At 41.5% G+C, this 72089-nt stretch overlaps 1 protein-coding gene across 8 annotated transcripts; it reads right to left on the reverse strand.

Annotated features, from left to right (window-relative positions):
- Window positions 1–2292: 2292 nt before the first annotated feature.
- On the reverse strand, window positions 2293–50082 carry snx6 (sorting nexin 6). Of its 8 annotated transcripts, none has more exons than XM_078233746.1 (14): window positions 50011–50082; window positions 49829–49876; window positions 43675–43779; window positions 37747–37857; window positions 31480–31601; window positions 31258–31381; window positions 29199–29294; window positions 26671–26776; window positions 26118–26193; window positions 19335–19374; window positions 17397–17483; window positions 8763–8922; window positions 8190–8275; window positions 2293–3074 (listed from the first exon to the last, which is right to left on the reverse strand). In XM_078233746.1, the coding sequence occupies exons 1-14, from the start codon at window positions 50014–50016 to the stop codon at window positions 3021–3023; spliced, it is 1221 nt and encodes a 406-aa protein (XP_078089872.1). In that variant the 5' UTR covers window positions 50017–50082; the 3' UTR covers window positions 2293–3020. The 8 variants fall into 8 exon arrangements, with proteins under 8 accessions (XP_078089872.1, XP_078089870.1, XP_078089869.1 ...); XM_078233744.1 differs by having other exon boundaries at window positions 2347–3074; window positions 49829–49879; window positions 50011–50054; XM_078233743.1 differs by having other exon boundaries at window positions 2347–3074; window positions 49817–49876; window positions 50011–50053.
- Between the last annotated feature and the right edge of the window lie 22007 nt (window positions 50083–72089).

Consider the following 72089-nt stretch of genomic DNA (forward strand, 5'->3'; position numbering starts at 1 on the left):
TGACATCAACTGCCCTACCTTCATCAACACACTTAGTTACCTCCTCAAAAAATTCAATCAAATGTGAGGCACGACTTGCCCTTCACGAATCCGTGCTATCCCGGATTAATCCGCATCTTTCTAAATGGTCGTAAATCCCATCCCTAAGGACCTTTTCCATCAACTTACCAACCACCGAAGACTAACCAGCCTATAATTACCAGGGTCATTTCTATTCCCTTTCTTAAAGAGAGGAACAACATTCGCCACTCTCCAGTCCGCTGGCACCATCCCCGTGGACAGCGAGGACCCAAAGATCAAAGCCAAAGGCTCTGCAATCTCATCCCTTGCCTCCCAAAGAATCCTAGGATATTTTTCATCAGACCCAGGGGACTTATCGACCTTCAGTTTATTCAAAACTGCTAGTATATCCGAACTGTAACACCTTCTCTTCCTCAAAAACATGGCCCCTCTCCTTGGTGAACACTGAAGAAAAGTATTCATTCATCACTCTCCTATCTCTACTGACTCCATACACAAGTTCCCACTACTGTCCTTGACTGGCCCCAACCTCACCCTGGTCATTCTTTTATTCCTCACATAAGAGTAAAAAGCCTTGGGGTTTTCCTTGATCCGACCCGCCAAGGACTTCTCATGCCCCCTCCTAGCTCTCCTAAGCCCCTTTTTCAGCTCATTCCTTGCTAACTTGTAACCCTTAAATCGAGCCATCTGAACCTTGTTTCCTCATCCCTACATAAGCTTCCCTCTTCCTTTTTACAAGACATTCCACCTCTTTTGTGAACCATGGTTCCCTCACTTGGCCATTTCCTTCCTGCCTGACAGGGACATACCCATCAAGGACACAGTATTTGTTCCCTGAAAAAGTTCCACTTTTCATTAGTGCCTTTCCCTGACAGTTTCTGTTCCCAACTTATGCCCCCTAATTCTTGCCTAATCGCATCATAATTACCTCTCCCCCAATTATGAACCTTGCCCTGCTGTACGGCGCTATCCCTCTCCATTGCAAGAACAAAAGACACCGAATTGTGGTCACTATCTCCAAAGTGCTCTCCCACAACCAAATCTAACACTTGGCCCGGTTCATTTCCCAGTACCAAATCCAATGTGACCCCACCTCTTGTCGGCCTATCCACATATTGCGCCAGGAAACCCTCCTGCACACTGCACAAAAACTGCCCCATCCGAACTATTCGACCGACAAAGGTTCCAATCAATATTTGGAAAGTTAAAGTCCCCCATTACAACTACCCTGTGACCCCCCACACATATCCATAATCTGCTTAGCAATTTCTTCCTCCACATCTCTATTACTATTTGGGGGCCTATAGTAAATTCCTAACATGACCACTCCTTTCCTATTTCTAACCTCAGCCCATATTACTTCAGTATGCTTATCCCCCTCAAAGTGCCTTTCCACAGCCGTTAAACTATCCTTGATTAACAATGCTACTCCTCCACCTCTTTTACCAACTTCCCTACACTTACTGAAACATCTATACCCCGGAATGTCCAACAACCATTCCTGTCCTTGTTCTACCCATGTCTCCGTAATGGCCACAACATCGTAGTCCCAAGTACCAATCCACGCCCCAAGTTCATCTACCTTGTTCCGGATGCTCCTTGCATTGAAGTAGACACACTTCAACCCACCTTCCTGTCTACTGGTACCCACCCTTGACCTTGATACCTTCCCCAATACCTCACTACCCTCAACACTGACTTCCGGACTACAACTCCTTTTCCCACTCCCCTGACAAATTAGTTTAAACCCCCCTGAAGAGCCATATCAAATTTCCCTCCCAGGATATTGGTGCCCCTCTGGTTCAGGTGCACCCCATCCTGTTTGTACAAGTCCCACCTTCCCCAGAATGTGTTCCAATTATCCATGTAGCCGAAACCCTCCCTCCTACACCATCCCTGCAACCACATGTTTAACTGCACTCTCTCCCTGTTCCTCAACTCGCTATCACGTGGCACCGGTAACGTACCAGAGATGACCACATGCTTTGTCTTGGCTCTCAGCTTCCAGCCCAGCTCCCTAAATTCCTGTTTTATGTTCAATGACACACACAATTACTCAAATATTGCAGTACAACAAAATTACTTCTATGTCAGCTACTTTAGCATCTAGAAATTTAGTTTGAAGTTCACAGTTTGACAGACAGTACTTAGCAGAAGAGCTGCTAGTCTGGACTGGGCTGTCAAATTCTAGTACTTACTGGAAAGGCAAAGATAGGGTGATGGAAGAAGTAGAATTGCATAGCTCAATGAAAATAAAATCACATTTTGGTTATCAAGAAGTCCAACAGCTGTTCTTTCATTTGGGGCAGAATACATTCTAAAGATATCGTGCAAAAAGAGTTGTGTATTTTACCAGTTGCTGATAAATCAGTAAAGAACAACAGGAAACCATGTTTACCCAGTAAATAGGTTAATAAATCAAAGTATGAAAATAACCTCTCATTTACCAGTTTATTTTACAATGGTTAGGAATCATTCTACAAGTTTAAGGCAGTTATACTTATAATTTGATTTAGAAAGTATACTCAGTTATAACATAAATCTTAGTTGAAAACTTAAGTGTTAATATAAAAATGAAGACTAATTGTCATAATGTTGGAATAGCACTAAAAATCAAATAATGCATTTGTGACAATATTGAATACATCTATATGATCTGATAGTTTTCTTTAAAAAAAAATTGTAATTCAGCCTTTGATAATCATAAAAATGAATAAAGTTGGCAACCAAATATACAATCATTTCAAAGATATTGGCAACTGCTGAAGAAAATCTTTTGGTTTCTGGACAATCAAAAACAAATGACGTGCTATGTGACATCACAGAACTGGATTTTCTGCACTGAAGTTTCTCTTTTCTGGTCAGATGTAGTGGTGCCGTTTCTTTCCGAAACACAAGTAACGTCCTGACTGTAAACCTTCTCCAAGGAGCCATGGAAGCTTTTTTCCTTTTTAGACATGGTGTACACAGCCCTTGTTAATGCAACAACCATAAAGCAGTTAACTGTCACCTTTAAGTGCCAGAAGGCAGCCCTGCAGCAACTGCAAGTGTCCCTGTGGAGGAAAACAAAACAAATTCACTTTGCTAGAATCTTGAGGAAATATAACATCTGGTTTGATGCAATCATACAGGATCTGAATATATATTTTGCTGATCATGCAAGAGTTAGGCAATTCTTCGAAGATCCTTCAAAGGGTCATCCTGACTCTATTGGCTCTATTCTCTCTCCAAAGATGCTGTCAGGTCTGCTGAGATTTTCCAACATTTTGCACTTGTTTCAGGTTCCAGCATCCGCAGCATTTTGCCAATTCTTTGTGCCATTCATTTACAATGTAGTTTTTTGTTTAAAATAGTCATGACATTTGAGGTTAGATAACAAGGAACTGCGACTCATATTTAAGGTATTTAAGATCAGTATTTAAAATTCAAGGGGGTGGTCAAGCAAATTTGCCATCAAGTGCCCAGAAAACCCTGGAAAATTCAGTCAAAGCAGCCAATGAAAGAAAAGCCACCCCTGCATGTGGAAGTGCCAATCCATGAGGAGCTGCCCCTCCAATCAGTGTCTTTCCAATGCTTACTGCTGATAGGCTGTGAGCCTGTGATTTGAGGAGCAGCTAGCAGCAGGAAGGTGAAGGCAGTGCATCGGCTCTGGGTGGCAGCAGTGAGGGTGGGCTGCTGGGGACGGGGGTGGTGGTGGTGGTGGAAGTGAGGCTGTCCAGAGAAGAGGCTGCAAAAGGGAGAGAACAATATAAAGCCCGTTAAAGAAATTCTCAGCTAACTGGAATCCAAGAAAACTCGATGTCACTGAGGAAATGCATTCCTTGCAAATGACTGTGGAGTCTCTAGTTTTAAGGATGCATATGTTCAGAAGCTAGAGTAGGGAAAAATGTAGTGGGTGCTATAACAATGAACACTTAATTGGATATTTTAATACCGAAGTTTTATTTCATAAGATTCTTATTTCATATGCTGTGAATTACTGGAGGTACAGTGACCATGTTGAGACATATGCAACCATTTTACATATACAGTACTGAGATCCCAAACAGTAATGAAAGACTTGCTTTTTATAACCTTAGGACATCCTAAAATGCTTTGTCAATGAAATACTTTGGAAGTGTAGTTACTGTTGTATTGAAGGAAATGCAATGAGGTAAATGATCAATTAATACAGAGCAGTCTAGAGAGCATAATCTAAAAATTAGGACAAACGCTTGTACACAAAGGGTGATACTGTTTGGAACTCTATTCCACAATCAGCAATTGATGCTAAATCAATACCAATGCTAGACTATTAAGTTTCAAAAAAAGGGTAGGAACTGCCTGGTTAAAATCTTTGTGCAAATGAGGTGAAAATGTTGTGACCTCACCAGTCCGCAGTGTGTGTTTAGGGTGATGGTTGTGTGTGCGTGCGTAGAAGTGTGTCAGTTATTTTGAAAAAATGTTCGTTGCTAACTTAGTCCTGTTGTCTATTGCCAATTTAAATACTGTGATGTCTAGGAAATTAATGTTTTCGTGTGTTGTGGCTTCAAGTTTAATGGAAGGGTGATTATTGAGGATATTGGTGAATTCTTCTAATTCTGCGCAAGTCCAAAGGCACCAACGTAAACACAAATATAAAAGATAATTTTATTTTGTGATTGCATCACCTACTAAATGAGTGACAGAGAATTTTAAAAATCTCAAGAGCCCTCAAAAACTTTAAGGAAGCACTTAAATTAAATCGTACTCAAGTTATGACAAAAACTATGCAAGTCTCGTTGACAAGAGATTTAACAAACATTTAATCAGTACTCCATGATCCAGTCACCTCTACACAAAAAAAGTGAACACATACAGGAAACTCTCATGCAAAAACTGCAGATGTTTCTAACATTAACAGTTTGGCTATTGAAGACACTTTTTATTTTGCTCAAGTGAAAGTCTTTGCAACAAAATGGAAATAATATTTGTGGGTTATGGCCAGTGTCATTTACCATCTCCCAGTATGCTTTGTTTAGAAATCTTGGTGCTTTTTAAAAAAAATGCAAGGACCATTTGGAATGATTTGCAAAAGTACACTAATCATAAGATGGCTAATTGTAGTTTCCTTCCATTTAGGAAAGTAGGTTTAAAGCATCTACCTTCAATTTGATTTGCAGGGCGTAAGGAAGAGAAAGAGCAAGTATGAAGGGGTGACAAATAAAGCATGTTCTTTGGAACAGGCAAGGAAAGGTACAGGTAATTAAAAAGGAATGGCAAGAAAATAGACACGTTATAAAAGTTACTTGTGTCAGAAAACTCATTGTTTATAGCTACAGATCATCAAGAGCTTCATTGAAAGATCCTGGACCTTAAACGTCAACTGTTTCTCTCCATACAGTCAGGTGTCAAAAGCACATGCGAAAATCTGATGCTGTCTTCAGATGATGTTGCCAAGGTGCAACATGTAGATGAGGAGCGAGTGGGGGAGTCAGGGTCAGAACTTTGGTTGACCCCAGAAAGAATAATACAGGAGATGCCATTGCAGGAGATTCTCTGGCTACGACTGGATAGCTAAGAGTTAACCAGGCAAGGACAGTTGATTCAGCTGGGCAGCAGAGGGGGGTTGTAAGGTGGTGTAGTTTTGTCTATGTGCAAAATGGCGAATGCTTAACTCTGGGAACTTGATGAGCCGGGCAATTTGTTATAGTGAGGAGAGGTGCTGTTCCGTCTTTTACAAAAAAGCAATGGTTTGAAAGGGAACCAAAGACAGCGAGATCTGGGAGCTGGTGAGCAGCTGGTGAGTTTCAAGTTTACCCCTCTCTCTCTAAACTAGGCCAGTAGTGCTAATGGTGGAGGGAGTGAATGTTTAAGGTTGAAACTTAAAACAATCACAATCACAGTGGAGAAAAGTACTAGGAAAAATAATAGGACAAAAGATTGACAGGCCCCCAGCATCTGACGGTCTGAATCCTAGGGTCTTAAAAAGAAGTGGCGACAGAGATAATGGATGCATTGGTTGTAATTTTCCAAATTTCCCTCGATCCTGGAAAGGTCCCAGCAGATTGGGAAACCACAAATGTAACATCTCTATTCAGAAACAGAGACAGACAGAAAGTAGGAAACTATAGGCTAATTAGCCTAACATCTGTAATTAGGAAAATGCAAGAATCCATTATTGAGATAGGAGGACAGTTAGAAAATTATATTACAATCGGGCAGAGTCAATACGGTTTTGTGAAAGAGAAATTGTTTGACAAATTTATTAGAATTCTTTGAGGATGTAACAAACAGGGTAGATAGAGATATTAGTGGATGTAATGTTTTTGGATTTCCAAAAGACATTCAATAAATTACTGCACAAAATGACAGCTCGTGGAGATGGGGGTGGTGTATTAGCATGAATGGGGGATTGGCTGGCTAACAGACTGAGTCAAGGTAAATGGATCATTTTCAGGCTGGGAAACTGTAAACAATTGAGAGCCAGAGGGATGTGCTGGCGGCCCAATTATGTAAAATGATGATTTAGATGAAGGGACTGACTGCATTATAGCCAAATTTGCTGACAATAAAATGATAGCTGGGGGACCAAGTTGTGATGCGATTAAAGAGTCCATAAAGGGATATAGGTAGGTTGAGTGAGTAAACTTTGGCAGGTAGAGTATGTGAAAAAATGTGAGGTTGTCCAAACTGGCAGGAAGAATAGGAAAGAAAAATATTATTTCAATGGAGAGAGGCTGAAGATGGCTGTGGTACAAAGGGACCTGGGTATCCTTGTAAATGAATCACAAATCTAAGAATGTTGGCCTTTATTGCAAGGGGGCATGGAATATAAAAGTGGGAAAATGCTATAACTGTGCAGAACGTTGGCGAGACTATACCTAGTACAGTTTTGGTCTCCTTGTTAAGGAGGGATAGACTTATACTGGAGGGATCCTTGAACAGTAGATGCTGAAAGGATGTTACCCCTCATGGTGGAATCCAGAACCTAGAAGCACAGTTTAAAAATAAGGGTCTCCTATTTAAGACTGAAGAATAATTTCTTCCCTCAGAGGTCGTTAAGTCTGTCATTCTCTATCCAAGACTAATATAGGCCAGATCATTGAATATATTAAAGACAGATTTTTGATCTACAGAGGAATCAAGGATTATGGGGAGGGGAGGTGGAAGGCAGAAAAGTGGAGTTAAGGCCACAAATCAGATCAGCCATGATCTTACAGGATGGCAGAGCAGGTTCAATGGGCTGAATTCCCTATGCCTGTTTCTATTCATGATTTTAGGATGATGTGGTCAACATGTGAAAGGCTGCAGACATGTTGGGAAAAATGAGAAGGGATAGAGCTCCAAGGCCGTAATCATAGCAGATATCATTTAAGAGATTGATTACCTCTGCGGAATGGGAAACGTCTTCTAGGAAACAAGTTGAGGAAGCATCACAAGTCAATGTTTTGATTTATTGATGCCATCTGATATTACAATAGGTTGCAAAATTTTGCATATTTTGTTATAGTTTTGTCCCAGAGGAGGTGCAAGCCAAATCTGTTAGTGACATCAGCTATACCGATTTTCTGCTACTACCTACTTTTTACTTGCATTAAACCAGATTTTAATTTATAGACAAAGTCCATAATCATACACAGTAAGTAGTCTCACAACACCAGGTTAAAGTCCAACAGGTTTATTTGGTAGCACGAGCTTTCGGAGCGCTGCTCCTTCATCAGGAGTGTGACTCAGATTCACCTGATGAAGGAACAGCACTCCAAAAGCTCGTGCTACCAAATAAACCTGTTGGGACTTTGACCTGGTGTTGAGACTACTTACTGTGCCTACCCCAGTCCAATGCCGGCAACTTCACATCATAATCATGCAGCAAGCAGAAGATAGAGTTAATAAAAATGATACATAGTAAGAGCCTTGTTTCAGCAGCACCTTATTTACTAATAGATCAGATGAACAAGGGGAAAAAATATCAGATGGGATATGATGTGTTGAATAACACGGAGTCTAGAAATCAGAATAATTCAGAACATGGTCAAGGAAGGGTGGGACAAGTCAATAGTTTTGAGATATTTATGAAAGTTTGCTAAAGGTTCTAGTGGAGGATAAACTTTGGTCCTTGTGCTTTAAAAATTAAAATACAAGTACACATTTAACACAAGCTCTAAACTGAAGGATTTTAAATGGATTTAATACTTCAAAAACATTACCTTAGAATGCTTTAGTTCCAATTCTGCCAATTCTACAAGATTTTTTCGAAATGCTGCGACTCTTCGAGTTTTGAAGTCTATAAGCTCTAGGAACAAAGTTTAATCATCAAGGCTACATAATCTCAAGAAAGGCAGCTGTATCTAATTGCCAAGACAACAAATGACAGATGCTCAAATACATATTCCATTCCTGATTTAATTAGATTTGTCCAATCTGTAAGACACGATCATTATGTCAAGCAATAAAGCCATCATGGAGAGGCCTTGGGGGGGGGGGGGGGGACTGCTGTGCCGTGGCGGAGAAAGTGGAGGACAACCTTCCTGTTCAGACACCAATTGAGCCATGAAAATGGCCAATTAAGGATCGCCTGGTGACCTGGGGAATGGGGATGATGACGACGACGACTCCTTGGCTTCTAGTTTTATGCTGCTCCACTATTCAAATGATAGCCAAAAAATGAGATCAACAACTCTTCTGAAAAGTAGCTCAACAACCATTTGCAAAACATTCAATTGTCAGAGAAAACATTTAGCTGAAAATGGTAATTCTGAAAGTTATATTCGAACATTTACCTTGTTTTGCTGACTCTGAAAGTTTCTCAAATTTCTGACAACATAACTGTTGATTGGTCTCAGCTTGAAGCACATCTTTATTTTTTGCTCTCGATTTATCCAGTAGTTTGTTTGCGCTTTCATAATCGACTAATGACCGTGCTCGTCTATAAAGGAGGTCCTATACAGTCAGGCAACATGAATAAATTTTTTAAAAAGTGTATATAAAGTCCATGAAAATTACACAAGATCATACAAACTGAACTTCTGCATATAACTCAATTTTGAATGTTTCCACCACAACTGCCTTGCATTAAGTAAAAAAGCACAACAATCATTTTGTTGGAATGTCACCAACATTAATATTCCATTTATTTTTTAAATATAAAAAAGGTGTTCCTCACCAGTTCCAACTTTAGGCATCTATTCTATGTTAGGGTTTGCCCCATAGTTACCTGGCATTCTAGTTATCTTGTCCAAGTGACCATCATTCAACTAAGTCATACAAAATGTAGAGAGGGAAGAACTGAGGGAGATCAATAATAGTAGAGAAATGGTGCTGGGGAAATTGATTGCATTGAAGGCGGATAAATCCTCAAGACCTGATAATCTACATCCCAGGGAAATAGCAGATGCATTGGTGGTCATCTTCCAGGATTCTATAGACTCTGGAACAGTCCCTGTAGATTGAAGGGTAGCTAATGTCACTTCAATATTCAAAAAGGGAGGGAGAGAGAAAACAGGGAATTATAGGCCAGTAAGCTTAATGTCGATAGTGGGGGAAAAGGACTTGACAGCAGAGCATTGAGAAAGCAGTGGCAGGATCAGACAGAGTCAGCATGGATTTATGAAGGGGAAATCATGCTTGACAAATCCGTTGGAATTCTTTGAAGATGTAACTAGTAGAGTTGATGGGGGGGGAGGGGGGGGGGCAGTCGATGTGGTATATTTGGACTTTCAGAAAGCATTTGACAAAGTCCCGCACAAGAGATTATCGTGCAAGATTAAAGTGCATGGGACTGGGGGATACAGATGGATAGAAAACTGGTTGGCAGAGAGGAAACAGAGTAGAAATTAATGGGTGCTTTTCAAATTGGCAGGCAGTAACTAGTGGGGTGCTGCAGGGCTCAATGCTGGGACCCCAGCTATTCACATTTATATTAATGATTTGGATGAGAAAACAAAATGTAACATCTCAAAGTTTGCAGATGATACCAAGTTGAGTGGGAGGGTGAATTGTGACACGGATGCAGAGATCCTTCAGAATGATTTGGACAGGTTGGACGAGTGGGCAAATCAATGGCAGATGCAGTATGATTTGGATAAATGTGAAGTCATTCACTTTGGAAGCAAAAACAAGGCGGCAGATTACTACCTGAATGGCTGTAAATTGGGAGAGGAGAGTGTGCCGCGGGACCTGGGGGTGTCCTTGTGCACCAGTCACTGAAGGCAAGCATGCAAATGCAGCAGGCAGCAAATGGCATGTTGGCCTTCATTTCAAGGGGTTGAGTACAAGAGCAGGGATGTGTTGTTGCAATTATACAGGGCCTTGGTGAGGCCACACCTAGAGTATTGTGTGCAGTTTTGGTCTCTAGTTTTCTGAGGAAGGTGTTGTTGCTCTTAAAGGAGTGCAGCAAAGGTTTACCAGGCTGATTCTGGGGTTGGTGAGACTGATGTACGAGGAGATCTCGACTAGGTTAGGATTGTTTTCGCTGGAGTTCAGATGAATGAGGGGGGATCTCAGACTTATAAAATTCTAACAGAACTAGTCAGGGTAGATGCAGGAAGGATATTCCCAGTGGTGGGGGGAGTCCAGAGCCAGGGGTCACTGTCAGAGGATTCAGGGTAGACCATTTAGGACGGAGGTGAGGAGACATTTCTTCACCCAAAGAGTGGTGAGCCTGTGGAATTCATTACCACAGGAAGTAGTTGATGCCAAAACATTGAATGTATTCAAGAGGCGGCTAGATATAGCACTTGGGGCAAATGGGATCAAAGGTTATGGGGAGAAAGCAGGATTAGGCTATTGAGTTGGGTGATCAGCCATGATCATAATAAATGGCAGAGCTGGCTCGAAGGGCCAAATGGCCTCCTCCTGCTCCTATTTTCTATATTTCTATGTAACTACAATTAACAGTGATGCCTACAATGGTTAACAAGGTTTTTGGGCAATTCAGTGATGATCAGTAGAAGTAAACATCCCCACTGGGTGCAATCACAATGTTGGTCATACCAAATGCAAAGGACATAAGACAGACAGAATTTGCTAGCTTGAGCCATTCCTTTCGTTAGTGCCCGAGGAGAACGTCTCAATAAGAGGCATTGGCACTAGGAAAAATAATTCTTTTAAATTATTTAAGGCAGTCTCTACTTTTTTTTCATTTAAATCACTTCTTTGAGTGTGAGATCTCTAGCCAGAGTACTTGTGTGGAGAAAGGCAGAGACTTGTGGACCCAGGAAATATTGGGGTTTGCCTGGGATGTTCTTCATTTGAAGGAGAAAGTGAAGGATTATGAAAACCACAACAGACCAGGTATATTAGCACCACAAGGATCTTCTGGACGCCACCCACTGGTACCCAAACCCTAAAGATATAGCAGGTAAGGTTACTTCAGCTGACAACTCGGCAATGGTGTAGGTGGCAGCTCTGTCGTGTAGCAATAAACAAGTTGTGGCTGAGCTGAGGAACAGCTTACAAGAGAAATTTCAGGTAAATGTGACCACAGAACACTGCAAAATAATGGTTATAGCACAGGAAGAGGCTATTTGGCCTGTCATGTCTATGCTGGCCCGCTGGAGGAGCAATTCACCTCATGTCTCCCCTAGCCTTCGACCCGTAGCCCTGTGGAGGGGGCTAGTAGCTATACTAATAATTTTACTCACTGAAAGGATTAAAAGATTGTTTAGCCGAAAAAAATCATACACACTGCTAGCTGAGTATAAGTACCCAAGGTCACAAACTGCAAGCTGTTAGTTCTCAGGCAGAAATATCGCAAGCACCCCACAGACTATAAAACAATGTTCCCCAATTTGCCCAGACAACCAAAAAGGGAGGCAACAATGTTTACAGCTTGAACATAGGGTTTATTTATCTACCGAACATCCTTAGCCTGAGAGAAATCAACACTAGGGGTCTTGAACATAGGGAGGATAATCGACATCTACAAGTCAGATACAGGTTATGTTAACATAGAACATAACAGCGCAATGCAGGCCCTTCGGCCCTCGATGTTGCGCCGACCAGTGAAACCAATCTAAAGCCCCTCTAATCTACACTATTCCAATATCATCCATATGTTTAACCAATAACCATTTGAATGCTCTTAATGTTGACGAGTCCACTATTGCTGCAGGCAGGGCATTCCACGCCCTTACTACTCTGAGTAAAGAACCTACCTCTACCATCTGTCCTATATCTATCACCCCTCAATTTAAAGCTATGTCCCCTCATGTTAGCCATCACCATCCGAGGAAAAAGGCTCTCACTTCCACCCTATCTAATCCTCTGATCATTTTGTATGCCTCTATTAAGTCACCTCTTAACCTTCTCTCTAACGAAAACAACCTCAAGTCCCTCAGCCTTTCCCCATACGATCTTCCCACCATACCAGGCAACATCCTGGTAAATCTCCTCTGCACCCTTTCCAACACTTCCACATCTTTCTTATAATGCGGCGACCAGAACTGTACGCAATACTCCAAGTGCGGCCGCACCAGAGTTTGTACAGCTGCAGCATGACCTCATGGCTCCGAAACTCAATGCCTCTACCAATAAAAGCTAACACACCGTATGCCTTAACAACCCTATCAACCTGGGTGCCAACTTTCAGGGATCCATGCACATAGACACCCAGATCCCTCTGTTCATCCACACTACCAAGTATCTTTCCATAAGCCCAGTACTCTGTATTCCTGTTACTCCTTCCAAAGTGAATCACCTCACACTTTTCTGCATTAAACTCCATTTGCCACCTCAGCCCAGCTCTGCAGCTTATCTATGTCCCTCGGTAACCTGCAACATCCTTCTGCACTGCCCACAACTCCACCGACTTTAGTGTCAGCCGCAAATTTACTAATCCATCCTTCCACACCCTCATCCAGGTCATTAATAAAAATGACAAACAGCAGTGGCCCCAAAACAGATCCTTGCGGTACACCACTAGTAACTGAACTCCAGGATGAATATTTCCCATCAACTACCACCCTCTGTTTTCTTACAGCTAACCAACTCCTGATCCAAACCACTAAATCACCCACAATCCCATGTGTCCGTATTTTCTGCAATTGCTTACCATGGGGAACCTTATCAAACGCTTTGCTGAAATCCATATACACCACATCAACCGCTTTACCCTCATCCACCTCTTTGGTCACCTTCTCAAAGAACTCAATAAGGTTTGAGAGGCATGACCTACCCATCACAAAACTGTGCTGACTATCCCTAATGAAATTATTCCTTTCTAGGTGATTATAAATCCTATCGCTTATAATCCTTTCCAAAACTTTGCCCACAACAGAAGTAAGGCTCACCGGTCTATAATTACCAGGGTTGTCCCTACTCCCCTTCTTGAACAAGGGGACAACATTTGCTATCCTCCAGTTTTCTGGCACGGTTCCTGTAGACAATGATGACACAAAGATCAAAGCCAAAGGCTCTGCAATCTCCTCTCTAGTCTCCCAGAGAATCCTAGGATAAATCCCATCTGGCCCCGGGGACTTATCTATTTTTACCCTTTCCAGAATTGCTAACACCACCTCCTTATGAACCTCAGTCCCGTCCGGTCCAACAGCCTGCATCTCAGTACTCCCCTCGACAACACTGTCCCTCTCCTGTGTGAATACCGACGAAAAATATTCATTTAGTGCCTCTCCCATCTCTTCAGACTCCACGCACAACTTCCAACTACTGTCCTTGACTGGCCCTAATCTTACCCTAGTCATTCTTTTACTCCCGACATACTTCTAGAAAGCTGTAGGGTTTTCCTTGATCCTACCTGCCAAAGACTTCTCATGTCCCCTCTTGGCTCCTCTTAACTCTTTCTTTAGGTCCTTCCTGGCTAACTTGTAACTCTCAAGCACCCTAACTTAACGTCTCATCTTTACACAAGTCTCCTTCTTCCTCTTCACAAGAGATTCAACATCTTTAGTTATCCACAGTTCCCTCATACGACTGCTTCCTCCCTGCCTGACCGGTACATATTTATCGAGGACGCGTAGTAGCTGTTCCTTGAACAAGCTCCACAGGACAACTTGTGTCAGTGATAAATCAGGCCAGATAGCATATTAAGTAGATGTGCACACATTGTGATTGGTTAATGGCATTCATATCTTATGCATGATGTAAACCCAATTAATAGTTGAGTGGATATAAGTAACTTCTATACAAATGTATATCTGATTGATATGTGCTAATTACTTGTAATCCAATCTGGAAGCATATCTGTGTGTAACTGTGTATCCAGTGCTCTGGACTGCACCACCAGCTAGCTACACTGGAGCCCTTGCTTTAACTCGTAAATAAAGGCCGATTTTAAAACTCTAATTCTTCATCTGGTCACTTAAGGGGAACAAGGTCTGTAAGCAGCTGACCATCACACCACAACACCCTGTAAATCTTATCAAATAATGGCCCCATTCTCTCTTGAAAGCTTCACTTGACTCTCCCTTCACCAGAATTGAGCAGGCAGTCCAGATCTGAACTACCGTGTGAAACAAATTTGCTCACGTCACCATTGCTTCTATTGCCAAATACCTTAAATCTGTGCCCTTTGGTTCTCAATCCTTCCACCACATGACCAGTTTCTTCCTGTATACTCTACCCTTCCCCTTGGAGACAACATAACTGGAAGCAGGACCTTCAAGCCTGCCCACCTTCAATACATTCATGGCTGATCTATATGTTGGCCTCAATTCCTTTTCTGTGCCATTTCCCCATAGCCCTCTACTCCTCGATCTAGCAAACATTTATCTACCTCCACTTGGAATACTTTTAATAATTCAGCCCCCAATACCTTTTAGGGCAGATTCCAGAGATTCACCACCCTCTGCGAGAAGAAATTTCTATGCACCTCAGTTTTAAAAGACTGGCCCTTTATCTTGTAGCTATGTCCCCTTGTCCGAGACTCTCCCACTCATGAAAACATCTCACCATCTATCCTGTCAATCCCCCCCCTCCTCCCCAGGATCTTATATGTTTGAATAAGGTCATCCACATTATAGGAAGGATGTGATTGCAATGGAGAGGGTGCACAGGAGATTTACCAGAATGATGCCCAGGCTGGAGGATCTGAGCTATGAGAAAATATCAGATAAGCTGGGGCTGTTTCCCTTGGAGCAGCAAAGGTTGAGAGGGGACCTGATAGGGGAGTGTTTTAAAGGAGGAAAGCAGGTAGAGGGGTATAGGAAATGAATTCCTTACACCTCTCCAGATGAATTCAAAGATGAGAATTTTAAAGTCAAGATGTTGCTGGACAGGGAGCTAATGTAGGTCAGAGAGCAGAGAGATGGTAGGGGAACAGGATTTAGCTGCCTGGATGGCACAGTGGTTAGGACTGCTGCCTCACAGCACCAGGGACCCGGGTTCAATTCCAGCCCTGAGTGACTATCTTTGTGAAGTTTGCACTTTCTACCCATGTCTGCATGGATTTCCTCTGGGTGCTCCAGCCCCACACGGTTCAAAGATGCACAGGTTAAGTGGTTTGGCCATGGTAAAAGTGGGGTGCGGGGGGTGGGCCTGCGCAAGATGCTCTGTCGGAGAGTTGGTGCTGACTTGACGGGCCAAATGGCCTCCTTCAACAATGTAGGGATTCTATGAAAGAATCTATGAAAGGATTCTATTAACATACACCAAGTTTTAGATGAGCTCAAGCTTAGAGGGTAGAATGTGGGAGACCAGCTAGGAGTGCATTGGAATACTCTAACCTAGAGACAACAAAGACATGAATGAGGGTTTCGGCAGAGTGAGAGAGACAGGGCACTATTACAGAGATGGAAATATGCAGTTTTAGTGATGGCATGAATAGGAGATCAGAAGCTCAAATCAGGACTGAATGTGATTCAAAGACTGGAAATGGATTTCGCCAGGGAGAGGAATGAAGTTGGTGGCTAGGGAACAGAGTTTGGAGCAAGGATCAAAAACTATGGCTTCAACTGACCCAATATTTAAGTGGAGGATATTTCTGCTCATCCATTACTGGCTGTCATATAAGCAATCTGATACATTTAGCAACAGTGGAGGAGTAAAAGGAGGTGGTGGCAAGATAGAACTGGGTGTCATGAGCATACATGTGAAACGTGTATTTGTGCCGCCTTTGGATAGTGTCACTGAGGGGCAGCTTGTTGATGAGAAACTGAAGGGGACTAAGGATTGATCACTGGGGGAAACCAGAGGTAATGGCATGAATAGAAGCCATGGCAAGTGCTTCTCTGGCCATGATAAGATAGACAAGAATGGAATCACGTGAGCCTTTCCACCCAGCTAGCAACAGTGGACATTCTTTGGGGGAAGGATGGTGTGGTGAACCACGTCAGAGATTGCAGACAGGTCAAGGAGGATGAGGGTGGAAAGTTTCTTTGTCACAGTCACATAAGATGTAATTTGTGACTTTGCTAACTGAAGCAGAGACAGAATCCTAACTGGAGGGATTCAGACATGGAGTATCAGGGAAGATGGGAAGAGTTTTGGGAGGCGATAACCTGCTAAAGGACAGAAGAAAGGGAGATTGGAAATGGGACAGTGCTTTGCAAGAACTATGGGATCAAAGATTATTTCATTTTGAGAGAGGCGATGACGCCAGTTTTAAAGAGGTACACAACACCTGAAAAGAGAACTACTAAAAATATCATCCAACATGGGGGTCTAGAAGGTAAGCACTGAGTCAGCAGTGCTAACCACTGTGCTGAAGTGGGTTTGCAGTGGAGAAAAGAATCCAGGGTCATCCTGGAATAATGAACAGCTTCAGCAGGGCCAGATAGTGTTTCAAGCATTGAATGGCCAAGGAGAGAGAAAGTAACAACTTCCTTGGGATAAGGACCTCGAGGTTGGAGGTGAGGGCGTGACTAAGTAAATTAGTTGCAGAAAGCTGTGGCAAACAGAGGTAAAGGTTGGATAGTTAGGATGTTGTAAGTGCAGTTGCAAGTGAATGGAGGATGGTGGTTTTTTAGGGATGGATACAGGAGAGGGTAGGGTTAGGGCATAGGAGGGGGGCCGGTGAGTGATACAAGGAAGCGATCAGAAATGGCATAGTCTATTATTACGGCAGGGCAAGATTATGTAAGATGACAAAGTCAAGGAGTGACTGTGAATATGAAATTATGCTCTCCAGATAAATTGACTTTCCTTTGTGGGGCCAGAAAAATGCAGAATGCAATTTTCCACAGCCATCACTTCCTACCCATTCGAAGCAGGAAGTGGACTAATGGGACTTTAATGAGGTTCTGTTTAAAATCAGTGGCCTCGTACTGGCGTGGGTGTTCAGGAAGCTAACAAACTGGTGGTTACCCGATCCCCACTGGCAGTTCAAATTAGTCTCCTAATCTGATTAGAGTCTGTACCACTCACTGGTTAAACCTGAGAAACACAAGGGAACAGCCTCAAAATATCACAAAATAACCAAATTAGATAAAAACAGCAACATGTTTAAAAAAATAATTTACCTTGCCAGCTTGCGATTCCCTCAAGTAATACCTCAAAAGATCAGAAAGTTTTAGGTCTTCATCTGCTGATACTCGGGCTTCTATTTTCTGAAAATGAAACGCAAGAAATCAAGGACAAAATGATAGCAACCTCTGCCTGTTAGATCTGGAGAAATTTGGACCAAACCATCAAAATCATTAGCCTACGTTTTTCAAAAAAATGTACAGAATAGTTTAACGAAGCTGAATGGTTAAAAATTGGGCATGCCTGTCTCTCAAATAATTGTAACTAATCTTTTGTATCCATTTCTGATAAATGGATGATCACAAAAGCTTACCTTGACTTTGATTACAAACAATTTAGAAATATTCTGGAACTTCCTTCAGTAAAATACTACGGTCTCAAATAGTATGGCTGGAATTCTCCAACCTCACCTGCAGCTGGGACTCTCCAGTCCTGCTGCAGTGAATGGAGTTTTGGCTAAGCGCCAAATTCTTCCATTCTCGCTGGCAGGTGAATAAGATCGGAGAATCCCGGCCAGTATATTTTCAGAGAAACACAAAGTTCAGAATTCAATATATCTAATGCATAACTAGTTTAGCCACCCATCACCAAATTTAGCTGGAGTACATTATGCTCTATTGGGCCTCACATCCCACCACCAAAAATCACCCATAAATTTGTTAAAACCCCTCCTGGAAACACCGTCCCTTGATCAATCTGATCCTTTCAAACTTTCATCCAATGAAGAATTATTTCTCCTGAATGCAACTCCTCGAAAACCGTCCCCTGTTGTATCAACTCAGTGGAGCTTCACTCGTCGAGATATGTGCTTACTTATTCAATTATAACCAGTACATCTCCAGCAATGCCTTTTCTTCCAGCAATACATCCACAATCTTTAAAGATCTTAGACACAGACTCCTCTTTTTCATCTGTATGCTACTTCTTGGCATCACCAAAGACATGGGTTTAGTTTTTACATAGAAAAAGGTGTCATTAATAGTTACCTCTTCCCCCATCTTTCCTAACTCCAAAGTCTGTGCTATCAAACTGACAACTAATTGTAGACTAGCTTTAATTCTTTTCCAATTATACACTGGAAGATCAGAGCCATCACCTTTGACCCAATCAAACTCTATCCTCTTGCCATCAATTCATCTGTTTCTCCAGCCATTTTGTCAGGCTGACCCAGGGATATTTTGCAAACTCAGCACCCCATTTGACCAAGGGTCGAGGGTCTGATCCCATATTGTTCTCCGCTTTCACTCCTGTAACTTCATCAACCTCCTCGCATCTGATGGGAGTTCACCCTCAACCAAGGCCATTTTCACCTCCAATCAACCACTTCTGGCTAGCCTCCCTTTCTTCATACTCCATAAACTTCAGCTCATACAAACCCCGCTGCTTTAAGCCTCTCTTCCATTACCCCATACCCACATCTCCCACTGTTAAACACAAGGATGAACATTTTAAGTGTGTAAGTCCCTTAACAGCCTCACTCATCCTTAACGCTGTAACTTCTTCCTGCCCCAACAACACTCCCACCTCCCCCAAACTCTTAGTTCTTCTGACTTTGGTTGTTGCATTTCCCCATTTCCCCTCATCCCACCATTGATCTTCAGCTCCCCTGGCCTCACACTCTGGTGTTGCCTCCCCAAGTCCCTCTTCCTCCATACGTCCTTCAAGATTCACCTCAAAAACCCATTTTCTTCGATCAAGCTTTTGGTCAGCCTTCATAATATCCCCTCCCTTGGTTCAGTGTTTATTTTACCCTAACACCCATATAACACCTGATGTTAACAGGTGCTGTGTGTATAGAGCTGTTGTTGTATGTCTACACTAATGCTGAGTATGGTGGTAATAGGCTGATGAACAAAGATCTATGAAAGTTCAACTAAATTTCAAACTTTGGGAAGTTAGTCAAACTAGATGCATGCAAGTCAAAATTGACATACCCTTGTTTTTTCAAATAACTCTGATACCTTCAAGAAAAATCTGAAACAAAATTATGAACAGATTACCAAATTGTAAAGTCTTTTTCCAAAAATATATGGTACTTGGAGAAAAGCAAATTTATTAAATTGACCATTTCAACAAGTGTACTTTATAAGTTATTATTCAAAACTAAAGAAAATTGTGTTTTTCACAAGGTCAAACCGCTGTCAAGGTTTGAAAGTGAATCTGCTCTTAATTTAGGACTCTTGTAGTCTTAATCCATTGGATATAAATTCATACCCAAAAACTGTTCATAACATGGCTGTTGTTGGAAGCAGAAATCTCACAGGTGCAGTAGGGAAGCTTCTGAATTTGAACCAATGCTCAACAGAGTAGGAAAAAACACTTCCTGTGCTATAACCGATTAAGAAGCAAGATATAGAGATTGGTAAAAGTGTAAAGAACATTCAGTTTCTCTATGCCATCTGGATGGAAGGACAGTTTAACTCAAAACTCCACATTCAAAATGAGTAAATTTGTACATTTTAATGTGAGCACGAAAATTAAAAAAAACTATTTTTTGGCATGTTAATCCCAGATTTGCAAATAAATATATTAACTGCATTTATTGAGCGTCCTCTTTATTTAGAAGGAAATCAAAGATTTGAAATGCAAACATTTAGCTTTCATTTCGCACCATCACAAAAAAATTCAGAATGTCTCAAACTTAAAATCTTTTGTAAAAAATGTTTTGACTGGTTACATTTAACAATTTTCTCTGGGTTTCCCACAAAACAAAATTCCACCAGTCTTGCTAAAACCCATGGATTTTAATTCTCTCTAATCTTTCTCACTACTTACTTGTGGTGCTATGAATATATTGAAAATATGATGGTCTGTATTGGTGCTTTTGATCTACATTTCAAACAAATACAGACACAAATAATCATCTTTTCTCTTATCGTTTCTCAGTCTTTTGGCTAAGATCAAGCCCAAGATCAGGTGTAATGCCTTTGTCAGCTTGGATCTTGTATATCTCTTTTGGACGATGAATTGGATTCAATTTGAATTTGTTTTTTGGAGCAAGCAAGGAGATGGTATTGGGTCTGCCAGGTCTACTCCGAGCATTGGCTTTGTAACTTTAATGGAATCACAAAATAATTTACATCATTACACTCCTGTGACTCATGTAACAGTATTGATCTGCAATGATGGCTTTGCAGTGGCTCTCTTGGGGGAAGATTCCTTCTGTGCATTATGTAATAAACTTGTTCTCTATAATTTATGACTTTATGATTTAATTACACATAATGCAGAGGAAATCTTGCCCTTTATCCTGTAATTGCTTGGTTCAACTGACTGAGGTTATAATGGTTATAACAGAGTGTAATTAAATTTCCAGGTTCAAGAGACCACTACAACCCAGTTGAGCTAAACTATGAGAGCCTCTAATATGAATGTTGAATATGCATGTTTGTACTGAAACTGATTAAAAAGTAGATTGCAAAACAAAGATTAAAAATATTTAGTCAGTGTCTAGTATATGCAAATGCACAGGCACACCATTGGTTTTATCTCCCTACTCTATGTTAAATGTTTAGACTACTAATTGTTACTATGAATTATAATGCTTTTCAGCAAAGTCTGTAGAGTCAGGGAACTACCTGCAAGCTAATCCAAAGGAACAAATTGTACGAAATCCTGACAAATAATAGGTTAAAAGCTGGATTTTTAAAAAAATCTGAAGTTCGAGTTCTGGAACTATGGAAAACTCCACATGAAATATACACTAAATACATTTCAACTTCAACTGATACACACTGCATCAAAAAAGGTGCAAAACAACATTAAATTCACCACACTTGTAATGAGGATAATGTTTTGTAAAGTGGAAAGACTTCAGGATAAACTACCAAGAAAAAGGATGATTCAAATCTGTTGGGTTAATGTTTAACATGATGCAATAATATAGGAAAAGTTTTGTTCCTCAAATTTTTATTTGAATGTAGATAACTTTAGTGTACAATAAATGTTGCTGGATTAAGAATGCCAAAATTACATCAAAAAATACAGGACAATTGCAATACTGTGCAAAGCCTATGCTAAAAATCAGAGAATAAAGGACAATTAATCCTTTCAAAAATTTGTCAGGGTTTGTGTGAAAATAAGATTTTCTGAATTCAATAGATTGTTTGCATCAGTTTTCACTTTGCAAAATACCAGTCGTACAGGATAGGTATTAGACTAATTACGTAATTTTCACCATTAATCTACTACAGATTGTTTGTTCTGCAGAACCCAAGGAAATGGAAAGTCAGACCAAATGAGAAAGCTGCAGGTGCATTAAGTGAAGTTAAGCAAAAGTGTTTGCCCATGTTAAATAACATTTGCTACAAAAGGGCATTGACCATCAGAAGGACTCTTAAATGTTCACAAATGCAGGGCAGGAGTACCTATTAAAGGTAATAGTCAATATTTTGTTAAAGATGCACAATCAGTATTAACTGGCTGCAAAGAAAGCATTTTAGGCTGTACTGCCAGGTCCACTTAATTTAAAGAATCATATTTAGGTGAGATAAGGATCTGGTAGGTTAAAGTTTATAGAACAGTGTTCAGCTTTTGTTGCTGCAGTGAAGTATCTCTACAAAGACTGCGGAGAAAGTTAAACGGATAATAATAAATCTCAGACTCCATTGCAATTTTCAGATTTTGCATGATTCAGCAGTACAAGTTATTCACCCTATGGTGCAGAGCGCACCTCATACTGACCACAATCTACTTAAATGATAGCATGACCCAGGCACCAGGATATTACCAGCCAGTGTACTATTGAATGTGCTGCCCTATACATTCGCCTCTTCGGGGTGGGTGGAAAAGCATTCCTGGAGATGAGACTTAACCTCAACCCAGCAAACTTTAATTTACAAAAAATGATCACTAACAATCTTCACATCTTTAAAAGACCACGGTTGGAGCACTGCATGGTCAACATATTTCAGGAAGGATGTGATCACGAGAGGATACAAGATGATTTAGGAGGATGTTGCCAACAATGAAGAAATTTAGGTACAAGGAAACATTGGGTAGATTGGAGTTCTTTTCCTTGAAACAAAGCAGACTGCGCGATTTAACTGACATGGATAACATTGAGCTGCCCAAATAATGTGGATAGAAAGGTGGTATTTCCATCAGAGCGATCAATAATCAGGGGGCACAGGTTAAAAGTAATTTAAAGGTTAGATGGCAGTCGAGAAGCAATTCTCTTTTTCTAGAAGTTAGTGGGGGGTTGGAACCAATTACATGAAGGATACTAAGTCACTTTGATATGCACTCTAGATGTAATCTACAGAACATGGACCAAAAGCTGGAAGGTAGAAGGCAGATAGCCTTCACAGCCAGAGACACGATGGGCTATAAATCCTTCCAAGTTTCATGCATATAGCTCTAGATGTAAACCCAGTTTTGAACTAATCAAAAGATCGTTTATTTTGACTGTGTGCACGTGCACACAAGAATGAGCCCGTGAGCTCTTTCTTTAAACAAGTTATAAAGTCATAAATATGTACAGCATAGAAACAGGACCTTCGGCAAAACTCGGCCATGCCAACCAGGTCATCCCTCATCCTCCGATGCTCCAGGCAAGAATGTCCCAGCCTATCCAGCCTCTCCTTATAATTCAAATCTTCCAGTCCCGGTAACACCCTTGTAAATAAGGTGAGGCTGGATAGGCTGGGCACTTCCAAGTTTCATGCATATAGCTCTAGATGCATCCTTTCCAGTTTAGTAACATCCTTCCTATGGCAGGACGACCAGAATTTTATGTAGTACTGCAAATGTGGCCGTACCAATGTCTTGTACAGTTGTACCATAACATCCCAACTCCTGTACTCTATGCTCTAACCAATGAAGGCAAGTGTGCCAAACGCTTTCTTCATAACCCCGTCTACCCGTGACACCACTTACAAGGAACTATGTACCTGCACTCCTAGGCCTCTCTGTTCGACACCACCACCCAGGGCCCTACAATTAGCTGTGTAAGTCCTACCCTGGTTTGTCTTACCAAAATGCAACACCTCAAATTTATCTGAATTAAACTCCATCTGCACTCCTTAGCCCACTGGCCCAGTTGATCAAGATTCCATTTTAGTCTTAGATAACTTTTACTGTCCACTAAACAACCAATTTTTAGTGTCATCCGAAAACTTACTAACTATGTCTTCTATATTCTCATACAAATCATTTATATAAATGACAAATAGTGGACCCAGCACCAATCCCTGCGGCACACCACAGGTCACAGACCTAGTCTGAAAAACCACCCTCTACTGCCACCCTCTGTCTCCTACCAGCAAGCCAATTTTGTATCCAACTGATAGTTCTCCCCAGATCCCACATGATCTAACCTTACTGACCAGTCTACTATGAAGTATCAAAACCTTTGCTATAGTCCATGTAGACAATGTCTACCGCACTGCCCTCATCTATTTTCTTGGTCACCCCTTCAAAAAACTATCACATTTGTAAGACACAATTTCCCACTCAAAGCCTTGCTGACTATCCCTAATCAGTCCTTGCCAATGCAAACGCATGTAGATCCTATCTCTCAGAATCCCCTCCAACAACTTACCCACCGCTGACACTAGGCTCACTGGGCTGTAGTTCCCTGCCATCTTTCTTAAATAACAGCACTTTTGCCTCCCTCCAGTCTTCTGGCAACTCACCCATGGCTGTTGATGATACAACTATCTCAACTAAGAGTCCTGCAATTTATTCCCTAGCTTCCCACAACGTCCTGGGATACATTTGATCAGGTCCCAGGGATTTATCTACCTTTATACATTTTAAGACCTCCAGCACCTCCCCTTCTGTAAAGTGCTCACTTTTTAATATCACTATTTACTTCTGAGTTCCCTAGCTTGCATGCTTTTCTCCATGGTAAATACTGACGAGAAATATTCGTTTAGGAGCTCACCCATTGCCCATGGTTCCAAGCTTCCATGCATATCACTAAGTTCTACCAGATTCAGCCATCAACTGAACAAAAACACATTCCTTTTGTTCTGAGAACATTAATTGACCCATCCACAATGCTAGAAGTGCAAATGGATGAACCAATGCCTGGAAAATAATGAAGTTGCCACTTTAGATTTAGCTATAGCTATGGGCTATATGGTGTACAGTTCTGGTGTCACAAGAGGACTACTTACAACAGTAGCATGAAATACTTAAGACTTTGTTTACAAATTAACTTTCCAAATTAGTTGTGTGGAGACAAATTTTAGTTGATTTAATGTTAAGGAAAATACTGCATGTATCCTTACAAGTTATCCCATTCTTACTTGTATCTAATGTTATAGAAATTAAGAAAATTAGTGCAGACAATACAGGTAAAATAAAAACCATTACAAGTCCTCAACTAGAAGAATTAGATTATTTACTTTGGAATAACATGGCAATAATGGAAGCTTTTAAAATGAAGGAACTGGATACAGGCTTTTTTTTAAAAGTTGAAATGGTTAGGGAAGGTAGGACTGGAGGTTTTGTCTATAAAAACAAAAGGCAGAGTAACAGTAAACAACAGTCATCAGCCTCTGGTACAAACAGCTGGAACACATCAAGAATTGAGTCACTATTGTTCTGTAAAGGAGAACCCAACATGGTCAGGAGAGAAGAGTACACTTCCAATTATGTTGCAACTTTGTTGTGATTGAGATAATTCATAGAGAACCACAGGCTCCTGAATTTTTAAAAAAGTTTATTAGTGTCACAAGTGAGCTTACATTAACACTGCAAAGAAGTTGTGAAAAGCTCCTAGCCGCCACATTCCAGTGCCTGTTCGGGTACACTGAGGGAGAATTTAGCGTGGCCAATGCAATTAACCAGCATGTCTTTCAGACTGTGGGAGGAAACCAGAGCACCCAGAGGAAACCCATGCAGACACGGGGAGAACATGCAAACTCCACACAGACAGTGACCTAAGCCAGGAACGCTAAGCTAATCAAGTTTTGCTTGATTGCCTTAGAGTTACCAAGGAACACACCAGAGTTTTTTCCCTAAATTGGCTGCAGTTGTTTTTCTCTTCCAGGGTTATTTTGTACAGTATATACATTTCCTTTTTTCTGCAGCATAACATGAAAATACGTCTAAGGCAATATGTCTACATTGCATAACTGTTAATCTTCAATATCATGCAAGTCTTATAGTAAAAGCATATTTCAGAATAATTATGGGGCAGGGAGCTGCTGGTTTGAATAATAAAGGCACTATTGACATACAGGAAAACTGGTCTATAAAACTAGTTGAGACACAATCATCACATTGTTGACTGAATTTTATTCCCCCCACATTTTCCAGTTGTAAAATAATGTTCTTAATTTCCATCCCTGTAGCCTCCATCGATACCTACTCTCTGCAGAATCCCATCGCCAGACACTGGCAGCATTTGGTCACCTTACTCACGTGATCTTCCTTCATCTTTCATTGAGTATCAGTTGGCCATTTCACTGGAGGGCATCACAGCCAAACCAGATTCGGCTTGTCACATGTGGGTCTTTCCAAGACGAGTCAATATAACAAGCAAAAGCATCCTTGCTGACATTTTCCTATCTAGTCAGTGAAACCAAAGCTAATTATAGCAACCCAAATATTGCCTCAAATAAAGTGAACTGCATGAGCACAATGTGGGAATCATAGAAAACCCATTCTAGACTTGTAACTCAATGTTTCACTAGGACCAAGAAGTCAGAAACCTCAATCATAATTCAAATGATAATACCTAGAAAAAAGTACTTTATAAATCTTACTTGCATAGAGCTGTTGAGTCTTGTGTTCCTAAAGTGTGCAATGTTGAACTAATTCTACTATTGTCATCTGCCACATCTGAGAAGGAAAAGTATGCTGTGTATTAGAAGATATTTCTCATAAATGTAACAAAAATTGTTTTTTTATTGCCTGTTCAACATGCATTATATATTATGCATTGTCATTCCCCTTCCATCCCAAAGTTACTGCATGACACTCAGCCAAGTTTTAGTTCCTTTGCCAATCTTTCACATCCCTTTTTGTTTTAAAGTAAAATCCTTCCTCCATCCAGGTACTGATCTCTACCTCAATGCTACTTCACAATGAATAAAATGACTATGTAAAATTGGAATGGTAATTATTTTCTGTAACTAGCCAAATGACAAGAATTTTGTGGTAGTTGATGTTTACATATTTTTACTGATTTAGCTACCAGTTTTGCAAAACCATAAAAGGTTGCAATAAGAACAATGAATATTTTGTTCAACCTACCAATATCCTCTATCTCAATGGCATTGCTTCACATTTCAATGCCTCACAAAAACTGCTACTTACTCTTGTGCGATTTTGTCAATTTGTCTGCCTTGACTGCTGCATCCTTTATTCTGTTATTATATTCCAGAAGGAAGGTTTTCTCGTGTTCAAAGAAATCATCAACATCCTAAAAATATTTTACAACCATTTTAAAATCAACAACTTAATGCAGAATTAAAACACACGGCTTCCTTAAACAGTAACCCAATAGATAAGTACTTGTGCTCTCAGGTCTAAATCTCAATAGTCACTGATCTTCGTCAGCTAACCAATGGAGGCCATATTGCAATTTCTTGACAGGAGATGTACCCTAAAAAGTTTCATTCATACAGCAGCATCTAGATAATTAGTCTAATACAGTTTGTAAAAATAGGTATTACAGATTTCACATTTCTCATTAATACTTCAATAGATTGGTATATAACTTGTATTTATATGGCACCCTGAAAGAAAGATCCCAAAATGCTTCACAACAAAACGGCTGCAAGACCAAAAAGGAAAAGTGATTGGAAGCATGATTAAAAGTTTGGTCAAAGGGGTGAGTTTTGAGAAGTTGGAAAAGGGAATTGCAAGTTAGAGAATTTTACTTCAAGAGACAAGACAGCCTGATGCTCTTGAACCAATAGCAGAGTGCATGGATCTACAAGAGGCTGGACTCAGAGGAATGGAGCACATGGATAAAGAAATACAATCAAATGAAATGCCAGAGATTGCCTGCAGGGATTTCTAAACAACGATTTTAAACCGAATATTCTGGGAAACAATATAAATCAGTAAAGACAGAACGTGGTAATAAAGTCATGTTCTAGAATTTCAAAATGTGGAGGGGCTGAGATAGAGGTGAAAATATTTTTGAGTTGCAGTTCAAGATCTAGCAATAAACTTAGAAACTGTTAAATAAACATTAGACTAATGTAACTACAACACTAAATACAAAAATGTAGTTTAATTAACTGGTTGTGAATTTGACAATTTCATAATCTGACGATGTTTAAGTATTCTCTACTTCCACATTTCTGAATTTATAATTTTGACCTTTAAGCCAAACCTTGATGTAGCTAAATTCTCTCTCCTGCTTTTTTCCTAGTCTACTGTAGTATATCTTCTTTATATGCAGCAGCTATCTCAGATAAAAATCTTCAAAAGGCCTGAAGCAATATTTCCACTAAAAGAGAGACAACAGACCTAAAGCAATCTTGTGGCAAAACCAACCGCCATTGCAGCATAAAAAACATGGTTATTATATAGATGATCAATTCAATTACACACACAGGCGAAACACAAAATAAAAAATTCACATGAAACTATAATAACTGGTAATAATCTAGATTTAGATTAAACTCCCCAAAACAACAATAACTCCATCTGTAAAGTATCAGCAATGCAGCCAATAAAATAGTTCATTTAGGTTAACAACCTCCAGCAAGCTGTTTTTGGATTATTTTGTCAGCATCCTTGATGTGTGCCAAGAGAATGGAGTAATTAACCAAAGCTGAGGTTTTTAATAACAATTTAAAACTGAATTTTCTTCAGCTGTGCCCATCTTAAGTAGGAAAAATTTTTGAAAATCCACAACAGTATTGTGAAAATGCTGCAAATAAACAAAAAGTTCTTGAAAAATAGATGAGATTTAAACCCATTTTCCAAGTAACTAGACTGCAGTTTAAAAGAGGCATAAAGTTTGCCTTAACTCTAACGCCGAGATATAATATTTAACACAAAAGGTGACAGTGCAAATGGATTTATATGGATTTGGCTCTTAACTTTCTCAGAGTTGCAGGTAGGTGACCCTCAGTAAATCAAGGCGATTGTTTTCTTCCAATTTACTTCCTCTCCCTATAATCATTGTTCTTTCTTTAAGAAAATTCCCTGCCCTTTTCTGTGTAATATTATTTTAATTCATAATTGCTTTCTCTTTCAGTTCTGGTCTTATTGCTATCCTGTTCTGTTTTCTATGAACTTCCCTCAATAACATGTGCAAAAATCATCAATCAGCACACAATCTGAAATAAATACAAATTCCATTTTAACTGCTTTGTTTTTATGGGGTAGGGATTGGGGGAGGGCAGGGAAAAGAGGGTGGACAGGCTGGGACCCAGATCTCTGTTTGACCCTTACGTTGATACGTCAAGGATAGGCAAATCCTAGGAATGGATTGATGCAGATCAGGGGTTCCCAATCACAGGTTGTGACCAGACAATGGAATCATGGGCTCCTCCCACTCTGAGGCAGCAATGACAACTGTGCATGAAGACTCTTGCAGGACAGCCCAGGTGTCAGCTCACTGGCACCACAACAAATGTACAAGTTTTGCTTTCTTGCTGTGCTTTGGAGCACCTCCTGAAGGGCAAGTTCTGAAGCCCAATGGCTTCAGAGCTTGCAAAATGATTTTTGAAAAACCCTTGATCCTGGTTTTCCACCCCCGCCGCTCTCAACTTCGCCCCACCCCCACAATTCTTCTCCCCACTGTTCTCACTAGTGACAATAATACAGATTAAACTTTAAATACAGATGTTCTTAGTCTTCAAAATGCAATAACATTAACGCACCTTAACACCTGCAACAAGTACTTCATCAGCTGTCTTTACCATATTCTTAAAGAAATCTTCTAGTTTTTCCTTTTTATTTTTTCCACGAATACTCAGCTTATGAAACAAAATAAACATCTTAGCTAGTGCAGTACTTGCAGAAGCACTCTTCCATATAAATAATTCAATTAACATTCTAGTTTTAAACAAACATCTGCAATGTTATTTTCCTCATAAGGCAGGGCAGAGGTTCAAGTTTTGCTCTCCTTAGTTCCTTATCCCCGGCATCTACCATATACTTGAAATGAAGAAAATAATGGAAGCAATCCAAACAACACATTTAACAGGAGCACAAAATGAGATATAAATAACATGCTACTATCCTATTAACGTTTTGCATCATTTACCATTTATTTACCATAATGGAGTTGAAATTAAAAGCTGATCACCCATTCTCTCTGTAGGCATCACGCCTGTTGGACCATAACAGTATTCAAAAACAAGTGAAAATTTACCCAAATACGTATTTTTAAAAAAATCACATTGGCAGAATACAGTAAATGGCCAGCATACAATGCCACAGCAGGGAGAGGAAAGAGGGTTTCCTCATGATGAATTCCCAATTCCCTCTGCTGTGGGACAGGTATTGGCCACATCACTAACAGTACTGTGTGTTTTATATCTTCAGGTATGTTAAGTCCATAAAAAGGTGAGGAAGTAAACATGGAGACCCTTAATCTTCCCAATTGCTATTGATTCAATTTGTGGCCTGCTGCAAGGATGTGCAGAAAAGCAGTCCAGGGAATTTTTCCTTCTGATATTACCCTGATTACATTCTACTCCAGACAATATGATTGACATCTGGACAGTAGGAATGAGCAATAAATGCTGGCCAGTGACATCCAGGTCCCATGAATGAAGTTTTTAAAATGTTCTGATGCTAATTGATGTTTATTATTCAATTGTAGCACTACCACCAATTATAATTCAGTATTTAAAGTTTATTTATTAGTCACAAGTAGGCTTACATACATAGTGCAATGAAATTACTGTGAATATTTATTTTACTTAGACTATATGAGTATTTATAAGTCACTCAGTCTAGTTACAAGTTCGATTATACATCAGGTTCTACATGAAAAATGTAGTCAACTTTTGAAAAAGGTTATTTTACCACAAATCTTTAAATGAAGCTAGGTCAATCAAGGAGAAAGGTATCCAATCTGAGTTTACTCAGAGGTGTCAAGTCCTTTGAAATGGTTATACTCTTACACCTTGAAGATCACTTTCAGAAAACTAGAGGTTGCTGAAAGTTTAAAAAAGGTGAAAAGGTCCACATCAAGTTACAACACCAAAACTATTTGCCCAAAAAGTACCCAAAGCCTTTGCTTTGCAATTAGTGAAGATATCTCGTAGTTTGTGTTAATGTAATGCAGAAATGTTAAAACTTATTTTTAATTCATTCATAGGATGTCGGCATTGCTGATTGGCAAGCATTTGTCGCTCATCCCTAATTGCCCTGAACCAAGTGGCTTGCTGGGCCATTAAAAGTCAACCATATCACTGTGAATCTGGAGTCACATGTAGACTAGACCAGGCAAGGACGACAAATTTCCTTCCCTAAAGGACATTAGTACATCAGATGAGTTTTTAACCACAGCTAACAATGGTTTCATGGTTATTAGATTTTTATATGGAATTTAAATTTCAACATTTGCCATGGGATTTGAACCCAGGTCCCCAAATATTTACCTTGGTCTCTGGATCATTAGTCCATTGACAACACCATCACACCATTGTGTCGCCTTAAAACTTTTTAAAAGCCATAATTTTTTGAACTTTGATGTGAGTAACTTCTAATTTGTTGCCATTACTGAACAACATACATTCAAGTTTCATGCAAGCAAAACAAATATTTGAAATGGAGAAATTAAGGAAAGCAAACCAGCACACCACTTGTCAAAATAAGGGCCATTGGAAAATTAGACATTTTACAATCAACTGCTAGTTTACCACAAGTTGAAAGTTAAACTAATTTCAATGTAAATATTACAGACTTCAGAAAGTAAACTCAACTGACATCTTGATTATATTCCAAGAAGATATGAAAGTTTAAGTCATTTCGAAGAACTGGATGTGCAGCTACACGACACAAAAAAACTTCATGCATGGCAACGGTTTTCTTGAATATAGCCAAGTACTCGCTGTAACAAGAAAATAGTTTAAAGACAATAGTATTTTAAATAGTATTACAAGACAGTGTACTGGCTTTGTTAAACTGCATGGTATATAGTGTGCTCACGCTTCAAGTTCCTGCTTCATCTTTGTGAACTCTTCCTTGGTCATTGATCCTTCTCCTTCCCCTAATTTCTGCAGTTTATCTCTTGAAGCATCAAAGTCAGGCTTTGGAGGTGCTGGTGGGATCTGTTGAGATGATACGTACTTCAGTTTTAGTTGGAGAACTAGAAACTTAAAGCTTTAATTAAACTACACCAGGGAAATAAAACAATGTTTGATTACTCAGACTTCATGATAAGCTTTGCATTTGTGATTATGCAATTACACTTTGGAAGAAATGTGAACTTTATGTAGCTTAACCAATACAATTTTCTCATTTTCCAAATGCATCCAAAAACAGAAATCCTACCCTTATATATTTTATTTGCTGCAACAGCAAATTTATATATTAGACCTTGCTATGGGAATATTTATAAATTCAGTTTGCCATTGTTATACGGCATAGCACAAGTGTTGTGCTCAAGATAAAAGAAAACTTCACAAAAGACAATTAATGTTTGGAGTGATCCATCAGGTGAATGCTAGAATCAGAGGTGATAAGGCAGTTCAATACTAGACAAGGTGAACTGAAGTATCAGTGTTAAGTCAAAAGGAAAAAATTGCCTTTCCTCATTAACATTTTTGTACATTTCTGAACCAGATACAGCAAACTAAATACATTTTGAACCCTTAATGTTTTCAGCGATAAGAGTAATCATGAAAAGTTAAATAAGGCTCAAACATGACGTAGTCATATCATACTTCACAAAATTTATGACTGCACTAGAAATGTAGCTCTTAAAAATGGTCACAGACTTGAAGTTGAACAGAAGAAAGCTAGTGGCTAAGTTGTAAACTCTTGGGTACATAAACTAAAAGAAAACAGAAACCTAATCTGTGACCCTAAGGATGTCAAAGACATGACATATCATAATACTGTGGTTTTCTGTTGTAGATACCAGAAAACATTTCCAATGCAATTGGCATTTGACCATACAATTTCTTCATACTACTTCCCAGAAAGTAGTAATGAATCAACATTTAATCCAAGTATATTGCCAAGAAATTCAGACTTCCACAAATCAGTGCACATGGTTCCCATTTACCTAAATTAGGCTGGGGTTTATAATGCCTTCATTGGAGTTATAGATTACTTTCACTTCTCCGCATGTTTACTTAGCTTTATCTAATCCAAATTTTAACATGCTGTACTATTACACAAACTGAACCCACTCGAATGTCACCACTGTACTCCCCCTCTTTCCCCCACTGCCCTCCATTCAATCTACTAAAATGGATGCTTGAGCACTCTCAGGAGTTGTAAGCCCACATCTAAAGCAGGCACAAATACCAGCAGATTTTGAAGATAGAAAATATTTTAGAATTTTGCTCCACTTTGCATCAGAGTCATAGAAATATGCAGCATGGAAATATTCAGCCCATCATGTCCAAGCTAACTAATAAGTGCCATCCTACCAAATCCCCCTTTTCAGCTCCTGGATTATAGTCTTGTATGGTATTTCATGTGCACATGTCATGGGGATTTCTGCCGCGACAACCCTATAATGCACCGAGTTCCAAATCCCCACTGCCCTCTGGGTGAAATCACCTCTAAACCTCTTACCCCAAATATATATTCCCTCGTTAAAGGCCCCTCACCAAGGGGAATATGACAGTCTTATCCACTCCATCTGGACTCCTCAAATTTTATACACCTCAGTTACGTCTCCCCTCAGCCTCCTCTGTTCCAAAGAGGGGTAGCACAGTGGTTAGCACTGCTGCCTCCTGGGTTCGATTCCAATCTTGGGTGACTGTCTGTGTGGAGTTTGCACAGTCTCCCCATGCCTGCGTGGACTTCCTCCAAGTGCTCCGGTTTCCTCAGTCCAAAGATGTGCAGGTTAGGTGGATTGCCCATGCTAAATTGCCCATTAGTGTGGCAAGATGTGTAGGTCAAGAGGATTAGCGAGGTAAATACGTGGGGTAACGGGGATATGACAGGGTGGTGGGCCTGGGTAAAATGCTCTGTCAGAGAGTTGGTGCAGACGAAATGGGCCAATGGCTCCTTCTGCACTGTAGGGATTCAATGAGATCCTAGCAGCACGGTGGCAATGGTTATCACTGCTGCCTCACAGCACCAGGGACCCGGTGATTCCTGGCTTAGGTCACTGTGCAGAGTCTGCATGTTCTCCCCTTGTCTGCGTGGGTTTCCTCCCAATCTGAAAGACATGCTGGTGAGGTGCATTGGCCATGCTAAATTCTCCTGCAGTGTACCCGAATGAGCGCCAGAGTGTGGCGACTAAGGGATTTTCACAGTAACTTCATTGCAGTGTTACTGTAAGCCTACTTGCGACACTAATAAGTAAACTTAAAAACTTAGCCTATCTAATCTTTTCTTGTAATTAAAATTTTCCAGGCAAGATATTCATAAATCTCCTCTATATTAGGAAGAAAATGGTGCAGGGAAATTAATGGGGTAAAATGCTGACAAATCACCAGGGCCTGATAATCTACACCCCAGAGTATTTGCCCTGCAAATATTGGACAATTTAGTGGAGCAGTTCCTACTGATTGGAGGGTGGTAAATGCAAGTCCACTATTTAAAAAGGGAGAGAACAAAGTGAGAATTACAAACCAGGTAACCGGACAGCAGCAGTGTGGAAGGTGCCTATTATAAAAAGATGTGATAACATTTGGAAAGCATTCATGGGATTGGAGAAAGCCAGCATGGGTTTATGAAAAGCAAATCATGCTTAACAAATCCATTGGAGTTTAAGGATTTAACGAGTAGAATAGATAAGGGAGAACCAGTGGATGTGGTGTATTTGGACTATTAGAAGGCTTTTGATAAGGTCTCTCATAAGAGGTTAGTGGATAAAATTAAAGCACATTGGCATGGATTGAGAATTGGCTGACAAACAGGAAACAGCAAGTGGAAATAAATGGGTATTTTTCGAAGTGGCAGTCAGTGTCTAGGGGGTACCATTGGGATCAATGCTTGGGCCATAGCTGGTCACGATATACAACTGACCTGTTAAAAATTTATTAATGTCACAACTAGGCTTACATTAACATAGCAATGAAGTTAGTTTGAAAACCCCCTAGTTGCCATACTCCAGCACCTGTTTGAGTACACTGAGGGAGAACTTAGCATGGCCAATGTACCTAACCAGCATGTCTTTCAGAATGTGGGAGGAAACTGGAGCACCTGGAGGAAATCCACACAGACACAGGGAGAATGTGCAGAGTCTGCACAGTGACCAAAGTCGGGAATCAAATGCGGATCTCTGGCATTGTGAGGCAGCAGTGCTAACAACTGTGCCACCGTGCCACTCTGGATGAGGGAACCAAATATAACATTTCCAAGTTTGCTGATGACACGAAACTGAACGGAATTGAGTTGTGAGGAGGATGCAAGGAGATTGAGACAAGTTGAGTGGGTGGGCAAACAAGTGGCAGGTGCAGTGCAATGTGGCCGAATGTGAAATTACACACCTCTGAAAAAACAGAAAAGCAGAGTATTATTTGAATAGTGATTTGCTGGCAAGTGTGGATGTACTAAGGGATCTGGGTGTCCTTGCACTCGAGTTAATGAAAGTGGAGAGGCGGGTGCAGCAAGCAATTGGGAAGGCAAATGGAATATTGGCCTTCATTACAAGGGAATTTGAATTCAGAAGTAGGGATGTCTTACAGCAGTTGTATAGTGTCTTGGTGAGACCACAGCTAGAGTGGTGTGTGCAGTTTTGGTCTCCCTAGCTAAAATAGGATATTCTTGCCATAGAGAGGATGCAGTGGAGGTTCACTAAGCTAATACCAGAGTCAGTGGGACTGTCCTATGAGGAGAGATTGGTTCAACCGGGCCTGTATTCACTACAGTTTAGAAGGACAAGAGGAGACCTGACTGAAACATATAAAATTCTAACAGGGCTGGACAGACTAGATGCAGGGAAGGCGTTTTCCCTGGGTGGTGGAGTGTAGAATCTGGGGGCATAGTCTCAGGATATGGGGTAAACCTTTTATACCCGAAATGAAGGAAAATTTCTTCACTTAAAAGTTGGTGACACTGTAGAATTGTCTACCACAGAAGGCTGTGGAGGCCAAGTCACTGAATGCACTCAAGATTTTGGCATCAAGGGATATAGGACAAAAGCAGGAATATGACATAGAGATAGAGGATCAGCCATGATCATACTGAATGGCCTATTCCTAGTTTTGATGCACCCTCTTTTGTGCTGTCACATCTCCCCAATAATGCAGTGACCAGAACTGCACACAATACCCAGCTGTAGCCCAACTACAGCCCAATTTACCAGGATGTTGCCTGGTATGGAGGGTCTTAGCTATGAGGAGAGATTGGGTAGACTGGGGTTGTTCTCCTTGGAAAGACGGAGAATGAGAGGAGATCTAATAGAGGTATACAAGATTATGAAGGGTATAGATAGGGTGAACAGTGGGAAGCTTTTTCCCAGGTCGGAGGTGACGAACACGAGGGGTCACGGGCTCAAGCTGAGAGGGGCGAAGTATAACTCAGACATCAGAGGGACGTTTTTTTACACAGAGGGTATTGGGGGCCTGGAATGCGCTGCCAAGTAGGGTGGTGGAGGCAGGCACGCTGACATCGTTTAAGACTTACCTGGATAGTCACATGAGCAGCCTGGGAATGGAGGGATACAAACGATTGGTCTAGTTGGACCAAGGAGCGGCGCAGGCTTGGAGGGCCGAAGGGCCTGTTTCCTGTGCTGTACTGTTCTTTGTTCTTAGTGTTTTGCAGGTTTTAGAAATTTGTAAAAGCAGATGGTAGTACTAACTTGGCAATGTCTAACTTAGACCAAAGGGAACAACTGGCAGACAATTTCATAACCTGTTATTCAAGAGTTGTACTTTCAGACAAAGGAGAGAAAAAAATGTAAAATTTGAATGCTACCATATTCTACGTGCCGAGTCTTTATTTGACATTTAAAATTAGAACTATATTTAAAATTACAGGTTGATATCAAGTGAAATTACCTGTTGTTTCAACAAATTTTCCTCCTCCTAGCCTACATTTTTCTCAGACACTAGGTTTGCTCCACAATGCATTTTTATAAAAAAAGACAGAAGTCAAATTGAAATGAGATAAAGAACAGCTTTGTATGTTACCTCCTCTCCCCCACCTTCCCCAATTCCCAGATGTCAAAAATAAGGTCACAGGTCTATACAACTAGCTAATCTTTTCTGTTTTAAAAGACGGCTGGTTTCGAAATGTACCTTTTTTGAAATATAAACTCGAGCAGCTAAACAAACAAATGACAAGAAATGTCACACCCCACAAAGCTTTGACAAGTGTCCATTTTCAGCACTGACATTTAACCTATTATTTCAAACTTGTTGGGAAAATATGGACAGAAAGTCCCCAAGATAAAGAAAAATATTCCATCAGTAGCACTGACTGAACAATACTGACATAACTCAAGAAATTAGAAATAACATGTTCAGGGTGTAAAACCAAATTTAACTCGATGCACAGCTTTGGCCAAACATATTGCCAAAGTCAATCTCTTGGTAGAGGCTGAACATTCAAATAAAAATGAATATATTAACACAAAATAAAATCTGCTATTAGGAACCATGTCACTGAAAAAATGCTCATTTAGGATGGAAACTTTTGTCAGAGGATGATGGACTTTACGGATTTTTTAAAAAAAATGATTCAATGAGCTCACTGAATGATTTTCCCATTACACAGCATTTAACTATTTACATAAGAATCCTAAATGTTTATATATTTTTCATTAAAAATATTACAGGAAGCAACATTTTGTAGATAATGTCATAGGAAAAAATGTATTAAAAGCATTTTATAATTTGCATCATGACATGAATTGTCTTGTCACATTGGCTTCCCACTTTAAGACACTCCTGTAATCTAAGATTTATTCATTTCACTTTATTTCCTTTGCCCAAGCTATACTTGAACAACCTTAGCAAATGTTTTAAGTGCTCAGAGAACTAGTACTTCATTTTGCTCTAAAGTAAATTGTAATACATCAGATTACACCCGATTCTAGTGCAAAAACCACCAACTCAAGTATTAAAAGGCAGAACAACTGCTGTTGGAAGGAAATTACATCTTTCTTTCCTGAAACTTAAGGAATATAATGTTCAATAGCCAAATTCAATTTTTTCTTCATTGTTTGTCATTTATATCAAGAATCTTTAGATTACCTATATAAACTCCAAGGACACTTAAAACATTGACAGTTGGTAAGGAAACATTATTGTAATCAGCAGGCCATTATATTTTTATAACACTCACAACATAGCCGGCATACTCTTCATTTTCAACAAAAGCATCGTGAAGCCAGACAAATTCTTCATGTTGACGCACTACAGAAAATTCATCCTGTTTGAAATTAGGTAGGGAACTCTGCAGAGAAATAAAAACACTTTAAATAACAATTTAGTTCCACCCAGTTTTAAACAAAAAAATGAATTATGGTAGATATACTAAGAAAACAAAGATATTGGACAGGTAGTGGGATAGCAGTGGCAGAAAGGTCATCAGGTTACATAAAAATGCTACCACTAACAAGAGAAGCTGTAACAGGATAATATGTAGATTGCAAATGGGATTGGATCAAGTAAAGCATCCAAGACATAACCACGCACATATTCAGGAGAAACCAGTAAGAGATGTAGTAGAATGGTAACTAAGTTTGGTGCCACTGAAGTGAACCAATGAGAGGTGCTGAAGGAGAAACGGATGAGCATTAGTGTAAATGGCAGGCAAGAGGTTGAAGGTTAGCAAGAATGGTGAGCCTCAACTGCAGTTACACAAAATATTACAGATGACTGTGACCTGGGTGGTTTTGATGCTATGGAATTATCAGAAGCCAGAGTGAAAGGATTCAAGCCAGGTCGCAAATAACATGTGTTAAACATGTGGTTGCAGGGATGGTGTAGGAGGGAGGGTTTCAGATACGTGGATAATTGGAACACATTCTGGGGAAGGTGGGACCTGTACAAACAGGACGGGGTGCACCTGAACCAGAGGGGCACCAATATCCTAGGAGGGAAATGTGTTATGGCTCTTCAGGGGGGTTTAAACTAATTTGTCAGGGGAGTGGGAAAAGGAGTTGTAGTCCAGAAGTCAGTGAGGGTGGTGAGGTATTGGGGAAGGTATCAGGGTCAAGGGTGGGTACAGGTAGACAGGAAGGTGGGTTTAAGTGTGTCTACTTCAATGCAAGGAGCATCCGGAACAAGGTAGATGAACTTGGGGCTTGGATTGGTACTTGGGACTATGATGTTGTGGCCATTACGGAGACGTGGGTAGAACAAGGACAGGAATGCTTGTTGGACGTTCCGGGGTATAGATGTTTCACTAAGTGTAGGGAAGCTGGTAAAAGAGGTGGAGGAGTGGCATTGTTAATCAAGGATAGTTTAACGGCTGCAGAAAGGCACTTCGAGGGGGATCTGCACACTGAGGTAATATGGGCTGAGGTTAGAAATAGGAAAGGAGCGGTCACATTGTTAGGAGTTTACTATAGGCCCCCAAATAGTAATAGAGATGTGGAGGAAGAAATTGCTAAGCAGATTATGGATATGTGTGGGGGGTCACAGGGTAGTTGTCATGGGGGACTTTAACTTTCCAAATATTGATTGGAACCTTTGTAGGTCAAATAGTTCGGATGGGGCAGTTTCTGTGCAGTGTGTGCAGGAGGGTTTCCTGACACAATATGTGGATAGGCCGACAAGAGGTGAGGTCACATTGGATTTGGTACTGGGAAATGAACCGGGCCAAGTGTTAGATTTGGTTGTGGGAGAGCACTTTGGAGATAGTGACCACAATTCGGTGTCTTTTGTTATTGCAATGGAGAGGGATAGGGCCGTACGGCAGGGCAAGGTTTACAATTGGGGGAGAGGTAATTATGATGCGATTAGGCAAGAATTAGGGGGCATAAGTTGGGAACAGAAACTGTCAGGGAAAGGAACTAATGAAAAGTGGAACTTTTTCAAGGAACAAATACTGGATGTCCTTGATAGGTATGTCCCTGTCAGGCAGGGAGGAAATGGCCGAGTGAGGGAACCGTGGTTCACGAAAGAGGTGGAATGTCTTGTGAAAAGGAAGAGGGAAGCTTATGTAGGGATGAGGAAACAAGGTTCAGATGGCTCGATTGAGGGTTACAAGTTAGCAAGAAATGAGCTGAAAAAGGGGCTTAGGAGAGCTAGGAGGGGACACGAGAAGTCCTTGGCGGGTCGGATCAAGGAAAACCCCAAGGCTTTTTACTCTTATGTGAGGAATAAAAGAATGACCAGGGTGAGGTTAGGGCCGGTCAAGGACAGTAGTGGGAACTTGTGTATGGAGTCAGTAGAGATAGGCGAGGTGATGAATGAATACTTTTCTTCAGTGTTCACCAAGGAGAGGGGCCATGTTTTTGAGGAAGAGAAGGTGTTACAGGCTAATAGGCTGGAGGAAGTAGATGTTTGGAGGGAGGATATACTAGCAGTTTTGAATAAACTGAAGGTCGATAAATCGCCTGGGCCTGATGAAATGTATCCTAGGATTCTTTGGGAGGCAAGGGATGAGATTGCAGAGCCTTTGGCTTTGATCTTTGGGTCCTCGCTGTCCACGGGGATGGTGCCAGAGGACTGGAGAATGGCGAATGTTGTTCCTCTGTTTAAGAAAGGGAATAGAAATGACCCTGATAATTATAGACCGGTTAGTCTTACTTCGGTGGTTGGTAAATTGATGGAAAAGGTCCTTAGGGATGGGATTTACGACCATTTAGAAAGATGCAGATTAATCCGGGATAGTCAGCACGGATTCGTGAAGGGCAAGTCATGCCTCACAAATTTGATTGAATTTTTTGAGGAGGTAACTAAGTGTGTTGATGAAGATAGGGCAGTTGATGTCATATACATGGATTTTAGTAAGGCATTTGATAAGGCCCCCATGATCGGCTTATGATGAAAGTGAGGAGGTGTGGGATAGAGGGAAAGTTGGCCGATTGGATAGGTAACTGGCTGTCTGATCAAAGACAGAGGGTAGTGGTGGATGGAAAATTTTCAGATTGGAGGCAGGTTGCTAGCGGAGTGCCGCAGGGATCAGTGCTTGGTCCTCTGCTCTTTGTGATTTTTATTAATGACTTAGAGGAGGGGGCTGAAGGGTGGATCAGTAAATTTGCTGATGACACCAAGATTGGTGGAGTAGTGGATGAGGTGGAGGGCTGTTGTAGGCTGCAAAGAGACAGATAGGATGCAAAGCTGGGCTGAAAAATGGCAAGTGGAGTTTAACCCTGATAAATGTGAGGTGATTCATTTTGGTAGGACTAATTTAAATGTGGATTACAGGGTCAAAGGTAGGGTTCTGAAGACTGTGGAGGAACAGAGAGATCTTGGGGTCCATATCCACAGATCTCTAAAGGTTGCCACTCAAGTGGATAGAGCTGTGAAGAAGGCCTATAGTGTGTTAGCTTTTATTAACAGGGGGTTGGAGTTTAAGAGCCGTGGGGTTATGCTGCAACTGTACAGGACCTTGGTGAGACCACGTTTGGAATATTGTGTGCAGTTCTGGTCACCTCACTATAAGAAGGATGTGGAAGCGCTGGAAAGAGTGCAGAGGAGATTTACCAGGATGCTGCCTGGTTTGGAGGGTAGGTCTTATGAGGAAAGGTTGAGGGAGCTAGGACTGTTCTCTCTGGAGCGGAGGAGGCTGAGGGGAGACTTAATAGAGGTTTATAAAATGATGAAGGGGATAGATAGAGTGAACGTTCAAAGACTATTTCCTCGGGTGGATGGAGCTATTACAAGGGGGCATAACTATAGGGTTCGTGGTGGGAGATACAGGAAGGATATCAGAGGTAGGTTCTTTACGCAGAGAGTGGTTGGGGTGTGGAATGGACTACCTGCAGTGATAGTGGAGTCAGACACTTTAGGAACATTTAAGTGGTTATTGGATAGGCACATGGAGCACACCAGGATGATAGGGAGTGGGATAGCTTGATCTTGGTTTCAGATAAAGCTCGGTACAACATCATGGGCCGAAGGGCCTGTTCTGTGCTGTACTGTTCTATGTTCTATGTTCTAACAGTTGGGCCACAGTGAAACATTGCAAACCCTTGACAAGAAACAGGAACTTAAGAATGAGGAAACTACTCATAGGACAAAGGCGTTGATGACAGACTTCTTAATTATGCTTGGAGTGTTGCTACAATATCTGAAAAGGGTGGGAAATTAGGTGCGATGAGAAAACCTGACCCATCAGTAAGCAAGAAGTGAAACAAATTGGATAGTCAGGAATTGCACTGAAATAGGTCAAAGGAGAAAATGACACTTATTGGTTTAAAAAAGTCTGATAAGGGTTTACATTGCTCAAACAGAAAACAGGTTTTTGTAAATCGCTGTCTCGCCCTGAAGAAAAATCCAGTCTCAACAATACACAAACAGCAAATTAAATAAGCCAGAACAAAAGGTCAACTTGAAACGCTAACTGTTTCTTTCGCCACAGACACTGCCAGACTTGTATATGGAGCTTCTGTTTTTGTACTATATTTATGAACATGTCCAAAAAGTTCTGCCATTAAAACAAAACCTTTGAAAATTATTTGCTTACCAGAAACTCTGCGATTAAGTCTCTAGGCCTACGCTGTATCTAGGAATTAACCATGGAAACTATGCAAAATACCTTGTATAAATTATAGCACGAGTTTTCACTGAATATTGCAGATCACTAAAAAGGATGATATTTTAAAATGGAAATAGGATGTTGGTGAGCCCACATCTGGAGCAGTGTCCAGCTTTAGTCAGCTTACTTGAAGGACGATGTGGTGGCATTGGAGGTAGTTCAGAGGAGGTTCATGAGATTGATTCCAGGGATGAAGGAGAGTTTCGACTTATACTCACTAGAGTTTAGAAGGATAAGAGATCTAATTGACATATATAACATTTTTTTAAAAGGGACTGTTAAAGTAAATGTAGACCAAATGTTTCCTCTTATGGGACAATCTAGAACAAGAAGTCACAGGTATAGGTCGAGAGATGGTAGATTTAGAACTGAGATGAGAAGGAGCTACTACTCGCAGGTGGTGAATTTGTGGAACTCACTGTCCCATAGCATGGTAGAGTTTGAATTTTGAATGGTTTCAGAAGGGAGATAGACATATTTCTAATAAAGGGAAAGAGGAATATGGGGAACAGGTGGGGAGGTGAATTTGAGACCAGGGAGAGATCAGCCATGACCTGATTGAATGGCGGAGCAGGCTCGAAGAGCTGTATTTGCCTCCTTCTGCTCCTAATTCCTATGATCCCATGAACATGGATAGATTTTTCCTAATTGCACGCAAACTGTCAACAAAAGCTTTAAATTTTGAGTCTACTGCCTTAAACAACAAAGAAGTGAACAAAAAGTAAAAAGAAACTTTTTGACAACACAGGACTTGGATTTTAGTTAATGGAAAACACAAGAACCAACAGAGGAACCAAATCCATTTGTGGTTTCCATAATTATTGTAATTGCAAACTTCTACAGAACCAGATGGTCACCTGCAATTTACAGGAACTATCCCACCTTAGTTTAATGCAGCCACATCTATTTGAATTAGAAATAACAAACAAAATTCTTTTTCAACAATGTTTGATATTTCATTATAGATGTAGACTGTGAACTAAACTGCCAGCATACTACAATGCATCCATGTTTCTTATAAGCAAGTTCCCAATTTTGACCAGTACTGCCAATGCACACTCTGGAGGGCCTACAACCAGGAATAAAGTTTGCCTCTTATCTGGGCATTATCAACCAATAATCATTTCCACAGATTTTGAGCACTGTCACTTGTAATTAAGCAAAGACTGCACTTAAAGCCAAGCAAGTGTATTTTTAAAAATTCCATGATTCTAACTAGGATACAACAGTTCATCGAGAATATTAGTCCCTCAATCCATAAATATATAAGCACACTTCAAAAGAAATGTATACAGCAAGTCCACCACTCATGAAAATATCCTTGAAATATGGGGTAGGACTTCAGGCAAGAGATTCAAACCCTTGATAATTTTTTTTAAAAACAAATTCTGTAAAAATTAAATTTTACTTAGATTAAGCTGCAGATAGCCATAGAAAAACTACAAACAAACCCCTTTTGCACAAATTATAGCACAATATTTCATTGTTTACCACTTATTAGAAAGTAGTATAGGTCATTTAAAGGGCTGAGTTTTCATCTTAAATTTTAAATCCCTTTACCTTTGTGTGAACTGTAAATTTTACTTTATCTCTTTCACTAAGAGCATCAGAAATGTCAACCTGAAGAAAGGCATCTGTTTGAAGATCCACAATGACTGGTCTAGGCTGAAATGAAAAATATAATTGAAAAATAAGATTCAATGTACATTTCAACAAAAATAAAGTTGAACATGAAGTTAAATATAGCAAATGTGAATTAATATATTTTGGTATGAAGGACGAGGAAAGGATACAAATGGTAAGATTTTAAATTGCTTAATTAGTGAGAGAAGCATTGTGTGCAGCTATGTGGGTCGCTAAAGGTAAAATACAATTCTTGTTTTCACATCTCATGCCATAGAATATAAAATCAAGTTAGTGAAATTAAGCTCATAATATTTTTATTCACTGGAGCAATGTTTTGGGCTCTCCCATTATTAGAAAGATACTAAAGCTATATAAATACCCAAGGTAGATTCACTAGGAAATTGCCAGGTGCATCATAATTATGAAGACATTTGCAAAGTTGGGGATTTTTCACTGCAGCTGAAATGGTTAAGGACTGATCTACCAAGTCTTCAAGGTGATGAAAGACAATTGTAAAACAATGAAAGATTATTTCTACCACTTGGCAAACAGAATAGCACAATTCCTTAAATTCACAAACAGAATCGAAGGGGAAGTTTAAAAAAAGATTTGTTACACAGCTGGTGGTTAGAATGTGAAATTTCCAGCCTCAATCTATTGTTGAAGGATGGTCTGCAAATTAAGAGAAATTAGGTAGCCTCCGAGCACAAGAAAAATCTTAAAAGCATGGAGAGTTAGTAGAGTGAAATTAGACGAGGTGCCTTGTGGGGGAAATATTAACACAGACCTGATGGGTCTGTGATCTAATCAAGCTTGAAGGTAATCTCTGAAAATCTAACAAAGTTCAACTGCAAAGCACAAATGACTATAAGTCAATGTTCCATTATTATATTGAAAAATGTGCAAAAGATGATTCATGCTCCAACATATAATTTTCTTTCTACTCAATAATAGAGTTTTAGAAGTTCAATTGGTACAAAATAGTTCTCCCATGTTAATCAAGATCTTTGCTGCAACATTTCATCCAATCCTTAAACTGAATGCATGTGATTAATCAACTATTATTACCTTAGAAACAAAGAGATCTGAGTATTAGTTCAACAAACAGAAAAGATTTAAGATTTAGCTAAGACCAAAAGATCCACAATTGGACACAAGATAAACCAATAAACCAAAGGCACCAGCATTTTTAAACATCCAAATATATCAGGATGTCGATTTATGCACCAACAAAATTCAGGCTTACCAATAAAGTACCCCACACCGATTAAACACAAGCACATTGGTTTCCTTTTAAAATAAGACAATAATTCTTTTTGCAAATTTTAATGCCTATTTTAGAAAAAAGATCTTACAAAAATGAATTTGGCCACAGCCACTCAGCTCCTGACCTCATTGGTTCAAACATGGACAAAAGAGCTGAACTCCACAGGTGAGGTGAGAGTGACTGCTCTTGACATTAAGGCAGCATTTGACCAAGTGTGGCATTAAACAGCCCTGGCAAAACTGGAGTCAATGGAAATCAGGGGGAAAACCTTTCCAAAGACAAAGATGGTTGTGGTTGTTCATAGAATCCCTGCAGTGCAGAAGGAGGCCATTCAGTCCACAGAGTCTGCACTGATAACAATCCCACCCAGACCCTATCCCCGTAACCCCACATATTTATCCCACTAATCCCTCTAACCTCAGGTGCACTCACCTGAGGAGGGAGCTTAAGGCTCCGAAAGCTTGTGTGGCTTTTGCTACCAAATAAACCTGTTGGACTTTAACCTGGTGTTGTTAAACTTCTTACTGTGTTTACCCCAGTCCAACGCCGGCATCTCCACACCACATCTTCAACAAGACAGAATCCAACCATCTCCCCTTGACATCCAATGGAATACTCTCCATTTTGCCTGGATGAGTGCAGCTCAACACCATCAGGACAAAGCAGCCCATTTGACTGGTGGCCCTTCCACCAAAGCACAGTGGCAGCAGCATGTACCATTTACTTCCCAGCTCTGAAGGGTCATCTAGGCTCGAAGCGTTGGCTCTATTCTCTCCCCAGATGCTGTCAGACCTGTTGAGATTTTCCAGCATTTTCTGTTTTTGTGTAACATTTACTCAATGCACTGCAGCAACATAAAGCTCTTCCAACAGCACCTTCCAGAAAATGACCTCTAGCATCGAGGACAAGGGAAGCAGATGCATGGGAACACCAACACCTGCAAGTTCCCCTCCAAGCCATACTTGGAACTATTCTGCTGTTCTTTCAGTTGTCAAGTCAAAAACCTGCAAACTCTCTTCCTGACAGCACTGTGGGTGCACCTATACCACATGGATTGCAGAGATTCAAAAAGGTGGCTCGCCACCACTTTCTCAAGGGCAATTTCGGGATGAGAAGCCAATTCTAGCCTTACCAGCAATGCCAACATCCTGTGAAAGAATAAAAAAGTTGGATTCCAGATCCTAGTGGTCATTACTGAGATTGTGCACGAGATCCTAGAATGGTTCCTGAAGATTGGAAGCTAACAAATGTCACCCTCTAAGGGAGAGAGAACAAGGAACTACAGACTTGCTAGCATTATATCAATAGTAGGGAAAGTGTTAACATTTATTATAAAGGATGCGATAAATGGACACTTGGATAATCATAATCTGATTGGACATAGTCAGCATGGATTTACGAATGGGAAATAAATGTTTGTCAAACTTGGAGGTTTTTGATGATCTTACTAACAAAATTGACAAAGAAAAGTTGATGGACATAGTATGTTTAGATTTTCAGAAGGCTTTTGATGAAGCATCCCATAGGAGGTTTATTTGCAAAATAAAAGCACATGGGATAGGAGGCAATATCCTGGCATGGATTCAGGATTGGCCAACAGGCAGAAAACAGTAGGAATACAGAGCACATTCTTGAGCTGGCAGTCTGTGGCCAGTGGGCTACCACAAAGATCAGTACTTGGGCCCCAAAAGTCCACAATATATAGAGGGAGAGGGAGAGAGAGAGCAGAGAGAGATAAAACATGTGTCGCGAGGAAGATATAAAGCAGCTACAGGAGGATTTGGGCAAACTTCGGTGAGTGAGCAAGACATGGCAGATGGAATATAATGTGGATAAATGTGAGGTAATCCACTTTGGTAGAAGGAACAGATGTGCAGAGTATTTCCTAAACAGTAGATTAAAGAATGATGTACAAATGGACCTGGGTGTCCTTGTCAATAAGTCACTGAAAGCTAACATGCAGACGCAACAAACTATTAGGAAGGCTAATGGAATGTTAGCCATTAATCACAAAAGGATTTGAGTACAGTAGTGAGGTCTTGCTTCAATTGTATAGAAGCTTGGTTAGACCACACCTGGAGTACTGTGTGCAGTTTTTGTCCCTTTACCTCAGGATATAACTACCATAGAGGAAGTGCAACAAAGGTTCACCAGACTTGTTCTGGGGATGGCAGGACTGTCTAATGAAGAGAGACTGGGCAAATTGGGCCTGTATTCTCTCAAGTTTCAAAGAACAAGAGATGATCTCATTAAAAGCTACAAAATACTTACAGAAACAAGACAGGGTAGATGCAGATTAGATGTTTCCCTTGGCTGGGGAGTCTAGAACCAGGGGGCACAATTTCAAAAGGGGGTGCCACCTGAATCCTCAATTTGTCTACTAGTTGGCACCAATATTTCCTTTGCCTGACAGTAAAGATTTAGCTGGAAAAAGTGCCCTTAATAAAAACATTTCCAATCCACTTTGGTATCTTAAACACATTAATACAAGATCCCAAGTGTCCTACCCAACATTTATTTCTCATTGAATACCATTTATCTGTTGAATTTTGTTGTGCTCAAATTGATTGCAGTTTCCCTACCTTACCAGTGACTATTTCAAAAGCACTTGGTTCATTGTGAAGAGCTGTGTCACACCCTGGGGCTGTTATAAGCTCTATATGCATGCAGGTTGTTCGTTTCAAGAAGGTTCCAAATTCATTCGATACCTTTCAAGGCTGAAGAGTTCAAGCCTTTCTAACTTTACCCCATAACTCAGTCCTGACATTAGAGACCCGATTTTAACCCATTCAAAATCCATCAACCTGCAGAGAGCTAAAATCAGATCCTATAAATCAGCCTTTTAGCTCTTAGTACAGATTCCATGCTTGGTACTTCTCTAAAGCTTCAGCAACTGATACCAAATGTAATATTCGAGTTAAAGTTTAACCAGAGCACTAAACAACTTCTGCATGATACCTTCAGACCTTAGGCTGCATACCAATTTCACAATATGACCAAACATTGTTTGTTCTGTTGACTGCTACTTTGCAATATTATACACGTATTGAGTCTCACCCTTTGATTTTCCTTCAGCCTCTTTGTCCAGTTCAACAATTCAATAAATGTGACAAAATATAGAATTTTGGCAGTTTATTCAACAGAACTTTGAAATGGTTCAGGGCTAAAATTCAAGCTGCCCCTTTACTAAATTGCAAAATGGTCAGGAAACAATTTGCCTTAAAGACCAGGCTGATTAAACTGGAAATAAGCCAGCATGGATGGACTTTGTTTTGAGCGCAAATTAAACTGTACATGGCTGAGACACCAAGGGCCACTCAAAGCAAAGCTGGCTCATTAGCACTCTGTTCAATAATTTCTACGACTGCATCTTTAACCATATTTGATTGACAGCTTCAACTTCAATAACCATGTACACAGCACGGTAGCACAGTGGTTAGCACTGCTGCTTCACAGCTCCAGGGACCTGGGTTCGATTCCCAGCTTGGGTCAGTGTGGAGTTTGCACATTCTCCCCGTGTCTGTGTGGGTTTCCTCCAGGTGCTCCAGTTTCCTCCCACAGTCCAAAGATGTGCAGGTTAGGTTAATTGGCCATACTAAATTGCCTCTTAGTGTCCCAAGATGCGTAGGTTAGAGGGATTAGCAGGTAAAATATGTAGGGATATGGAGATAGGGCCCGAGTGGGATTGTGGTCGGTGCAGACTCAATGGGCCGAATGGCCTCTTTCCACACTGTAGAGTTTCTATGATTCTATGAACCTTAGTGTTTCCACCTTAGCCAGGAATTAATACTTAGGAAACTGGTATGCACATCTGTAAGATCAACAAACTTATCACTTATTAGATTCCAAGTTGTATTCAGAAATAACATTTTGAACACTTGTGGAGGGGACTCCAATTCTGCTTTTAACAGGTGGATTCAGTACCTTGGTCTACTATTCCTCTCAAATAAAGTTGCACACATTCAGCCCAGGTTTAGATATCACTGGTATTATTAGTAATAAGAGTACTCGCGACACAATTTATGCACTTCAACTTAAAAATTCAAAATATGTTAGATCTAATTTGACAAAGTATGATTTTAGTCACATTAGGGAGGGGTGAAGATAAAAAGTGTGTTTTCAATATCATTCAGACCTTCAACTATACTATACCCTTGCAACATGCTCCTATGATTTTGTACATGGTTTTGCAAGTCCTTTCACATACAGGCTGCAATTCTAGAAACGTATCACAAAATTCAGCTAACTAATCAAACTGATATAAACTAAGTCATTGGGGTGGGGGGGGGGGGGGGGAAGAAATAGAAAATAAAAATAAAGCACACTAACAACTTGACAATCTTAAATGACATGAATTCCTAGCATTATCAGTAGCTGTCTAGAAGTAAGCCCAGTCAAAAAAAACTGACTTCTTGATGCTCCAGATTTTCAACAGCCCCAAAAAAATATTAGGCTTCCTGAGGGAAGGAAACTAATTCAGTATTTGAGTAGGTTTCTTAACAATTATACAATCAAACGATATCAATATTCTCTGGTCAGTTTATAGCAAAACTTCTTAAAGCAGAGTTAATAACTCTAAGGACGTGATTAACGCCCAGCAGCAAAAGGAGCATAAACGCATATTGAGATGTTGATGTGCGAAATAGAGAATTAAGCTAAAGAGCAACAATGGTACTATAGAACCACAACTGGCGTTTAATCGGAGACAATTAGAGGGAGAGAGGGTGAGGAGGCGGGCGAGGGGCTCTGTGAAAGGGCAGGGGTGAAGAATTCCCATTGAAGGCCCAGACTGAAGAAGCAGAAACTAACATAGAAACTTACTCCTCTGTCTTCCTCTGACAGGAAGTCGGGGCCGTCATCCAACCCTTCCTGCTGATTGAAGAGAAAACAGTGTCATTGCAAACAGGAATACTAATGTCCGCACCCGGCAGCTGCCTCCTCCACAAAGCGAAGGGGGACTCGGGAGTAAATAGGCAAAAAGCTCCAGAAGCAAACAGACCCACCATCATGGCTGCGCCGGCCCAACAGCGGCCCGCCCCACGTGACTCCGGGCACCACGTGATACCGAGACCCCGTGACGCAACAATAGCCACGCACTTCCTCCAATTAACAGCTCTCACCCACTGGGTGCAAGGACACTGACACCCAATCAGCTGCTCTCACCCACTGGGTGCAGGGGGATTGACACCCAATCAGCTGCTCTCACCCACTGGGTGCAAGGACACTGACAACCAATCAGCTGCTCTCACCCACTGGGTGCAGGGGGGATTGACACCCTATCAGCTGCTCTCACCCACTGGGTGCAGGGGGATTGACACCCAATCAGCTGCTCTCACCGACTGGGTGCAGGGGGATTGACACCCAATCAGCTGCTCTCACCCACTGGGTGCAGGGGGGATTGACACCCAATCAGCTGCTCTCACCCACTGGGTGCAGGGACACTGACACCCAATCAGCTGCTCTCACCCACTGGGTGCAGGGACACTGACACCCAATCAGCTGCTCTCACCCACTGGGTGCAGGGACACTGACACCCAATCAGCTGCTCTCACCCACTGGGTGCAGGGGGAATGACACCCAGTTATCTGCTCTCACCCACTGGGTGCAGGGGGAGTGACACCCAATCAGCTGCTCTCACTTTGGGTGCAGGGGGATTGACACCCAATCAGCTGCTCTCACCCATTGGGTGCAGGGACACTGACACCCAATCAGCTGCTTTCACCCATTGGGTACAGGGGGTTGACACCCAATCAGCTGCTCGCACCCACTGGGTGCAGGGGGAGTGACACCCAATCAGCTGCTCTCACTTTGGGTGCAGGGGGTTGACACCCAATGAGCTGCTCTCACCCATTGGGTGCAGGTGTGTGTTGGGGACCGACTTTCCTGAAACTCAGCTGGTATCACTCACCTGGCCTCAACTTCCATAACTGACGAACGTGGCGGTGGAGAAGTCATCCAGGTTAAAGGCCAGGGCATTGGAAATGATGCCCTCCACTAGGAGGACTGAGCCCCCTCTCAAGGGGCTGGTATAGCAACCACACTGTCTTCAGGAAAAGCACGACCTGCCTGCACATTTTGAAAGAGCAATATGGCTGAAATGTTCTCAAAACCAGCCCTGGTTTTCAGGCCTGTCTGAATTATCACATTGGGATGGATTTATCGCTTCATCCCATGCTTTTTGGTGATTAGTGTGAAAGAAAACAAGACTGTAAGAGCAGCGGGAGTAGCAGAGCCAGCCACTCCTGCGTCAGTCTTTTCCGATCCTGCCACTGATAAGGATGGAGTTGTTCATTAAGGTCAAGTGAGCCACACCCACCCCTAGTCGCCAGTTCAATAGCAGCCTTGGACTGCACAGTGAATGATTACCTGTCCCTTAGAATGGGTTGATAAAGATGTCTGCTTCCTTCTGTGCAGTCCAATGATTCCAATTGCAAAAGGCAGGGAGACTGAAGCTTTTGAAAAATTGTCTCCCCATAAAAACAGAGTTAGAGAGAGGAAGGAGAAAGGTTACAGGATGGGTGGATGCTATCGAGGTGCACCCTCTTGGAGGTTACAGTTTCTATGGGTGATCATTCTTAGAGGGGAGGAGGAGATCCAGACCTCATAGAGGTTTACAGCATGGAAACAGGCCCTTCGGCCCAACTTGTCTATGCCGCCCTTTTGTTTTAAAACCCCTAAACTAATCCCAATTGCCTGCATTTGGCCCATATCCCTCTAGACTCATCTTACCCATGTAACTATCTAAATGCTTTTTAAAAGATAAAATTGTACCCGCCTCTACTACTACCTCTGGCAACTTGTTCCAGACACTCAACACCCTCTGTGTGAAAGAATTGCCCCTTCTGGGCACTTTTGTATCTCTCACCTTAAACCTATGCCCTCTAGTTTTAGACTCCCCTGCCTTTGGGAAAAGATATTGGCTGTCTACCTTGTCTATGCCCCTTACTATTTTATAGACCTGCCCAGGCACAGTTCTCCAAAAGGTCTTAAGAGGTTAATTTAAAGTTAAAGTTTATTTATTAGTCACAAGTAAGGCTTACATTAACATTGCAAAGAAGTTACTGTGAAATTCCCCTAGTCGCCACAGCCCGGCGCCTGTTTGGGTCAATGCACATCTTTCAGAATGTGGGGGGAAATTGGAGCACAAAACCAAGCCACATTGAAGTGTTAGGAAGGCAGGGCTTGGTGGTGATTGACATGATGGCTCACCAATGGCAGGTGTCTAGGTTGATGGGAGGAGGTCATGTGATGTCATCTCAGACTATATCCAGCCAGAGATAAGCCTATTAAAGTACCTAATCATTGAGGATAGCAGTTAGGAATCACGCACTTTAGTTTTAATGATATTTCTAACTCATGTACTTACAAGGCTTTGTTTATCACAAGATTCCAGCCAGAAACCTCTATCCTCGCTCGGTTGACTGAGCTCTACACAATGGTAAGACCAATCTCCATTTGAAAGCATCATTTATTTTCATTTGCACATTAGGTTCTAACAATAAACATTTTTCAGTCAGAATTTAGATTTTAAGCTAGCAAATGTACTTCAAATGTGGGAGATTTTGTTTGTACCCAGAGCCACAACCAGGAAAGCAAACAATCTTTCATTGAGAACAATGGGTAACATAGTGATTAGCACTGCTGCCTCACAGTGCAAGGGACCTGGGCTCAATTCCAGCCTTGGGTCACTGCATGTTCTCCCCGCATCTGTGTGGGTTTTCTCTGGGTGCTCCAGTTTTGTCACACACTCCAAAGATGTACAAGTTAGTTGGATTGGCTATGCTAAATTGACCCTTAGTATTTTCGATGTGTAGGTTAGATGGATTAGCCATGGTAAATGCATAGTGTTATGGGGATATGGTGGAGGGAGAGTGTGGGTGGGATGCTCATTCAATGGGCTGAATGACCTCTCTCTGCACAGTAGGGATTCTATGGTTCAATTGGTTGAACATGAAGCAGCTCAACATTGTTGGTTTACGAATGGACACAGTCCAATTACCTCTTCATTGCTGTTACCACTGCAGCTTGCAATTGGGTCAACACTGCTATCTATCTTCTGTTATCAACCAGAGACTGCCCCCTCCCTCCCCCAGCTCCCAGATGACCATGGGGTTAATGTACAAGTCATATCTAGGGTAAATTACCACAGTAAATCCTATAAATAAGCTCTAACTCCGATAGCGGCACGGTAGCACAGTGGTTAGCACTGCTGCTTCACAGCTCCAGGGACCTGGGTTCGAATCCCAGCTCGGGTCACTGTCTGTGTGGAGTTTGCACATTCTCCCTGTGTCTGTGTGGGTTTCCTCCGGGTGCTCCGGTTTCCTCCCACAGTCCAAAGATGTGCGGGCTAGGTTGATTGGCCATTCTAAATTGCCCCTTAGTGTCCCGGGATGCATAGGTTAGAGGGGTTAGTGGGTAAATATGTAGGGATACGTGGATAGGGCCTGGGTTGGATTGTGGTTGGTGCAGACTCGATGGGCCGAATGGCCTCTTTCTGCACTGTAGGATTCTATGATAATCAACGCCTGCCATAACTGGTCCCTGACTCCTGTGGGAGGATAGGGAAGAAATTGCAGAGATATCTGCAACAATTCTTTCCACTGGCGAAGTTCCTGAACACTGGAGGGTGGCTAGTGTTGTTCTGTTGTTTAAGAACAGTAGCAAAGACAAGCCAGGGAATTGCAGGCTGGTGAGCTTGACATCATGGGTAAATTACTGGAGGGGATTCTGAAGGACAGGATCTACCAACATTTGGATAGTCAAGGTCTGATTAGGGATAGTCAGCACAGCTTTGTGCATGGGAAGTCATATCTGATTAATCTTTTAGAGTTTTTCAAACAGATAACCAAGAGGGTGGATGAGGGTAGGGGGCAGCAGATGTTGTCTGCATGCACTTTAGCAAGGCCTTTGACAAGGTCCCACATGGCAGGCTAATCTGGAAGATTAGGTTGCATGGGATCCAGGCAGAGCTAGCAAATTGGATTCAAAATTTGCTCGATGGTAGGAAGCAGAGGGTGATGGTCGAAGGTTGTTTCTCGGACTGGAGACTGTGACTAGTGGTGTGCCTCAGGGGTTGGTGTTGGGACCTTGTTATTCATCATTCACATAAATGATTTGGAAATGAATGTACAAGGCATGATTAGTAAATTTGCGGATGGTACTAAATTAGGAGGTGTCGTTGATGGCGAACAAGGTTATCAAAAATTACAGGGGGATCTTGATCAGATCGGGAAGTGAGCAAAGGATTAGCAAATGGATTTAGATACAGATATGTGCAAGGTGTTTAAAGTTTATTTATTAGTGTCTGAAGTTGGCTTACATTAACACTGCAATGAAGTTACTGTGAAAATTCCCGAGTCGCCATGCCAGCGCCTGTTCGGGTACACTGAAGGAGAATTTAGCACGACCAATGCACCTAACCAGTACGTCTTTCGGACTTGTAGGAGGAAACAAAAGCACCTGGCGGAAACTCATGCAGACATGGGGAGAATGTGCAGACTCCATACAGACAGTGACCTAAGCCAGGAATCGCACCAGGGTCCCTGGCGCTGTAAAGCAGCAGTGCTAAACACTGTGCTGCCCTTTGGAAAGTCAAACCAGGGTAGGACTTGCACAGTGAATGGTAGGGCCCTGGGGAGTGTTGAGGAACAGAGGGACCTAGGAGTGCAAGTACATTGTTCTTGGAAAGCGGTGTCACAGGTAGACTTTATTCCTTGGAATGTAAGAAAATGAGGGGGTGACCTTATTGAGATGTATAAAATCATGAGGGGCATAGATAGGATGAACGCACATAGTCTTCTTCCCAGGGAAGGGGAATTGAAAACTAGAGGGCATAGGATCTTATTGAAACATATAAGATGATTAGAGGTTTAGATAGGGTGGATAGTGATAGCCTTTTTCCCCTGATGGAGAAATCCAGCACGAGGGGGCATGGCTTTAAATTGAGGGGGGGTAGTTATAGAACCGATGTCAGGGGTAGGTTCTTTACCCAGAGGGTGGTGAGGGATTGGAATGCCCTGCCAGCATCAGTAGTAAATGCGCCTAGTTTGGGGGCGTTTAAGAGATCCGTAGATAGGTTCATGGACGAAAAGAAATTGGTTTAGGTTGGAGGGTCACAGTTTGTTTTTTTTTTTAACTGGTCGGTGCAACATCGTGGGCCGAAGGGCCTGTTCTGCGCTGTAATGTTCTATGTTCTATGTTCTATGTTTAAGGTGAAAGGGCAAAGATTTAAAAGGGACCTGAGGGGCAACTTCTTCAGGCAGTGGGTGGTGCTAATATGGAATGAGCTGCCAGAGAAAGTTGTTGAAGCAGGTACAATAGCAACACTTTTTTTTAGAAAGCATTTGGATAAGTACGTTGATGGGAAAGGATTAGAGGGATATGGGCCAAACGCGGGCAATTAGGAGTAGCTGGGAGGACACCATGGTTGGCATGGACTGGTCGGGCCGAAGGGCCTGTTTCCGTGCTCTATGATTCACCTCCACTCCTCCATCCTGCCCCCAGCCTCTGACTCTGACCCCCTTGCCCATCCCCCCACCCCCAACACTACTCTCTTCACCCTCCCCCACCCCCAGTCTCCTCCATAGAATCCATGACTGGCCAATCGCAGCATTCTTATGAAATGGCCAATCAGGGCACTGAATTTAGGGGGAATAATTTGACCTGGGCACTATCTCCGGGATGCCTTGAAAAGTATTTTGGCACAAGTGGGAACATCCCAGCACCACTGCTTAACACTCGCTGTGACATTCCCATTCCCAGACTGAGGGAGTTTAACACACACTGTGACATTCCCATTTCCAGACTGAGGGAGTTTAACATGCTCCGGCATTCCCATTCCCAAACTGATGGAGTTTATCATGCTGTGACATTCCCATTTCAGACTGAGGGAGATAGTGGAAGCCAGGGGAGGTAGTGGAAGTGGATACGGTAGTGACTTTTAAGGGGCGTCTTGACAAGTACACGAATGAGATGGAAATAGAGGGATATGGTCCCCGGAAGTGTAGGGGGTTTTAGTTCAGTCAGGCAGCCTAGTCGGTGCAGGCTTGGAGGGCCGAAGGGCCTGTTCCTGTGCTGAAACTTTCTTTTTTCTTTGAGATTAACACTGGGACATTCCTACAGCCTATTATTCAGAAGGTGTGAGGGTAGCTGTGTCCCTCTGCTTCCTCAGGTGCTCAGTGAGAAAGGATCTCAGCTGGTACTGCTCCCGCTGGTTCATGCCCGTCTTACTCACGGTTTTAAGGGTGGAGCCAACAGATCTGATGAGCAGCAACAGCTCCAACCTTTGGTCAAGGGCGACCCGGGTGTTTTTTCCAGAAACTTCTCGAGTACCCCTAGGGGAATAAGGGATGACTCGATTGGAGGGACGGGTGGTGTTGCCTGTGTGGGAATAGGTTATAATGGATTCCACCACCCCAGCGGCGATGGATTCCAAACCAGCAGCAGAACCCTCCAATGAGCCATTGTCCTAACTCAGGATCTGCATCTGAGTCTCCCATCAAACCGAGACCAGTGGGCAAGTCTGTGCTTGCCAGCCTTATCGCCATTACCATCCCACACCCACGATTAACAACAAAGGCACCCTCGCTGGGCACCTCGAGGTGCTCTGGACCAGAGTGCTGTAGCAGTTTGGGCCTGCTCTGTCACTGGGTCACATGGTGTTTCTGGAGTGGGATCTGAATTTAAAAACAATATAACCAGCACAAAAGGCTGAGAAAGAGCGAGGAGGCTTCCTCCTTTCCCCACCGCTGCCCAGTGACCCAGAGAATGGGCTTTCCACTTCATAGTCCCCAGTCAGGCCAGGCAGAACCACAAAGATGTCAGGCAGCTGTCAGGGAGGTTCAGCCACAAGGAACTTTTCATCCTCAGTCTCCAGGGTGCCTGACTCAATTACAGGTAGCCGTGGTGAACTGGTTTAACCTCTGGTGGGTGAAGGGTAAAGGGAGGGTGCTGCACCTCCTCCACAGAGGGGCAAACCATGCCTTCCTCCGTTTCAGAGAATGGCACCTGCTCCTTCTTTTCCAGGCAAGAGGACACTTCCATTTCATGAGGCCTCCTGCTTCACACCATCCCTCTCAGCTGTGCTCCTGCCGGGCCCTAGGGATGTATAACTCCCGCCACAGCAGACTTGACCTCAGGCTTGCATTCGGTTGTAGGTGAAGTAGAAAGAGTTAACAAAATCAAAATGCTAATTTATGAGGTACATGATGCTATAACACAGAAATCAGACAGTCTTGTGCCTGGTACTCTAGATAGCAGACAGGCAGTCCTGAGAGAAGATTCACCTTCCCTGTAACCCAATATCACATATTGTAAAGAGTTTAAATAAACTCGTTTCTAAGTAATTACTTTTACACGCTTATAGCTCTTGTTAGAATCCAGACTTAGTGCTTGTCCAGCAGTAACCTTGTCCTGTCGGAGAGAAGAAAGAACGTTTGTGAGAGCATTGCACTTTGGGTGATATCCCTGCCACAGCTGAATAGCTGAAGATGAACAACAGCAGAACAAGGTGGGGTGTGAAAACTGATATCATTGGTAACTGTGTGAGTCTGTGGTGCATCTGCATGGAGTATGGTGCAATGAGCAGTGTGAGAGGCTGGTGGAACAGTGAGATGTCATTCACTGACCTTTACCCACCTGAGTTCATTGCACTTCTTGCCACCAGGTCCTTGGGGCCAAAGTATGGGAATTGACCTCCCTTGGGCCCCCATGCAAACCTGCCCCTATGGAGCCCCCTGAATTAAGGCCACCAAAGTTGCTTTCAAAAACCAGAGAGCCTGTTGCTGTATATTGTGGCTTTGTCCTTGCACTACAAGTGGTCAGCAGGAGCTTCCTTATAAAGGTGCAGCTGACCTTTCTGCGGGATTGGTTGCCCTTAAGACATGAAGATCAGATGGAAAGTGTAGCCAAGCCACTGCTGGGCTCCCCATTGAATGATGAGCCAGTCCACCCCACCCCACTGAACATTATAAAATCATTCAAATGACGAGGTAACACAAAATCTGCACATTGCTTGCTTCAACATACAGAGCAGCGCATAAACCTATTGCCAATCAGAGTATCTACACCCAAGAACAGGAGCAATCTAATCCTTAGGCCATGTTGCTGGAAGTAAGCAGTCCTTGAGATAAAGAGGTTCAGTGACTCAGACAGTAATGGAGACAGATTTGATATTATTTATTATTGTCGCATGTATTGGTATACAGTGAAAAGTATTATTACTTGCGCAATATACAGACAAAGCATACCATTCATAGAGAAGGAAAAGAGAGAGTGCAGAATGTAGTGTTACAGTCATAACTAGGGTGTAGAGAAAAATCAACTTAATGCGAGGTAAGCCCACTCAAAAGTCTGGCAGAAGGGAAGAAGCTGTTCTTGAGTTGGTTAGTATGTGACCTCAGACTTTTGTATCTTTTTCCCGGCGGAAGAAGGTGGAAGGGAATATGTCCAGGGTGTGTGGGGTCCTGGCTGGTTGCTTTTCCATAGCAATGGGAAGTGTAGACAGTCAATGGATGGGAGGTTGGTTTGCGTGATGGCCTGGGCTTCATTCACGACCTTTTGTGTTCCTTGCGGTCTTGGGCAGAGCAGGAGCCATACCAAGCTGTGATACAACCAGAAAGAATGTTTTTATGGTGCATCTGTAAAAGGTGTTGAGAGTTGTAGTGGACATGCTGAATTTCCTGAGCCTCCTAAGGAAGTGGAGGCATTGGTGTGTTTTCTTATCTAAAGCGTTGCATGGAGGGACCAGATGGAAACAGTGATTTCAAATTTGGAGGCATGGTGGGAACCAGAGGCAATGGAGTCAATCATCCTAATGTTTAGCTGGAGGGAGTTGAGGCTTATTGAAAACTTGATATCATAGAATAGAAATCATAGAAACCCTACAGTGCAGAAGGAGGCCATTCGGCCCATCGAGTCTGCACCGACCACAATCCCACCCAGGCCCTACCCCCACATATTTACCCGCTAATCCCTCTAACCTACGCATCTCAGGACTCTAAGGGGCAATTTTTAACCTGGCCAATCAACCTAACCCGCACATCTTTGGACTGTGGGTGGAAACCGGAGCACCCGGAGGAAACCCACGCAGACACGAGGAGAATGTGCAAACTCCACACAGACAGTGACCCGAGCCGGGAATCGAACCCAGGTCCCCGGAGCTGTGAAGCAGCAGTGCTAACCACTGTGCTACCGTGCCGCCCTATATAGGACAGATTGAGAAGTAAAGCTGGGTATTATTGATGTACACGTGCAGGTTGATCTAGTATCTGCAGATGATGCCACCATGAAACAATATGTGGATGCTAGGGAGGAAGAAATTACTGATACATCCTTGGAGTATGAAGAATAGGAGTTAGAGGAAGGTGATGTGGTCGATAGTATCAAAGGCAGCAGAGATATCAAATAGAACAAGGCGGGATAAAGTACCATGATAACTACCATGAAGTACATGCATCAGATAAAGTACCTGCCCTACCACCAATGAATCCTCACAACTATCTAGCTGCGAACCACAGCAATGGATTGTAGTGACACCCTGACCAAGACCTGCAACCTCTCCAAAACCGATGACCCCCCCCCCCCTCCCCGGAAATCATTCTCAGAGTTCCAAGAGCTGTACAGGCTAATGATTTGGATAATCAAGATGGTCACATCTGGATCTCCGGTATCTGTGATGTATCCGGGAAGAAATACAACAATCCACTTTAACTAAGACACTTCGAAATCTCTCCTGGACCTCAATAACTGGGGGAACTTCATGAGACCATAAATAATAGAAGCAGAAGTAAGCTAGTCAACCCACCGAGCCTGCTTCACCATTGAATAAGAGCACAGTTGATTTGTTTGTGGCCTTAAATCCACTTTCCTGCCTTTCCCCGCAACTCCCTTGTAGATCAAAAATCTATCTAACTTGGTCAATAATATGTTCAGTGCCCCAGCCTCCAGTACAAATTGAAGGAGAGAATGCAAACACTAATGACTCTGAGAGAAGAATGGGAAACTCTTTTTAAAAACTGTGCCCCCAGAGTCACTGATAGTCACATCAGAATCTTAAATGTTTCAATACGATCACCTCTCATTCTTCTTAACTCCAATAAGTATAGGCCCAATCTATTTCATATTTCCTTAAACACCTTCGTCCCAGGAATCAGCTTACTGAACCTTCGCTGACCTGCTTCCAATGAAAATATATCCCTCCATGAATAAGGAGTCCAAAATTGTACGCAGTACTCTAGATGTGGTCTTACCAATGGTCTGTACAATTGCAGCAAGATTTCATTACTTTTATATCCCATCCTCATTGCATTCAAGGCCAACATTTAATTTGTTTTCCCAATTACTTGCTATTTCTGCATGTTAACCTTTTGTGATTCATGTACAAAAACACCCAGGGCAGAATTTTCCTGTCCCACCTGCCACGGGAATTGTAGCGGGCCATGCAAAGGTCCATTGACCTTGGGTGGGATTTTCCAGTCTTGGTGTGAGCGTGGCTGGAAATTCCCAGATCGCCTTGTACTGCAGCATTCTGCTTTTTGAATAATATTTTGTTTTTCTATTCTTCCTGCCAAAGTGGATGACCTCACATTTTCCCACATTATACTCCACCTGGCAGTTTTTTTCCCATTCACTTAACCTATCTCTACCCCTTTGTTTCCTCCTCACAGCTTGATTTCTACCTATCTCCATATAATCAGCAAATTTGGTTACAATTTGTTTTGAGGTGTAGTTGGAGTCTAGCAGGGATTCTTTATTCTCCCAAAGTATGCTGCTCAGGTCTACAGTTTCTCAAAACCATTACTCTTGATTTACAGCAGGTATTTCCAGATTTGGATCTCTACATGAGGTTGGAATTCTCCTCCTTCCAGATCTCTCTTACTTCTCCATCATGTGACCTGACATCATTATTACATCAATATCGCATGATTTTGACGGAAACTCTTTACATCTCTCCGCAAAGTCTTCCACTTCACAGGGCGAGTCTCTGAGGTGTCTTGATCTTGTCCTGATCTCCTTTTCAGGGCCAGGATATTCATACTCTTCCTTCTGTCAGCGTGAGTGATTTTTCTCCTGGGTGACTGTTGAACGTGTAGTAAGTCTTTCATCTTCATCAGGATCTGAATAGTAAATCTTTCTCTCCAAGGGTATTAAGGCTCTGTGGATTTTCCTTATGGAATGCTGGTCTGCCTCAATCCTGGAGGATCTTGATTGTGAAGTTTTTTCAATGATTATGCCTTCCTCCTGTCAGTCTCAGACCGTACTCTCTGCTGACTTTCAGCATATGTGCTCTTTTGCTGCTATTGAAGTTCTGAGTCCGGCTGCTTCTCTGTTATTCCTCATTCTGTTTCACCCCCTTGTGGTCATTTGTGATGACATTAGGTTTCAGTTTTTGTTCTTGATTTGGAATCTGTGTTCTCAATCTCCTACCCATTAATAACTGTGATGGGAAACCATTTTGTTGTGGTGAGGTTCAACAACTTGGAGGAGCTTGGTTTATCTTTGATTAATCTGAGATTCTGCATTCCCTTGAACATAGTGAGGTGACCTGGTTACATGAACAAAGATGTGGAGATGCCGGCGTTGGACTGGGGTAAGCACAGTAAGAAGTCTCACAACACCAGGTTAAAGTCCAACAGGTTTATTTGGTAGCACAAGCCACAAGCTTTTGGAACGCTGCTCCCCAAGGAGCAGCGCTCCAAAAGCTTGTGGCACCAAATAAACCTGTTGGACTTTAACCTGGTGTTGTGAGACTTCTTACTGTACATGAATAAAGCCATATTCATCTGCAATGTTGTGGAATATGAGTAAATTGTGGTCCATTGTTGGACACTAAAATATACGGGATGTCACATCTTGCATAAATTCTCTTGAGGAGGGAATGGGTCACTGCTTCTGCTGTGATACTATACAATCTGTTTATTGCAATCAGTGACAAGAAGGAAAGCTTTCCCCCTAAGTTTAAATGTCTCCATTCCCAGACATTCCTGTGGCCTGGGTGGAAGATTAGACAGTCATAGTGGTTCTTTTTGTTCTTGGATGCTAATGTCACAATTGAGAATGTTAGAAATTATTTATTCTATGCTGTGAGTAATGCTTGGCCACCAGACTAATTTCTGTGCTCTCACACAACGTTTTGCAATTCCTAGATGATGTTGACAAATTGTTTGTTTTGATGCAGATTGAATGTGAGGTATTGTGGGACTTGACTAAGTTGACCACATTCCTGTGACTGCCTAGTACTTAATACAGTCAGGGACCATTAAATATGCTTAAAAACTGTGTCCCCAGAGGGGAAACAGCTTCTCCGTATATACACTGATAAAATCATATCAGAATCTTAGATGTTTCAATACGATCACCTCTCATTCTTCTTAACTCCAATAAGTATAGGCCCAATGGTCCCCTCTTATCAGCCTTCAGGAAGTTGTGCTGCGTAACTAACTGCTGGAGAAATAAGACAGGATTTGCCTGAGAGAAGGAAAACCTGGACATAGTGATTCATCGTGAAGGCCCAAGGACAGTTGATGTAAGGAGCCTGGTACACCTCATGAGATGGTCCAGAGCTGCCCATGAGCTGATCACGCAGCCACATGATGCCTGATTATTAGCTTGATTGGATATGTTTGCAATCAATTAATACAGTGATTGGTTTGTAGCCAGTCGGGAAGGGCTGAAGTAAATGTATGAGAATGTGTGATTTATTTTGTACCATGGAGAGGCCGTAAGGTGAGTCCAGTGGCTTTCTCACCACTGGTGTAAAATAAATCCATTTGATGATTGGATCAGACCTGGGTGTCGAGTGATTTGTCTTAAGTCATTCTTTGCTGTCAAATTAGTGTAGTTGGCAGGATGTCAAAAGTAATCCTTCACTGGCAGAGGGTCAGGTGAGTATTTACTCATAATAAATTTGCAATTAAACTTATTCTGGGACCAGTGGTGTTCAGTTGCTTGGATATCTGAATCTGTATAAAGGGGGTCTGACGAATCAACAAACTATGTTCAGTAGTTCATTAAGCAGTGTTATCAGGCATTGTTTTGAAGTATTTTATCATAAGTTTGTTATAAGAATTGTGACAGACTTGTGACCCGACAGTGAAGCGACAGTTTACTCCAAGTCACGTGGACTGAAAAGCGGACTTCTGAGAGTAGATTCTAATGTCACTAATCCTACCCAAGCATGGCCAGTGAAAAAGCAGAGCTGGAGTGGGGACCGGAGGCATCCGTCACACACCATTTAGCTACTAAGAACAAGAAACTTATCAATAAGATGACTAGGTCTGTTTGGAATCCCCCACAACCCTCCTGCAAAACAGAGAGAGTGGTGGCAAAAGGAGATAAAGGATAAGGATGATAAAACCTGGGTTCTGATTCTCTGAGCCCATATAGAATCAACAAAATGAGTGAATCAAGAACATGTTACATTTAACAATCTCTCATTTTAAACACTTTTCTTCAATATCCAATTCAAGAATTTTCCTTTTTGTTTTACCAATTTTGTCGGGACTTAATCTTTGGACCTGACAAGAAGTTTAACCCAAGATCAATCCATCACAGGATTTGTCATAATCATTTCAAATACCCCAAATTTTAATGATCTAATTCTCACATGTTTGAATTTGTATTCGGATTAAAATTCCCATATGATTAGCGAAATATCCTGGAATCATGCTTCTCGTCAGTAAACATGGCTCCAGGTTCATAATTTTTGAAAAGAAAGCTTTATACTACAATCTGCACTTTCACCTATGTACAGTGTGCTTTGTCTGTATTGAGCGCAAGAAACAATACTTTTCACTGTATACTAATACATGTGACAATAATAAATCAAATCTTTATTAATTATACTCCCAGTTTATCTGTGATGTGGAGATGCCGGTTTTGGACTGGGGTGGGCACAGTAAGAAGTCTCACAACACCAGGTTAAAGTCCAACAGGCTTATTTGGAATCATGAGCTTTCGGAGCACTGACTCACCTGATGAAGGAGCAGTGCTCTGAAAGCACGTGATTCCAAATAAACCTGTTGGATTTTAACCTGGCGTTGAGAGACTTTTTTTAAAAAATCCATTTGACTTAATAAAACAAATCTACGAACATGCACATAAAACGAGACACACATGTTCTCACAGCGTGTTTCAAACAATTAATCCTCAACATTCTCTTACAGTTATGGCTTCTTAAAGCAACAGAGCATGACAAGCTCACAACCCCTTGATTAAAATAAGAAACAAGATCCGCCATTCTCCTCTATTAAAACCTAACCTTTCGTTTTGTTCCATTTAGGCCAATTTCCAATGTCTAGTTTTATAGGCAAAACCCATTCTTTGTTGATTTAAAATCCCAAATGTATTCTCACCCAAACCATTACCACAAGCAATATGTTTGTTCTTTACCTGGGGTTGATTTGACAACACAATAAAATTCTCACACTTATTTCAAATTCCTCCAGGCTACGCTTAAATTTCCACATTTAATTGGTTCCCATATATCCGCATTATAAACTAACAAACGCAAGTTTCCAGGCAAATTAAAACTAATCAACTATCTGCTGAAATGGTTAACTTTTCTACAGAACTTGGAGGGGAGGGGAGTAAACAGGGAAAACTTGGCACGCAATTGCATCATTTTATGTCATTCTAAAAAACTTCACTAACCACACAAATCAAACTCAATTTTAAACTTATTCTATTCATTGTTATATTCCTCAACCTAATTATTTTCATTTTATCATTTTTTGTTAGGGAAACAATTCCCAGACCATGTGCTTGTTAGATTAAAACAAAGGAAGGTTGATGATGTAATGACATTCATTTGAGAACTTTTACTCCACCCCTTTTCAAACTGGCAGAGAATTAGCTCTTGTCTGTTGACAGCTGAAGATCTATTTATTTTTGCAGGATTTGAGAATTACAAAATTTTAATATTTTGAATTCTCAGATGTTCTGATGAATTAACCTATTCTGCCCCAAGAAGGGTGGATATTTTGTGACAGCTAATTGCAAATGGAACAAGATTGGCAGTAGCTTCAAGACATTTGGGAATTTATTTGTAGACTTTCAATTTTGCAGTAATAGTCAGTCAACCTTGCCATTTTGCCATATGTATTAATGTCAGATTCATTACAGATAAATGAACTTCACACAAAAGTCTTTCACAAATAGCTACATCTACTATCAATCAATGTGAAACCTTACAATTTTTCTCTTCCACCAAAGTTTGAAATTCTGATGGAATTCATCAAACACATCTTGCAGCATCTGTGGTTTTGTCTTTCATCTGTAAGAGTTACTTCAACTTCATCAGATTGATGTCTGAGAATGTTGACTCACAAATGGAGTTGCTAGATTCTGAGCCAAAGTGATAATTATTGTGGCACACAATCTTTTACCATAATAGTGGCATCATAGCTTTCCACATGGGAAACCGTGGCTGATTTTTTTTTTCTAACTCATTGGGGTCAGGATGGAAGGTAGAAAAAATCAGCATGTTGAGATGGGAAACATCAGGAGGAAGCCCAAGGTCTTCAAATCACAACCCCGTATTCAATGAACTCCAGTTTTACGAGGGTTTACTGATTTTTTTTTTTCCTCTGAGTAAACCATAGGGTTTCAGAGGCTCACCAGATATAAGAATCATAGAATCCCTACAATGCAGAAGGAGGCCATACAGCCCATCGAGCCTGCACCAACAATAATCCCACACAAGCCCTATCCCGGTAGCCCCACATATTTAACACACCAATCGCCCTGACACTGAGGGGCAATTTAGCATAGCAAATCCACCTAACTTGCACATCTTTGGACTGTGGGAGGAAGCCAGAGCACCTGGAGGAAACCCATGCAGACACGGGTAGAATGTACAAACTCCACACAGACAGTCACTCGAGGTTGGAATTGAACCCAGATACCTGGAGCTGTGAGGCTGCAGTGCTAACCACTATGCCACCCTTAATGCTTTGTATCCAGAGTCACATATATGTCTGGATGGTGTCTGCACGTTCTCCCCATGTCTATGTGGGTTTCCTCCAGGTGTTCCAGTTTCCTCCCACAGTCCAAAGGTGTGCGGATTAGGTGGATTGGCCATGTTAAATTGTCCCTTAAGTGTAAGTCAGACTAGCAGGGTAAATACTTAGGGTTACAGGGATAGGGCCTAGGTGAGATTGTGGTCGGTGCAGACTCGATGGGCCGAATGGCTTCTTTCAGCACTGTACAAGTTTGATTCTATTCTATATGCCAGACCAGGTAAGGACATTAGTGAACCAGATAGAATTTTGCAACAATTGAAAATAGGTTTAATTTCAAATTTTTATTGAATTCTTCATCTGCCATGGTGGGATTCGAATCTGGGTCAACAGAGCATGACCCTGGGTCTCTGGATTACATGTCCAGTGACAATACCACTATGCCACCACCTCAGTTGAGAGTAAGAAGGCAGTAAGCTAGTGAAAATTTAAAGTTTATTTATTAATCACAAGTAGGCTTACATTAACAGTGCAATGAAGTTACTGTGAAAATCCCCTAGTTGCCACACTCTGGCGCCTGTTCAGGTACACTGAGGGAGAATTTAGCATGGCCAGTCACCTAACCAGCAAATCTTTCAGACTGTGGGACGAAACCGGAACACCCGGAGGAAACCCTTGCAGACACGGGGAGAATGTGCAGACTCCGCACAGACAGTGACCCAAGCTGGGAATTGAACCCAGGTCCTTGGCGCTGTGAAGCAGCAGTACTAACCACTGTGCCACCGTGCCGTCCCTCAGAGGCCAATTGCTCCCAGTATTTTAGAAAAGAAAGCTAATTTTTTCTCCTTCCAATTGTGTTCCTGATTTCACCCCTGCACTGCCTAGCTCTAATTTTAAGATTGCCTCCCCTTCTTCTGGATGCCAGAGGAACGAGTTTCTCCAAGTCGACTCTATCAAATCCAATTCACATCTTAAACACCTCAATCAGGTAACCCCCATAATATAGATAAACATCATCCCTGTACCAAGGAAAGGCCAGGCAGCGTGCTGAATACTGCCTGGTGGTTCTGACATCCATCATCGTGAAGTTCTTTGAAAGGTTAGTCATGGCACACATCAACTCTGGTCTCCCAGATTGCCACACAGCAGCCATTCCTTTTGTTGGAATGATTTCAAAGAGTGATGACCTTTTAAAGGTGTGCCAGCATTTCCAGTCTTACTGGATGCCTCTGCCGCCTCCCACCGTTAAATGGCTGGCCCCAACTCGCCCCTACCCAAGTGGCAGTGCCTCCCACTTCCAGTACCAACCTCAGGCTTTGCTGCAAGACTCGGCCTGTAATTGTGTCTTTCGGAAGGAAGTAAAGAAAGGCCAGTGGGAGGATTACACCAGAGGCATGCACATGAACAGACTGAGACATACATTCCCACAGATGAAGTGAAGTTCATACTCAAACTAAGTTTTGCAAAAAGTGCTGTGACTAAATTGTACCACTTGCTTCAACTTGCCCTCCTGCCGCACTCATGCTCAAACATAGCAACGATGGAGGCAGTGAAAGTCACAGCAACCTCTATACTGCCAGATCATTCCAAGGTGGCATTTGTGATATCAAACACATCAATCAATACACAAATGAATAAAGCAAGTAACTGATGCCTTGTTTCTTCAAACAAGCAATTTGATCATCTTTCAGCTCAGAGGCTGCTCAGGAGGACTCGAGCTGAGCACAGGACTGCAAAAGGTCCAGGCTTATCGATTATATCCAGATTGTCCTGCATGTTCTCTTTTTTTTAGTCAGAAAGATCTTGTTAAAGGCACAGAACACAATTTGTTTAACAATATTTTAAATCCATATTGGGAATGAATTCACAGCTTTTTCACAGTGAAATTTTGCTGCTTGTCTTCCATTTTCAATTTGCTGAAAGGAAGTCCTCTGTGAAATAGCAGAGATATTTAATGGGCTCCTCCACACACCCCACCCCAACCTTTGTAAAATCATTGCAGTATCTTTTTAATCATGTGTAATTTTTCTTTCTGCTTTTTTTTGTGTTTTGAAATGTATCTTTTTGCTGACACTATCTCGACACACAGCTGCTTTCTTTCGAAATCTCAGAAGTAGATTATTGTCCACTAACTCTCTGAAAAGAAGGCTGTATGTGAAACCAATTCAAGACTTCAGCAAAACAGGAACATCTGGAGAAAAGAATATATGAAAAAAGGAACTCTCTCCAATACCAGCTTTCACAAGGACTCATAACCACAAACCATTTAAATGCAGAATACCAACTCCTGTTGCGATCATCAAGCAAATGGAAATAGAAATTGAAAGGTGCTTTTGATGCTTCACAGATATAGTATCTTATGGTTGAAGCTATACAAGCATAAGAAGGTGTGCCACAGATATTAACAGGTATCAGAGTCACATTGTGTACATCTTCCATTTTGCCAACAACCATTTTTCTCAGGGCAATAGATCAGTAACCTGCCAGTGACCAGGAACAAAGTCTCCATGGAGACTCCAGATTGACTAATTAACGAGTTTTGTATAAGTTTCTCAATGATAAGTGTGTTTTCCATGAAGGACGCAGACAACTACTTAGAACATTTGTATGGGACTGTTTGATTTTTCTGTCTGCTCAACTGAATATTAATACCAGTTAACTTAATATTTCTGCTTGTTTCTTGAAAAACTGAAAATGTAATCCTGAATGCAAATGAAATAATTAGGTGTCAGACTTGACTCAGTGATAGCGTTCTTGCCTCTGACTCAGAACATGATCTCAAGTCCCCACATAATCTCCACTGACACTGCAGTGCAGTACAAGGGGATGAGTCATTAAACCAAGGCCCTACCTAATCCCTCAGGCAAATAAAGTGATTCCCATTGAGCTATTCTAAGGACCAAAGGTTGTCCTGGTGCCCTGGCCAACATCTATCTCTTATCTGACATTATTAACACAGTTTAATTCTTCACTTCTCTCACTGAACACAAATCGGCTGCCATGTTTTTCTATATTCCAACAATTGGAAGCATTGATTATGAAATATTTTGGGATGTTCTGAGGTCAGAAAGATGCTATATGTGTTGTTTTTTTTCCCTTGCTCTGGGCAGCACAGAAGGACTGTTGTGTTGGAGGTACAATGACAAAAGAAGAACAAATACTGACTTGAAGATAACTCTGATAAATGGAATATTTTGTCCTTGGCATTTTTTTTCCTTCTGTTTCTTTAATGTAGAACCATCTAATTTCCAAATATATAACAGGGCTGCCCAATGTCACTGCAGTGCTGCATTTCCTAGTCTTTGATGGTGACCAGCAAGTTTTTTACTTCTCCTCTGCCATCGATATTTCCTCTTCCTCACCTATATCCAGTGAACTCACCTGTGCTATCAACACATTCTCCTGTCTGGTCTGCACACAATCCAGAAAGTTAACCATCTTGATGCACGTAGATTGCCATGGAAAGGGTACAGAGAATTGTAGTAAAGGAGAATCCAGAGAAGAGTGATGAAATATATACTGAACATCCATTGTTATGTTTATGTCACATGGGCCGGTCGCGCACACCCCATCTACCGCTGCCAGCGAGAACAGAAAATTTGGCGCTCAGCCCAATCTCCGTTCACTGCAGCAGGACTGGAGAATCTGGGCTGTGGATGAGGTTGGACAATTCCGGCCATGGTCTTTCAACATATAACACAATATAACAGACAGTGTGGAAGTTGGCCTTGGGTGATAACCTCAGGTGCATTAATGACATTGTATTATTTGCAGACACAAGGGATTCTAGGAGATATATGAGAAAGTAAATCAAATAAGTTCAAAATACAGATTGAAATTAAATGCTAGAAGATAAAATTGATAAGTATTACAAAGGAAGAAAACCTTCCTAAAAGTGATCTAAGAATGAGAAATGTAATGACAGAAAAAACGGACGAAGATTAGTGCCATAACAACAACAAGGACTGATGGGACAAAGTTAAACAAAGGATAGCAGCTGATGTTTAACTATGGGAAGCGGGTCAGAGTAATGTTATATAGACTAATGATTAAAAAGTAGAACCCTTGATATGGTCAGTAGCATCATATGGTAATGAAAATTACAATTTGGGTGCTGAAGTAAGTAGATTGGTTTGAATTATGCAATACTGAAAATTATTAATAATGATCTTTTGGTGCTTGAACGAAGTTTTAAAAAAAGTGAAGAAGTTGATTCTGAAGAGAATCACAACACACTGTGTACATGCCAGTTAGGATTCACAAGTAAACTTGTCAGGGTCTTTACTCTCTGGAAAGTAAGTGTTAATAGGTCAAGAAGTAGATCACGAGTGTGGCTGGAGGTTGTGATATGATGAGTATGTGCAACAACCAGGGGTGTTACTGCCCTCCTATACACATAAGCACAGAGTAATTGAAGTAAATTACATCAAAGGAGACCATTTGTTCCATTAAATGCATTGCCGATTCTCTGTAAAACAATCTGGTTAGTCCCATTCCACACCCTCCTCGTAACCCTGCAAGTTCATTTCCTTTTGAAATCATTCAGCATCTCTGCTTCTGCTACCTTAGTTCAGCAAGTTCTAATTATTTACCACTCATTGCATAAAAAAGGTTTTCCTCACATCCCCCATATCTTTTGCACAAAATCTTAAACCCATCTTCCACATTCCCATAACATCAACAATTGGGAACATCTTTTCTTTGTCTATTTTAGCTAAGCATGTCAAAATCTTGTACGCCTCTATCAAATTTCCCCTCAAACTTCTTTGCTCCAAGAGAACAACCCGAGTTTCTCCAATCTAACCTGGGGATGGCACAGTGGTTAGCACGAGGACTCGGGTTTGATTCACGGCTTGGGTCACTGATCGTGCAGAGTTTACATGTTCTCCCCGTGGATTTCCTCCGGTACTCCGGTTTCCTCCAACAGTCCAAAAGACAGGCTGGTTAGGTGCATTGGCCATGATAAATTCTCCCTCAGTGTACCCAAACAGGCTAGGGAATCTTCACATTAACTTCATTGCAGTGTCAATGTAAGTCTACTTGTGACATTAACGAATAAACTTTAACCTTGGAGATTGTGGTGATTGTCCTTTTAAGGGCAACGCAGCAGAAGTAGTCACCTGCCTGGGGGGGATGAGTTGGGACTGAGAGTGGGTAATCACCCAGGGGGTGGAGTCCTCAATTAAGCAGAAGACTTGTTGTCCTCTGTACAGTTTTTCATATTAATAAATACCTTTTGTGTTTTGTGAAAGTGCACCAGTATAGAGATAAAACTCCTCATTGTTGGAACTATTCTGATCAATTTCTTCTATACTGTTGCTAGAACCTTCACATAAATGGAGTAAACTCGTCATCTCTAAAGTAAACAAGGCACAGGAGAGGGAGAATAAGAATTTTCTTTTTAATTATAATAGATGGTGCTTTGTAAATTCTATGGCATTGTTATCACAGCCCAAAAATAGGAATAAAGATGAACGACGCCTGGTCTTGTTCAAGAGAGGGATAGGAAGATTAAAATAGAATAGTTTACGCACTGGTGAAAAGGACGTTTTGAAGCAAATCTTTTATTTTGACATACTCACAATCAGCACCTAGCAAGAGCAATCTTTCCACTGGCCAGCAGAGGGCACATTCCTTTCATTGATACCATTCTCGAGTTTCCAAGAAAAAAAATTAAACAGCCAATCAGGATTCCAACATTGAAAGTTAACAGGTTGAGCAAATGAATGTGCATCGTTCATTGTGTGCACAACAGTACCAGTCCTTACTGCAGGATAGCAGGAGTGTTGGAAAGAATGAATCACACGAAACACCAGTGTGGCCGGGATAGCAGGGAGACGCAGGCTCGTTGTTGCTAAAAGCCTTCTCATTGTTGTCCAGACTGATGAGAATGCTATTTTTTTCAGAACCAGGCAGAAGCTGCTCGAGATTTTAAAAGCACTGGGCGGAATTTTACCATCGCTTCGCGCCCGTTTTCAGGTGCAAAAATTCGTAAAGTGGGACGTGAGGCGATTAGTGCGATCTGCGCCCGTTTTCACGCCAGTTCCCACTTTATGAAGGGAAAAAAAATCGATGCAATCGGGAGCCCACCCAAAATGGGCAGGACATCAATTTAAATATTTTTG

Source organism: Mustelus asterias, chromosome 18 (genome assembly GCF_964213995.1).
Source record: "Mustelus asterias chromosome 18, sMusAst1.hap1.1, whole genome shotgun sequence".
Taxonomy (NCBI): Eukaryota; Metazoa; Chordata; class Chondrichthyes; order Carcharhiniformes; family Triakidae; genus Mustelus; species Mustelus asterias.

What these genes read in the sequence shown, in the direction of transcription:
- snx6 (XM_078233742.1), bottom strand. An exon ending in TCTTGGAATATAATCAAGAT is followed by an intron (nt 29,295 to 31,257) that starts GTCAGTTGAGTT and finishes TTGTTTCATAAG; the next exon opens with CTGAGTATTCGTGGAAAAAA. An exon ending in TACTTGTTGCAGGTGTTAAG is followed by an intron (nt 26,777 to 29,198) that starts GTGCGTTAATGT and finishes AAATATTTTTAG; the next exon opens with GATGTTGATGATTTCTTTGA.